At 32.1% G+C, this 62,074-nt stretch overlaps 2 protein-coding genes and 1 long non-coding RNA gene across 3 annotated transcripts; all 3 read left to right on the forward strand.

The window, feature by feature from the left end:
* The first annotated feature begins 14,878 nt into the window (after positions 1-14,878).
* Positions 14,879-22,314, forward strand: LOC139491417 (delta-like protein 4). Its single transcript, XM_071279142.1, has 6 exons — positions 14,879-15,245; positions 16,472-16,573; positions 16,907-17,020; positions 18,174-18,284; positions 20,974-21,061; positions 22,024-22,314. Exons 1-6 carry the CDS (start codon positions 14,879-14,881, stop codon positions 22,145-22,147), a joined length of 906 nt encoding a protein of 301 aa, XP_071135243.1. The 3' UTR covers positions 22,148-22,314.
* A 17,836-nt stretch (positions 22,315-40,150) lies between these two features.
* On the forward strand, positions 40,151-42,364 carry LOC139491494 (uncharacterized). Its single transcript, XM_071279257.1, has one exon. It carries the CDS (start codon positions 40,151-40,153, stop codon positions 42,362-42,364), a length of 2,214 nt encoding a protein of 737 aa, XP_071135358.1.
* A 7,545-nt stretch (positions 42,365-49,909) lies between these two features.
* On the forward strand, positions 49,910-54,605 carry LOC139520158 (uncharacterized). The gene is made up of 3 exons (XR_011663831.1): positions 49,910-50,018; positions 52,288-52,365; positions 54,091-54,605. It is a non-coding gene; the product is annotated as an uncharacterized lncRNA (long non-coding RNA).
* The last annotated feature ends 7,469 nt before the right edge of the window (positions 54,606-62,074 follow it).

A 62,074-nucleotide genomic window follows, 5' to 3' on the forward strand; every position in this document is an offset into this window, starting at 1 on the left:
GCAGATAAACTATTCCTACATTCTTTTGTAGGTAAATCTGTTGTAGATACTATAGTATCAAACCCTTTCTCTAAGCCATTGCATAAATAGTTTACAATTTTTTTGTCAGGTAGAGGTATTAATTCTTTTGCAAGTTTAATAACATTAATTGGAGTAGTTGCCAGATATGGAAAATCATTAAGTCATTGACCTTGCTTATTTGTTGTTATTTTCTCAAACTTTTGTGAAGAGTTTACTGTATGTGGCTTAGATTGTACTTCAGTCCTACCTTGAGAGGGGAAAACTTTTTGACAAGATAATAGGGTATGACCAGCAACTTGACATCTATTACAGATATGTGAAAAATGACAAAAACTCCTGGTACAACCCCTCCTGGTATTAACATTATTGCACACCTCCCGCCCAGAATGATAAATCTTCTTTCTACCTAACTTATCAGTAATGTCTACCTACCTTGCTACTTTATCTGGGTAGTCTTGATACGCCATAAAGTTTGCATAGGACAAAAAGCAGTAGTGTGATCAACCAAATTACAAATTTTGCAAACATTTACATTCCCATCAGCAACTATTAATGAAAGAAGATCCCTATCTCTTTTGCTCCAGCCAACCTTAATCCTTCTCTCTCTCAAAAGAGCTGCTGATTTTGCAGAAAACAATTTATGATAATCATAAAATCTGTCACCATAAAAATTACTAATATTTATTATTTCATCTTCATAAGCATCTAGCTCTGGTCTACGGTCAGAGTAAACTGATGGCATGACCCTTTTAAACCGGCCAAATGCCTTAATGAATTTTTTAATTGTGAGTTTTCTATTAAGACGGGGATCTGGCTTCCCAGAAATATTTAATTCTAACCCATTAGCTGCAACAGAGTGAACTTGGGGAGTTTCATAATTTGGGATAAGAAGAGATGCCAAATTAACATCATTACCGTCAATGATTTGCTTTTGAATAGAAGGAGATATAATGTCCACATTAGAATATTCATCAGAACGCACTCCACATGAAACATGTCCAACTTGTGGTCCTGAGATGAAAGATGCATGCTCTTGTGTATTTCCATGTAAAACGGAGTTATTTCCTCTGTTAGAAGTTTCACACCTATTTCCAATCCATGCATGGTTGTACCACTGTTGAAGGTTGAATTCGCGATCTCTACCTGTGTCATGAGTATAATTGTCTCTGTAAATTAGCTGTTTGAAGGTCTCTTGTAGTCCTGCAAAACACTGAGATATGTTCCTGTCTGTTCCACCATTCTCATTTCGCAATTTGAAACACTGCTTCTGTGTTGATGCACTGATTCTGCTAAGGAAATTTGAAGAGTGCTCTCTGGTGAGGAATCTGTGTTAATCTCATCGCTAATGGTGTCTGTCTGTTGTGTCTCTAAAGGTGTTACTCCATCAAAACAATTCTCTAAAAAAAAGTTGTTTTAACACTTGTTTTGACATACCAGTAGGTGTTCGTATTCCCTTTTTTTTTTTTTTTTTTTTTAAGACTTGAAATACATTTATTGAAAATCACCTGAATACAATTTTCCTTGTGTAACCCAGGGAAGAATACACAAGGGGCCCTGTGTTTACAATGATCCAACGTCCAGGGATAAACGGTGGACTCTATTATAAAAAAAAATCTATTTTATATTTTTTCCATACATAAGTTATACATTCATATTAATTACACAGATTGAGTTTGCGTATAAATTATTCACAATATTCTACCAGTAAATAAAATACATCAAAAGTCCCCCAAAACACACTACAATCTACACAATAATTTACCTTTACTTATATAATTGACATTTAATTTTTTGTACTTTTAACACCTGGATTACATTGTTATGTGTCGGTCAGTGATTTTATAGGTCACATGCTCGACCTTGTAAATGCGTGTATTGTATATTTCTATAGTTGGATGTATTATGTTCTAAAAAGGAAAGGAAAGTAAGTACAAATTATTACGTCACTTACTAATGTATAAGATTTATTATTAGTTTTATTTCAGCTGCAAAATTTTCTTTTTTAGATGATAATGATTTGTCCATGGATTCAATTAAACTGCTCAGTTCCCGTTTTGCATATGCTATCAATTGACTGGAAGTAAAACTTTTAGACTGATATTTGATTATATTCCTACATTTCCAAATAATCCATTTAACTGTATTCATAATTGTATTAGTTATGACATTGTACTTTTTGTTGTAATCGTACATTCCTAGTATGACAAGTTCTTCGCTCAATGGAATATATACAGTGTTATTAAGTACATTATATGTTTTAAGCGCATCAAAAATGTGTTCCCAAACAACCATTATAATGTTACAGCTGTGAAAAAGATGTGTGAGAGTTTCGTTTTCTGTTTTACAAAAATGGCATTTGCCATTATTTGATTTGCCGATTCTAAATAGTTTTTGCTCCGTATAGATAATGTTATGAATAATTTTCCAGCTAATTTGATTTGCTTTCCTAGAGGACATACTTTTATTTAAATTTTTCCAGATCTTTTTCCACGGTAATTCCGAATTATACTGAATATTCCATTTTATCTGACAGTTTGGAACTATATCTAAATTTAACGAATATTGGATTAATTTCAAAGATATCTCACTTGGGATTACTACTTTATTCTGTTTATCGTAAAATTCAAATGTATTTTTAATGTAATAACCATTTTTGGGGGGTTCTGGATCAACGTGGACGTTTTTTAGTCTGTCCTTGAACAATTGTGGAATAGCTAATTTCAGCCTTGTCCATTCCGAGATCCAGTTTCTCTTATCTTTAAGAGTATTGTATATTAAGTTGTCTCTTTTGATGTTTTTCGTTTCTTCATCCCAAATATCTTTTATTGTATGAATTCCACTTTTTCCGAAGTTAGCGAAAAAAATAGTTTTTTTGTTGTATTGAATTTTTATGTTTCCAAAAAGTTGTTGGTTTAGGATATCGTTTTTATTTATTGGACTTTGTATACTTAAAAATTTTGACCACGTTTTAATTAACTCAAGATAGTATTTTGGAAAATTTTCCATTTGTAATCCTCGTAAGTCCGAACACTTGGCTAAAAAATTATCACAATTATATTTGATATCAAACTTCTGTAGCCACCATTTGGCTATTGTATTCCAGTTATCGGTTTTTGATCTTAAAATTTTTTGCATACTTTTGATTTGTTTGGATTTAATGAACGAGTCTATATTGATCATACCAATCCCCCCTTCCTCTACCGGTAAGCAACACACGTCCCTTTTAATTAAATTTACTTTTCCCTCCCATATAAAATTCCACATGACATTGTTTATTTCTTTTTTATATTTTTCAGGTATACCTCGCATTTCGATTTCGAACCCTATTTTAGATATAATCAATGATTTTAATATTAAAACCCTGCCCTTCAATGTTAGGTCACGAGATTTCCAAACCTCAAGACACGCCTTAATCTTCTTTATTTTTTCTAACCATATAGCTTCTATATCAACACTGTATCCATGCATGACTCCCAATGCTTTAATTGGTTCGCTTGACCACCTAATTTTTTTATATTTTGGTGTTTTATTTTTCCAACGACCCAAATATACCCCTACAGTCTTTTCATAATTTATCTTAGCACCCGATGCTTTCTCGTATATTTCTAAAACCTTGAATGTTTCCTCGATTGATTCCTCTGTTCTATTAAAAAATTGTGTATCGTCTGCAAACATGTTAATCTTAACCTCTTTCTTTTCATTTTCTATGTCAGGGTGGGGTAAATTTATTCCTTGAATTTTCGGATTAGCCCTAATTGTGGCTGCCATCGGCTCTGCTTGTAAAATGTATAGCATCGGCGATATTGGACAGCCCTGACGGATTGATCTAGAAATTGGGACGTATCTTGATTGAAAACCGTTAGTCATTAAACAAGTTTTAGCATTTTTTAGTAACATTTTAACCCATTCCCGAAAATTTTCCCCAAATTGAAATTTTTCTAAACATGCATCTAACCATTCCCATTCTGCATAGTCAAAAGCTTTTGTTTGATCAAGAAAAAGGATTGATCCTTCTTCGTCTTCCATATCTATAAAATCGAAAATATCTTGCAGCATTCTATTAGAATCAAAAATATTTCTGCCCTTAACAAACCCTTTTTGATCTGTTTCTATAATAGATGGTAGAACTATTTTCAAACGTTCAGCCAGAATTTTTGAGCATATTTTATAGTCTACATTTAATAATGTTAAAGGTCGCCAGTTTTTAATATCCTCCCTCTCCCCACTTTTATATAATAGACTTATCATTCCAAGTCTCTGCGATTCGGAAAGTGTTTTATCAAAAAAGGTTTCTTTTAATATTTGCGTAAGCTCATCCTGTATCAAAAACCAATATTCCTGATAAAATTCTGCAGTTATGCCATCTTCCCCTGGTGATTTATCCCTTTTCATTAATTTAATTGCTTTGAAAATTTCATCTTTTGTAATTTCACTATCACATAACCGTTTTTCTGCTTCAGATAGAGTTTTATTTACATTATATAGTAATTTTTCCCCAGCCTCTCTATTACAACCACCCGAGGTAAAAAGTTTCTCATAATATTTTAATTGTTCACCTAAGATTTCATTAATATTATTTTTGTATGTGCCATTTTCGGCTTTTATTTTTGACCATAGTTTTTCTTTTCCTCGTTTTTGTTCTAATCTGAAAAAATAATTTGTGGATTTTTCACCTTTTTCATACCAATTTATTTTTGATCTTATGCGTGCTGCTTCTGCTTTTTGTTCGTAATATTTATATATATCATTTTTTAGTTTTTCAACCTCATTCAGATTTTGTTGTGTTCCATCATTTTCTAACAGATTTTCTAATTTATCTTCCCAATTTTTAACTTCATTTTCATTTAACCTAAGTTTCTTTGAAACAGTTATTGTTATGTCCTTTATTTTAGTTTTTGTTAAGTCCCAGAACTCCTTTTTATCTTTAAAATTATTTATGTTAAGTTTCCAAGATTTCCAGAATGTTTCAAAAGTATTTTTGAAAAGGTCGGTTTTAATTATACTATTGTTCATTTTCCAATAACCCGGGCCTCTTTCTGGTTCGACGATGTTCATTGTAATTGTTATGCCGTCGTGATCGCTGAAGGGAAAATAAACAATTTTTGCATTGTTTACTCTACAATCGATATTCTCACTAGTGAATATATAATCTATTCTCGAGTATGATTGACCCCTTGAAAATGTATATTGTTTTTTGTTTGGATATCTGAGACGCCAAATGTCCGTCAGTTCATTTTTTTCAATGAAATTTTTTAGTTCATTATTTCCCGCATCTTCACGTTTGGGCATATGTTTTCTATCTAATTTCCTATTTAGACAACAATTAAAATCTCCCATAACGTAATTCACAATATCATTTTCTTTATCTATTTTTAATTTATTAAAGAAATGTTTTCTTTCTATGCCATTATTAGGGGCGTAGATATTAAAAATTCTAATAGTTTCGTTTGAGTCTAATTTGAATTCAACTATCAATTTCCTTCCCTCCGCATCTTTATATTTTTCAGTAATGTTTATATCTAAATTTAGTTTCACTAAAATTGCTACCCCTTTGGAAACGGAAGTCCCGTTACACCAAAAACTTAACCCTCCCCATTCTTTTTTCCATTCATTTTCTACAAATTTTGTACAATGAGTTTCCTGCAAACATATAAAATCAAAATTCTTTTTCTGACACCACTGGAATAATGCATTTCGTTTTGACTTATCTCCCATACCGTTTGCGTTTAATGAAACTAAACGAATAGACATACTTTATGGGAAAAAATAAATATGTATATTATTGTCTTCAAAATTCTGAATATTTAGTTTGCTATACAGTTCACCGATTTCATTTATGTAATACAACATAATAAAAGTCTAACATATATTCAATATATTTACAACAAATGAATTTGCATGTACACTTACAATGCATTTTTTTTTAGAGTTATCTCCCATACCATATATTTCATATATAATTATTTTTTGCCTCCTTATTTCACCTTTCCCTTTTTGTTAAGTTCTTCTTCTAGTTTGTTTATTGTCCAGTTAGAAGGGTTATTAGAATTCCATTGGGTCTCATACCGAGAACTCATAGTTTTCCTTCGCACACCTTTTCCTCTGCTAGACATTTTGTTGTCAGTAATTATCCCAAAATAATGTTTATTTTTCAGTTTAAATAGTCTGAATTATATTTATTTGTTTAAAACTGTAATATAGCTTCTGTTAAGTAATCCAAACACTGAAAGTTCAAGTTTTTAGCTAAAACACTATTAGAGCCAATATTATTCTTATAACTGCTTAATCTGCATTTAATATCGATATATAACTTCGATATTTTTTTGATAGGGGTGTGCTATTTTTGCCTCAAAAACCGTACCCATTTTAATATAACATACACTGAAATTCAGTACCTATAGTTATATAAATATTTAAGAAAAAATTACCTATACTTATATGCAATATTTAAAATATGACCCATGCTTCTACATGTTATATAAGCACTAACTCATCATTACTAATAATTCTTAAATATACCAGCTACCCTTAAGTTTTTATATGAATTGACATCGATTGGTGATCATACCCCAAATCAATATACAGTTATTGAACGTAAATACATTTTAATATAGGATGTCATTAAAACGGAGGGTGATTTTTATATAAAATCTCGCAAAATTATGACCCATATTTTTGGCACATCCCCGTATACCCAATAATAGGAATTTACCCCCCCCCCCCCCCTCGTGAGTGTACTACTTTTAGGACAAATAATATCAAAATTATAGAAAAGTTTACTAGCTGTACTTCCAAATATGGACATTTCTATGTTATTGGGATCTAAAATTCAGTTTGAAAGTTTCAGACGTACTAATATTTTACTTTTTTAACATAACCAAAACACTACTTTAAAACATAAAGATTCAGCACCCAATTTTTGTTCACATGTAATTTCATCCCCTAACTTAAGGTGGTACCTAACACTACAGGGAGATAACTCTGTAAAATCAGCAGAACGTTTTAATGACGTTGTATTATTAAGGGAATATTAAGCTTTAAATGATCAAAATAAGTGTGTGTCAAACTGCTTTATAACCAGTGTAAAGGAGTAGGTTCAGTAAGACCCCTTTTTGGCCCCAAAATATAGCAGTTTTACAAAATTGTTAAAATGTAAACCTTTAGTTATTTATTGGACAGTAGAATAATTCTGCTACATAAATATGGGCTGTTTTTGACAATACAATGCACATATATCCGGTACTAGCACCATTAAGTCATGCTAAATTACTGAAATCCTCATAATTCTAGCATTTTAGTTAAATTTTAGACGGTTTTCGTGTAAAACGAAAGTGGCCGCATTCGTGTTCATCCTTAATATTGAAATGTAAGTTGTTTTTTATGATAATACATAACATATATAAAAGTTGAGGATGAACACGGATGCGGCCACTTTCATTTTTACCATAAACCATCTGAAAAGTGACATTTTTTGGCATATTAGGTAGATTTTTCATATTTGAGCTTGAATCGGATCGTTTTTAATGACTAAATCTGTTAAAATCTTTCACATAATAAAATTGAGAATGGAAATGGGGAATGTGTCAAAGAGACAACAACCCGACCAAATAAAAAACAACAGCAGAGGGTCACCAACAGGTCTTCAATGTAGCGAGAAATTCCCGCACCCGGAGGCGTCCTTCAGCTGGCCCCTAAACAAATATATACTAGTCCAGTGATAATGAACGCCATACTAATTTTTAAATTGTACACAAGAAACTAAAATTAAAATAATACAAGACTAACAAAGGCCAGAGGCTCCGGACTTGGGACAGGCGCAAAAATGCGGCGGGGTTAAACATGTTTGTGAGATCTCAACCCTCCCCCTATACCTCTAACCAATGTAGTAAAGTAAACGCATAACAATACGCACATTAAAATTCAGTTCAAGAGAAATCCGAGTCTGATGTCAGAAGATGTAACCAAAGAAAATAAACAAAATGACAATAATACATAAATAACAACAGACTACTAGCAGTTAACTGACATGCCAGCTCCAGACTTCAATTAAACTGACTGAAAGATTATGATTTCATCATATGAACATCAGGCACAATCCTTCCCGTTAGGGGTTTAGTATCATACCATCATAACATATATGAGAAGAACATAACCCGTGTCATGCCAACAACTGTTTTTAGAATAAATGTGTTTAGTTCCGATGCAAAGACCTTATCAGTGACTCAATATTAACGCCAAAATATGCAATCTTTAATGACTTGACAACAGTATCGTAATTATATCCCTTCTTAATAAGTCTATTCAAAGGTTTTGTAAGTTTCTGAGGTGAATACTGACACCTTTGTGCTTTATAAAGAATATTACCATAAAAAATTGGATGTGAAATACCTGAACGTATTAGAAGTCTGCATGTTGAGCTATATTTACGAATGATGTATATATATTCACAATCTGATTTTTTGAATGCCCATTTAATTAGGTGTGTGCATTTTTTCTTAATGAGAATGTGAGGCAATGTGGTATACAGGGTAGAAAAATCAAAACTTTGAACAGATTCAAAATCACCAATATAAGCATGCAATTTATCAAGTACTTCCAACGAGTTCTTGACACTCCAAAAGTAATTTATTCCACTATTTTCGAAGGCCTTATTTGAACAATTTATTATCAGGTTTTTAATTGTACCAAGTGTGCTGGTAAGAAGAATAGACAATTTAGTAGTTGAACAATGGCTTGAAGACGAAATAAATCTATATTTGTAAGGGGTTTTGTGTAGCTTCGGAAGCCAATACATAGTTGGGACTTTCATTGTATTTGGCTCTGCTTGTAAAGCGGTGGCTAAAAGTTTATGTTTGTTACAGATTTCGTTTTCTGAAAATGGAGTCAGTTGGAAAGTTGGTGAATTGGTGATTTCCTTTTTCAGAACCTCAATGTAAAATTTACGTCAAACAATAATAATATTATTAGCAGCTTTATCTGCCGGGCCAAAAACAAATTCCATGGCTAGTTCTTTTAGTTTATGTTTGATACGAGAAATAGGTTTATTGTGGTTATTGTTTATAGTAAAATGTTCTTTAAAATGTTGAATACGTATATCAACTATCTTCATTACTGAATTAAAAAAAGAGTCCAAAGATTTTTTGTCAGCTTTTTCCCGTTTTATCCATTTCATACAGTAAGTATGGAGTGAGTCGTGGATGATATTACGACACTCATTCCAATTAATAATTGACGGGGGACGATATTTAGGTCCTTTACTGAGGAATGATTTTAACTCTCGGTCTTGAACGATGTTAAGATCTCCTGCTATAACATGGGAAATGGGTCCATAAATATATTCGGAATTACTGCAATTACATGAAGTAGGTGTATTTTCACTGATATTAACATCTTTACACAATTGACTATAATTAAACACAAATTTCCGGGTAGATTTCTTGTAAATATAACAAATAAGAGGTAGCTCAGTATTGTCAAAATATCCAGGAATTTGTTCTTTAACAGAATGGTCGTTAAATATACCGGCAATATTTACAAAATCAAAGCCTTTATTGACATACTTAATTTTAATCAAATGTTTTTTATGATCTTCAGGGCGATCAATTTTGGGAAATAATTTAGAATAACAATATGCCATAATAATTTGAACAATTTCATACTTAGGACTGTTATATGAAATTGTGTTGCAATCCTCCAAAATTTTATTTAACTTATTAACCGGTAACGAACAGAGTTTTGTTAACAGATAATGTCTGCCGTTGTTTTTTGAAATAGAAATTAGGTCCGAAATATTGGTATGATTGGCCCGAAATTTTCTTTGATTGCGATTTGTTCTACGACCGTGAGAACGTTTTTTACGAACAGTTTTAGAAACTATATCCAAAATGTTAACGGAATTAGTTCTAGATATATTACCAATTCCCATGATATTATCATTTAGACCGAGAGGGTAAACTGTCTGTAATTTTTTAATCCAATTTAATTCAATTATTTTCCGTGATCGTACAAACTTTGAATGCGATTCACCAGGCTGCTTATTTACTACTTCTAAAGGTTGAACTGCTAAATATTTAAAAGGATGGTTGTGCTTCTTAAGGTGTTGGTAAATAATACTTTTGAATTTATTGGGTCTTTTAAAACGATACAGATGTTCTTGAGTGCGTTTAGATAAATATCGTCCAGTTTCTCCTACGTACTGAATACCACACCCCGGTTTGTTTCATGTGAGTAAATAAATAATACTGTTTGTTTTTCAAGTTATATCAGTTTCAAAATTTAAAGAAAATGTGCGACCATTAAACGTGGACCTTACCGTATTGTTGGTGGAAAGACGGGGACATGTAAGTCATTTTTTGGCATGACACTTATCGATAGAAGGGTAACCACGATTTTTATTGTTAAAAATGTTAGCGATGGTAGTATTTTTAGATAACCGATTATGAAGATTGAGACGTGTGGATACCCTTTGAACAAGTTTAGTATTTAGTAATTTTCCATTTCTAAGCTTCATAATTGTTTTGTTAGTGAATTATATAATAAAGGAGCAAAGATTGGCGTCCAGAATATGAACCAGCATACAATAATTTAAGTTATATAAAATGGATAAATTTGTTCGGCTAAAAATGTCAAACGCTATCAGTATTAAATAGTAGAATGGGACTGAATATTGAAATACTACTTTTTGATAAATATTCCTAAAGTAATGAATTAGAGCAGTTCTCGCGCGGACACACACTCCATAATCTAGTATATTATAAGAGCATAAACCTGAAGCACGGGGCGGCACTCTACTGCCTCCACACGGCACCAAAGACAAACTCTGTAAAAAATAAAATTGAGAATGGAAATGGGTAATGTGTCAAAGAGACAACAACCCGACCAAATAAAAAACAACAGCAGAGGGTCACCAACAGGTCTTCAATGTAGCGAGAAATTCCCGCACCCGGAGGCGTCCTTCAGCTGGCCCCTAAACAAATATATACTAGTCCAGTGATAATGAACGCCATACTAATTTCCAAATTGTACACAAGAAACTAAAATTAAAATAATACAAGACTAACAAAGGCCAGAGGATCCTGACTTGGGACAGGCGCAAAAATGCGACGGGGTTAAACATGTTTGTGAGATCTCAACCCTCCCCCTATACCTCTAACCAATGTAGTAAAGTAAACGCATAACAATACGCACATTAAAATTCAGTTCAAGAGAAATCCGAGTCTGATGTCAGAAGATGTAACCAAAGAAAATAAACAAAATGACAATAATACATAAATAACAACAGACTACTAGCAGTTAACTGACATGCCAGCTCCAGACTTCAATTAAACTGACTGAAAGATTATGATTTCATCATATGAACATCAGGCACAATCCTTCCCGTTAGGGGTTTAGTATCATACCATCATAACATATATGAGAAGAACATAACCCGTGTCATGCCAACAACTGTTTTTAGAATAAGTGTGTTTAGTTCCGATGCAAATACCTTATCAGTGACTCAATATTAACGCCAAAATATGCAATCTTTAATGACTTGACAACAGTATCGTAATTGTATCCCTTCTTAATAAGTCTATTCAAAGGTTTTGTAAGTTTCTGAGGTGAATACTGACACCTTTGTGCTTTATAAAGAATATTACCATAAAAAATTGGATGTGAAATACCTGAACGTATTAGAAGTCTGCATGTTGAGCTATATTTACGAATGATGTCTTTATACCGATGATAAAATTTAGTAAATGTTTTGACTAGTTTGTGATATCGAAAACCCTGGTGTAATAATTTTTCAGTAATACATAAATTTCTCTCGTTAAAATCTAAAACATTGTTACATACACGAGCGAATCGTACTTAAACTTATTAATTCAAATAAAATAGACACTTAAGTGTTTAAAAAGTGGTCAAAATCTTTCGTCAGATGAACCTACAATTTGAGGCCAAAATCGGTCCTTACCGGACCTACTCCGGACCTACTCTTTTTCTGATTAAACGTTTGGTTCAAAATTTTTGAAATTTTTATATTTTTTTCAAAGGGTCAAAGTAAATACTTTGTCAAAATTCTAAGAAAATTAAACGAGCCAAATTAGATTTAGTTAAGGTGTTAGGTACCACCTTAATATTTTATACATGAAATATTAAGAAATTCATTGGGAAAGTATATTAAAAAGAATGCATGTTATACACTGTTTACACTAGGGTCTATATTCGTAGGTAACTAAAAACAAAAGGACGACAACTGTGTCCTTGGACCAATTTGCGTAATTTTCCGGTCCTTTCTTATATTTTTTATTGCATTAACCAAAGATCTTTCGAAGAAGGTTAAATCTATGTTACATCTTAATTTCTGGAAAAATATCATTTTTTTCAACGAGTGACTAATATATAGAGATTAATACATGGCCTTTTCCATATCAGCCTGGGTATCATCCCGAGACCCCCATATCAGCCCGAGACGGAGTCGAGGTGCTGATATGGGTCGAGGGATGATACCTAGGCTGATATGGAAAAGGCCATGTATTAATCGCTTTATCATATACTTCCGACAATAGTTTTATGTAATGCAAATAAACTAATGCAATAACTAAAACAGTCAAACATTTTATAAAGAAAATTAAAATTATGAATCAAATATACTATAGTTGTCCAACAACAGCATTATACTCCTTATATATTTATGGTAACATTTCCTATAGAGGCATTTTGAAACATTGAAAATTTGGAAGAGTTTTACGATCATTACTTCTCCATGTTTGTTGTACTATAAAATGATTCATAATTGTCAATGGCATTTGTTAGCAAGTATTAAACTATCCCCACAAAAGTTCCCGTAAATTTTGACGTCGTCATAAAAAACATCTGACGTCACAATGGAAAAGTAAACAACCGATACCGGAAACACCGGAAGTAACTTGCACGAGAGGCACTGATATGGGTTTTTTGCACGAGAGGCACTTGATATGGGTTATCAGCCCGGGTGGGAAGATATGGCTTGTGCACTTCCACCAATTACACATATGCAAAAGCTATCATATTAATGCTAAGTATATGATAAATCGAAGTAAATCATGTTTAAAGATTGAATATAGATAAACGACGTAAACAAACAAATTAGCTTCAGTGATTCTGAGGCGTCAAAACTCAGTTAGCAGTACAGAAAACTCAAAATCTCGCATTTTGGGTCATGATTGAACACAGTTCACCCGTCCGAGGCACCGTATATCGTACCCAGTTTAATAGGCATTGGTTATTGTGCTCATTCTTTTAGTATTCTGTTGTGTCTTTTGTGTTTTTTGTCATACTCATTTTTGCAATAGCATTGTCAGAATATCTCGACTTATAAGTTTTTAGTGTCCCCTTTTTATCCTCAATCTTTTTTTAACTAAACAAATATAGGATAATACAAAAATAAATTTAGTATAACTGCCAATGAGACAGCTCTTCACTAGAGACCACATGACACAGAAATTAACAACTATAGGTCATCGTATTGCCTTCAATAATGACCAACGTCTATACAGAAAAATCAGAAATAAAAGATGTGCAGGGATGTAGTCACAACATTAGATCATTAATTGCTACACAACATCATGTTTTAAAGAAAACAAAATAGAGAATACGATCATACGAACCAAAACAAACAGATATTTATTACAATAAGGAATTTCTGGCATGCTCGAACAGCAAAAGTAAACATCGTACTGAATTGTAGATAAATCTACCGAGCAGTTTTAAATTTATTTCAAACGAACTGTCTGAAAAGTTTTAAATTCAACGTTATGTAAGAATACTCGGTCACAGTAAGTCAGAATGGGAAGAATAAATCAAGTGTTAGAAGAGTACCACTCACAAACAATAAAAAATTACAGGTTATCTTTATTTGTGTGGGGCTGATCGTTATCTGGTTTTCTGCGTAGAGTTTTGATGAACTTTGTATAAATAAAGTCTTTTTAGTCGAAAACGAGAATATCCGATGAAAATATTCATTACTAGTCTGCGTGCCATGTGTTTTGTTACAGAAAACGAATCTTAATTAAGACTAAAGGTAAGTCCATATAAGATTATTTTGTCAATATCATTATACGTACCTATGTGGTATTAAAATATATTCATTACTTGATAGACATTCACAATGTTGGTCTAGACATTATTGATAACGACAACTTTTGAAAGAGCGCGCTCGTTCGAACAGAAATTGGTTTCTTATATCTTTTTTTTTTACTGTGAAAAATCCGGTGCTATAACCAATTATTTCCCATGCGTTAAATATGTTTTTTTTTTTTAAATAAGAATTTCTAGTTATTCATTAACTAAAATACTATTAACTGTTCTCCTAGACCGCATACCAACGTTTCCAAATAGATTCGCTGGCTTTAACTTTTTTTTAAAAATGCATGGTAACATTATAGATAAATACATTTATGGGTGACCTATTCCGTCGCACCTCTCCCTATTATAAAAGAAAAACAACCATAGATCAGTATACAGACAGTGACAAATAACACATTTACAATAACTATTTAAAGGAGATTATCGTATTCAAATACGGACTTCACTCCAATGTTTTAAGGAAGGGAATAAAACAACGACTTCGCATTAACTATGATAATTTTACTTTTATTTTAAGATCAATGATAATAATACACCATAGATAGAAGAGATATGCATATATCTGTAACCGTGCATATGACGTAAGTATTATGTAAACGGATTAGAAATCATTTCTCTCAGCTCAATGATTCTTAGACAACCGTTAAAAAGATACGTGGATATAAAAATCTTCTTTACAATCGGACACGTCCGTTGCAGTCTAGTCGTTGTATAAAGCCAGCCTAACTTCAGTTTAAAGTGTAAGAACACAATGAAAAACGTAACTTGGATATTTGCTGTCATCTATATATCCTATAGTTTAGTGTTCGATGTGTGTGATGCCTGTGGAATAAATCGCTATTGTACAGTGGAACAATGGGCTCCATGGGGTTCTTGTAATGCTACATGTGGTGGCGGAGTAAACACGGTACAGGAGAGACAAAAGATGATCTGTTGTGATCCGTATAAATATACTTCATTGAAAGGGTGCTTACAAGGTTGTAACATTCTGTTCAGTTGGTGGCAGGCAAATGCAACAGAACACAAAACATGTGGAAAATGTCAGAAAGGAGGAACATTTGATGTCATACAAAATAGTTGTATTTGTCCTTCTGGCTATGGAGGATCATGTTGTGATCGTAAGCTAAACATATTGCATAAAAATTTTGCAACATTTAATGAAAATTTCGTCTATTAAATCAAAATATAATCCGAGCATTTGCAATGCTTCACTTTTTAAATATACAGAAACTGAGAAGTTGTTTGATAATAATAATGCACACAGTGTATACGGTAATTTAAGAATAAGATTGCAATTGTATTAGTGAAAGGTACCGATATACACGACCATTCCAACAAACAGACCCAAGAGATAAGTAAAAGTCTGAGTATGTATCAGACTTCCTAACATCGACAAAAGAAGTAAGACATTGATTTAGAAAGTAAAATGTAAAAAGTAAAAGGAAAATTTAAAATGAAAAGTCCAAAATCAAATAAAATTTAAGTAGAGAAATGTGATAAAGTTATGAATTTCGGAAGATTACGATTATGAACTGATTATACACAGCCTTTTAGCAGTCAGCACTTCGGTGTTGACATGAATATCAAATATATGGTCACTTTTATAGATTTACTGCTTGTAAAATTATGAATTGTTCGAAATATTATGGATTTTCTTAACCCATGCAAAGACTACATTAGCCGTATTTCGCACAACTTTTGGAATTTTTTGCCTTTTTAACAATCTTGATCTTAGCGTTACTGATGAGTTTGCTGCAGACGACACGCTCGTCTGGCGTATCAAATTATAAGTCTGGAAACTTTGATAACTTTTAACACCTTTTTAACTTATTGATCCGCAGAAATTCGAAAGTTTGAATAACTCAAGTCCGTTAAGACACAAGCAATTAGCAGATGTTTATGACGAGGTACAATTCATGAACCGTTCTTCTTAATATTTGTAATGAATCTGCTGCAGTAATTCGTCACCTCTATTTCTGAAATATCCGTGCAGAAATATGATGATGTTGTAAATGGTGATGTCGTAATTGGTGATTTTTGTAACTCCCGTAATCTATGAAGGATCGATCGCATATATCTTCATACTAAGTATTATAAGACGCTAATAAATGATTACCTTTTTCGTATTGCAATAGTCCATCGAAGTCAATTGATACAATAACTAATTAATTATTAAACATCATGACATAAACCCATTTTCTATGCATTCTGTAAATTCGATTTCAATTTTTCTTGCATATGTATGACATGTGTGCCCTTTCATACTAAAATTCCAAAATTGTCATTAATTCGAATAATGATACACAATGCTATGACAGTTTAACCAAATTTGATTATTTTGCAGTGCAAACCACATTACCTACAACCATGAAAACAACAACAACCACCACAATACCAACGACGACAAAGACAACCACCATACCATCAACATCAAAAACAACAAAAAGTATAAAATCTACCACAATATTAGTGACAACCAGGAATAGTATTTTTAATAAATATTTAACAAATCTAGTATCTAAGTCAATAACAAGATTTTTTTCGAATTGGGCGTAGCTATAGAACTAATTAGAGTTTGATTATTGTCATTATTATCTTAGTTCCTAATTTTCTTGCCTTTTTATTCTTGATTCGATAAACTAGATTTTGATAAGAAATATAATAAGTAATTGCCGTGTTGTACATGTATATATATAATCATTCTTTGAAATTAATTTCTATTTGGAATAAGTCTAGTGTATCAAATAATGTGTTCATGACATCATCTATTTCATTGAAGACATGATAACAAGCTGTACAGGAAATCCTTGTAAACAAGGAACATGTATACCAATGAATAATCAGTATTTCTGCCTGTGCTCTCCTGGATATGAGGGACATAACTGTGACAAAGGTAAAAGGCAATTTTAAAAATTCAAAACATCATACCGTTTAAATTATTATATATAAGTACTAATGATTGTATATATATATCAGAAGATGTGGTATGAGTGCAATATATAGAAATAAGAATATGTGGTATAACTGTCATTGAGACAACTCTCTACCACAGACTGAATGACATAGACGTTATCTTCTATAGGTCACCGTACGGCCTTCAAAAATTGCAAAACCCCTACCGCGTAGTCAGCTTCCCATTTCGGTAAAATTGTTATTAGCAGATCATTCCAAAGTCTTAACATCATTTAATCATTTAAAACAGCAGTTACACTTATGATATCATGTGTATGCTAGACTTTAATATTTGAAAGCACTGATTTATGTTAGCCAATGCTATATGGCAATAGGAAACAATGTCGTGTTCGCGCTGTAGTCTTTCAATGTTCTGGTCACCTTCAAATCAGAGCCAATCTAGTAACTTGTTGCATAATTTAACCACACACATTTAGCCTGATAATGCACAAATAGCATGTTTCCAAGTTCAGTTAACTATAATTATAAATAATTTTGAAGATTTTCATCGTTATGAACATGTATGTATAAAGAAGTGCCACACTTTTATAGTATGTCTTCAAAAAAGAGGCGAAAGATATCAGAGGAACAGTCAAACTCATAAATTAAAAATAAAATGACAACATCATGGCTAAAAATGAAAAGACAAACAGACAGATAATAGTAAACAAGAAACAACATAGAAAATTAAAGACTGAGCAACAAGAACCCCACCCAAAACTGGGAATGATCTCAGGTGCTCCGGAAGGGTAAGCAGATCCTGCTCCAAATGTGGCATCTGTTCTGTTGTTTAAATGTAGACAAAACTACCATCTGGCGTATCAAATTATAAGCCTGGTTCCTTTGATAACTAATTAACCAATAACTCTACACTGAAATTAAACGGACGCACGGACACACTTATAAAAAACAAAGTGTCCCTTCTATCGTTAGCACTGAAGGTTCATAAACATACATAAAAATACATCCAAGAAAAGAAACATTTATATAAATTAGATAATAAGCGCAAACTTAAAACTACTGATTAGAAGAATAAGACAGCAATTGTCACCGTTATGAAGAATAAAACTTGTTTTACTATGTTTTGTTTACAGATACAAATGATTGTGCTAACAGCCCATGTCAGTACGGAACATGTAAAGATATGGTTGATGATTTTCATTGTGAATGTGTAGTTTTCTTTAAAGGCAAAATGTGCAGCAAACGTAAGTTTGAAAATGAAACTAATTAATTTGAAACATATGATAGATAGTGAAAGATCTGAGCAGTATAGAGAGAGAATTTAGATATTACATTCCTCCTTAACTTTGAATTAGAAAATGACTTTATAAATGTTAATTAAAATGTGTAAAATAAAGTTTGTTTACATTAATTAAATTATCACAGTCCCTGTATTGTTCACTAATGTTTTTGTAATAAATAAAATATAGATGTTCACTTTCTCAATTTGTATAAATTATAATAGTCTCTTTAATGTTCACTAAATTGTATCAGTCTCCTGGTTCTTCTGCTTTATGTTTCAGTCCTGGTTTCCTGACTTTTCCAAAGTTCTCTTTATCCGCCCCCTCCCGCGCCTGTCTTGCGGGGGGCCCATAATTTTGTATGTCCACTGCCCCCTCCCGCGCATGTCTTGCGGGGGGCCCATTTTCTCCATCTTCCTGTTTCTGTTTTCAGCATACCCTTTGATTTTCTCCTTGCATTGTCTGTCTCTTTCATTTATCTCCTCATATAAGTTTGAGTGATATCTTCTATTAATCTCCTGCTTAGCTGTTTTAGTGTTTTTCTTTTTTAACTTTGTTATTTGCTGTGTTTTGTTCCTGGGTTTTCTAAATAAGTTCACTTCTGTATTTGCTATTTGGCGTTCTGGTGTGACTTGGTAGTGTTTAAATCCCTTATCAATAGCAAGTTTCTTAGAGTTGAAAGGTGGTCTATTGTCTGGTATTCTCAACTGGTTTTTCTTTACAAAAGAACCATCAGTTCTAATCTGTATCATCCCTAGCTCAATCAGAGTGGATTTGCTTAGTAAGGGTGGAGAATTGATTTTTCCTTTTACCACAATGAATTTTGTCTCTGTGCCACATGTTTTGTTTCTTATGATAGTTTTAAATTCTCCCTTGATTGGTAATGAATTTTGCAGTGTGATTAACTTGATTTTACTCTTTTCTAATACTGGATTGCCGTATGTTTTGCTCTGAAATTTTACAAATTGATTTTCATCCATTACGTTTACATCAGCGCCACTATCAGGTTCCACCTTCACATCTACGTCGTCTATTCTTATTGTCACTGTTTTGTCCATGTCTCTACTGCCTTGTATGGTCTTTACCTTTCGTATTTTCATTATATGTTTGGTCGTTCCTCCAAAATAATCTCCATCTTCATCATAATCGGATATATCTGTATTCGAATCTGTATCAATCGTGTCCTCCGTTGTTTTCTTTACACTTCTTCCTTCTCGTCTAAAATTGCCAGCTCTGTACTGTTGTTTTTTCTTTTCTGTTCTGCATACTGATGCAAAATGATTATATTTCTCACAGTTTCTACATTGTTTACCATATGCAGGACATTTGTTTCCCTCACAATGTTCAAATCCACAATAACCACAATTAGACTTGGTTATATAATCCTGTGACCTATTATAGCTTGACCTGTTGCTTTGTATTTTATTTATGGAACTTGTACCTATGTCTCTGTGATCTCCTTTCATATCCGTCATCTGTAAACATGTGTCTTCCATCTGTCCTGCTTCTTCTACAAATTTATCTAAATTCCATCCTTTGCTTATAGCCCTCTTTATCAAATCCTGATTGGTTATGGTTTGAATACAATGTTCCAATATTCTTTCGTCGCATGTAGCTTCAAACTCACACGCATGTGCCTTTTCTCTCAGTCTCATTACATATGTTACTGTGTATTCATCTCTAAATGGCTTCATTTTTAAAAACAAATACCTGGCATGATGTTTGTTCTTCTTTGGCAAGTAATATTTATTCAATTTGTTCTTTAAGACTTTATACTCATCTTCTCCTTCTTCATCTCTTAGGCTTCTTTCCAATCTTGATATATCTTTTCCTCCATAAATGATTAATGCATCCTTTTTATCTGCAGGTTCTGTTATCCTGAAATATCTAAATTCCCTCTCTATACTTTCCATCCATTCTTCCCAATGTTTTCCTGTAGATATCTGATCATCCGACTGTATAAACGGTTGTGATCGTAAATTTCTAGTTTCCGTAATTACCGTTATCTGCTGGGGCTCTCCTCGGTCCATAATCTCTATTTTATCAGTATCTTCTTTTAATTCCTTGTTTTAGCACTATCTTCTTTCAATTCTGTGTTCCGGTAAATTTTCTCTTTATTTACGCTGCTAAACACTGCTTTTTTCTTCGTTTTTAATCCTCGTCGCCATTGAAAGATCTGAGCAAGACTTGATGGTTCAGATAGTAATTTAATAATGGCTGACAAATATACAATTGGTATCGCTGTAGCGACGTTACGTAACAAGTAATTGTCCCGAAGGTTTGTGCGTGACGTTCCCGGAATAATCACAGATATTACAGATAGCACTAGGGGAAACATATAAGAAGTAACAAAAAACAATTACAAATTGAAAGTGGGAAATTTGAAACAAAGACAAATCGACAAATCGACAAATCGGCCGAAAACAGTACATGAACAGACAACAATATGTAAGTCCTTCTATTACTGTATCAACGCTGTCACTAAAAATCTAAGAATATACGATGACCAGGTACTAATTACTTAATGTTGCATTAACTACATTTGATTGACCTAAATCATTTTCTGAATTAAATATTCGACGTTAAATACAACCAGCCCAGCCAGACAACAATTATTTCTGTTTAATGAAAATGTATGTAATATTTTTTTCAGTTACATCATGGGCAATTGCTTTTATTTCACTAGCATCACTAGCTCTACTTCTTGCGTTTTGTTGCGGTTACCGGTGCCTTTTTGGAACGTATGTTTACCATATCAGATAGTCAAAAGATTTATTATCCCTATTATATAGATCCTTTAGTATCAGTAACACATGTTAGTCTGCACAGCAAATGCGGACAGCAAATAAACGTATTCCATTTATAAATATGGCAATGCGTCGCATAAAGAATTTCTGAAGGAGATAATCACACGTGAAGATTATCACATTATATGCCAATATACGTCAATAGTTTGTCCTTCTTTTATTGAAATTTTAATTTTTCAGTTCGTTTTGATATAGCAGTTCTACTGAAAATCCATCGTGAATTTGTAGAAAAAAAATGTTTTAATTTAACTAACTACGAGAATTCAACATAAGGTTTAATATAGTATTTTTAGTCTAAATCTCCTCTATCTCTTGATCCTGTCATAACCTTCAGTACTTATGGTACATACTTAATGAATGGCTATAATTTATTTTGAATTTATTGACCCATAAAATTATTTTTTGACTCTTCACATTGAATAATCCGCTAAATGTGAAGAGTGAAAAATTAATTCTATGGGTCAATAAATTCAAAATAAATTATTGCCATTCAATATAAATAAATGGCTATCAAAAATAAGGCTCAAAGATCTTTTTATATTATTCATATTAACAATAACAACGTACACACATGTTGGCGTATAAATACACAACGTCAGAGTGGGCGTGTTGCCATAAAAATTGACAACATTGAAAATAAAACCAATACTTTTAACCAACCAGAAGACAGTAAATACATCAAATTTATTTATATTCGAATGATGTATAAAATCAAAAGCATGGTATAAGTTTGCTTCCTGTCAATTGACACATACAGTTCATATATGTATCATAGGATTTCTTAGTTCTAAAATTCCGAATAAACCTTAACAATACATTTTGTTTAAATTGTAAAAAATGACGTTCGTATGTTTAACAAAAGATTAAATTTAATTTTGAAATAATTATGTTTTCAGAGATCACGAAAAAAAGAAAGTAGAACCACTGAGAAAAAAGTCAATACAATACCAAGCAGAGAGACCACCACCAACGGAAAGACCACAGCCAACTGAAAGACCACCACGGTATGATGATTGGTAGGAATGACTGTATCTGAAAATTTCATGGATAAATTGCATTGGGATTTTTAAGCATGTTGTCGTATTAAATATTTACCTAATTTACCATTTCGTCTATAATACATTTCTGACAATAGATATAAACACATATTTTCTTGAATGTTTCAAAATAAAGCTTCCATTACCTTATCTTGTTTCAGCTTTATATAATGATATATTTAAATGAGTTTAAGTTATTCATATTATGGATAGAAAAAAATCGTTACTGACATACACTTGTAAAGTTGCAATGACAGAAGTATCAGCAAAAAGATTTTTTATATATGCACTTACAGAATTTTTGTACGATATACATTTCAAATGATGATTAGAAAAAAGAGAAGATACAGAGAAAACCACTGAAATCCATAAGTCGAGAAAAAACAAGTCAATATTTTGACAAAAAGGAAACATACTTATCTATAAAACACTACAGCAAATAGATGTATTAGTCTCTATCAGATTTGTCTACCCTTTTTTACAAGCGATGTAGTTATCGTTATCAACAAAGTCTATATTAGCATAAGTTGCTCTTTGATCTACACTTATCTAAATACAACATATATAAACACACAATATGAGACAGAAAAGAAGATAGAAGGTGTTGTGATTACAAATTAAAACTATTTGAACCGATCAGTACTCAGTTCAAAGATCTAAAACTAATTTTACCTAAACTACGTCGCTCTTTGACATTGTACTCATTAGTTTAATAAATTCGTACGTAGATTTATTTTTACCATAACGTGGCTAGATAATGAGTGCAAAAATCTTGTTAATAGTTGACATTTTAGAATGAAATGATACTCCTGCTCTCTTTCGTTTTTACATAAGATTTTAAATCTATTATTTTTTGTTACATTAACTCTTCAATTCTCACTAGCCACGTTGGTTTATAGCTCCACATACAATATACATTTTGATGTTAAAACGTATTTTATGTAAACATCAAACTGTTGTATCATTGAGTTGCTATCTTAAAATTAAACTAACACCTCGGAGTGTAATAGACCCATATTATTAATTGAACGAGGGAGATGATGCAAAGGAGGGCAATAATAAAGCATTAGTTCAATAAAAACAGAAAACACCCTGGTTTCATAGGCAAACAGACAAGAAGCAATCCCCAAAACTCTACAAAGAAGAGCTATGATTAATCATCATGAACCCGACAACAGAACGTAGCAAATTAAGGTGTGCTGGAATGATAAGCAGCTCTGCCCCCTACTGGCAACCGTCGTGTTACGCATTGGAAATGAAATGTATATAATGAGTTTAGTGACTACGCGTTATTTGTGTTACATGTAATATCTGGAGATGTTGGTATTAAAAAAAGGTGACTATAGCAGTGTTCAAGAAAATCGTACTTCCTTCAATAATAACAAAACCATACACATCGTAGTTCTCTTCAAGGTGGATCATCCGTATATATTTCCTGATTTATAATTTTCTGATAAATTGTCAAAACTAAGTTTTAATTATGATTTTTTTTTTAAATAAAACAAAAAGTATGGGTCATCGTGCTCTATTTCAAGCTACAAGTCGTGAGTATTCATGAAAAAACTTTTTGTAATAAAAAAGAATTCTATGAGATAGAATTTTGAAATAACATATGAGAAGATAGTTTCATCATATGCTTTAGGCAAATAAAAAGAAAAAAGGTGTAACCGAACTTGGTTTCTTGCTATAGTCCTTGGATAGTGTAAACTTCCCACAAACACCATTACACCATTACACCATTACACCATTACACCATTACACCATTTATCAAACACCAAACACCATTAAAAACAAAAACCAATTATGACAGATTTTTAAGAACTATCAGATTAAATTTTTGAACTGATGAAGTTTATATTAGAATATTTTACGATGGTCATTTTATTTTAAACGTTCACAATGAATTAATTATAGAACTAAAAAGTAAAATCACAAAAATACTGAACTCCGAGGAAAATTCAAAATAAGAAGGTCCCTCTTTTAATGGCTTAATCAAAAGCTCTAACACATCAAAATAATGAATACCAACTGTTATATACCTGACTTGGTACAGGCATTTTCTTATTTAGAATATTTTTACATGTGTTTTAATTTGTATGCTCTATAAAAATAAGATTATAATATGTTTGACAAGTAAAGTCAAACGTTCGTACATTTATACCAACTATTTTTTCTAAACTATGAGAGAATTAAATAAAAGTAACCAATTTCCGGACTGTAGATATACATTTTTTTTGAAAGGCATTAACTTAATATAAACGTCAAGAAAACTAACAAAGTATAAATACCTTAATGTTGAAGAGAAAAACATTATTGTTTATATTTTTTCCTAGTAAAAATATTGATATAACTAAGGAAAATTTTCATAATATGCTCTATGTACATTGCTTAAATGTTATTTAAACGAGTTCTTAATGAATTCTTTCTTAAACTATGTTTCATTACAAAAAGGTACACGGCTCCTATAATAATAAAAAAAAGTATCTCCAACAAGTATTTATTCTTGATCTTCTTTATACTACTGATTCATTTTGATTTAGACATACCTGTTAAAATGCTACATCACTTCTGTGTGTTTTATTTCTAAAGTAATATAAACCGGTGTGACAATTTTGTTTCAATCCAGGAAGTTATTTGATAGAAAAATAATGCAAACGTGCATAATGCCCGCATCACACTGTCCCGATTTTTATTTACGATGGACATCCGAATGCGAAAATTGTAAGTTCGTACGAAGTTGGTCCCGATCTCGTTAAAATACCCAAAAGTGACCGAAGCAAGTACGATGAATAACGAAGTCTATACGAGGGTGCCGAAAGTATATACGATAGCAAAAGATGGGCATACGAAGGTTACCGAAGACGGTATTTGAGCTTCATATCTCAGCCGAAGCCTACAAGATGGATCACGAAGGCTACACGACGGATTACGATGATGGCGCGATGGCCATACGATGTCTAAAAGACGTCGTGTATAGCTTACGATGCATTTAAATTATATGCCGAAGGCATCACGCGTTTTAAATTGTTTGATCAATATTGAATATATATTATATTGTACATTTAATTTTTGGTTTAATCATAAGACGGAAGACCGTGGGTATTTCCAATTACTGAATAATTTGGTTGATTTCGAAAAAAAATAGTTTATGTATCAAATATGCGTATTCAATTTACCATTTTCTGCATGTGTCATATACAAATATAGTGTCCATATTTGTCCCCAATATGTTACATACGAGGGGATGCCACGCTCGGCATTGCCTTGTTTGAACTGTAAAATGTGTGCACTAGTCTGAATAATCACCCATAACTATGCCCATGTTTACTGATCTATCTTAAAGGTAAGGTAATGGGTACGTTGATCCCTTTTATTCAAGAGCTCTTTCCAGGAGAATATCATAATAATATAGACTAAAGGAAGGATGTGGGGAAAGCAACAAATGCGGCAAAATATGACATATAGAAAACAAAATGTTTATGGAGTAAACATTCGTGGGACAACAACTCAGACGATACATAAAAAATCAGAATAATGAAGAAAAAGTTGGTTTCCCTATATACGTGTACCTGCAGTGTTGGTGTACGAGGCGCGTTTATGATTTTTATTATGTTATTTGATATGAAAAATTGACAAAAAATAATATTTTATTTGTAAAAGTAAATCCTGAGCCTGTAATAGCTGCTCTTCTTGTTCCATTTGAATTAATAGAAACAACGCTGTCGCCTTTCTTGTTCTCATAGAATAATATGATATGAGCTCCATGTTTTGTGAACGTCTTTCTTAACTGTCGTATTAGACTGACCAGTGCATATCGCGCATGGCACTTTAAATGAATTTAAGCGCGAAAATTAACTTACATTTAGCTGGATTTATTGCCGTCGTAGTTCCATCTTGTCACCTTCGTACTTTTATTCGATGGCATCACGACGGGATTACAAGGTCTTCACGTAGTCGTGTTGCCATCGTAAGACTTTCGGTTAGCTTCGTGATTCATTCGTGTAGACATCGTAATGTCAAAACTGCCCGATGGAAACGATGGAAACACGAATGCAATACGATGTTCAAAGATGCATTCCCGGTGACATTACGATGGTGAGGATGGTGATACGAACTCAATACGAACCATAAACATCGAACGCACCTTCGGGGATTCTTTAACATGTTGAAAAATTTAGAACCCTTCCCGAAGATGTCCTCGAAGGCTAGAAAAAGTGGCCGATGGATCTACGATGGTTAAAGATGACACTACGAATAGCCCGTTGGATACGATCAGTCCCGATTTAAAAATTTCCATAATCGTGTTGCCATCGGCGTAAAAATCGGGACAGTGTGACGCGGGCATAACGGAGAAAATATGGAATATTTCCGGAAACAATACTCAAAAGTCATTTATTGCTAGATGATATATATATATTATATAGTTTTTTTTTCTTTTATATATATATATATATATATATATATATATATAGGTAAACGAATAAGTCTCGCTAATATTTACTTGTTTATTATTTCATTGCTGATGAAAACTTTATAACTCAGTTGTTAGATTATGAAACTAATGTTGATTTAATATATAATGATATTTACCAGAAAACAAACCTGGATTTATGGTATTAACAAACATGGACTCGTCACTGGTATGCCGGACTAGTGAGGTATATTGTTAACAGCAGAAAGTGCAATTTGTTGTTGAATAAAAATTAAAAAAAAATATCTCCTACAGCGTAAATGCGGTAAACAGCGAGTCAGAACAGCCGTTTCACAAACGAATGAACGGCCATCGTAGCGACTACCAATGCAAGCCAGACCTACCTCTTAGTCGACATTTGAGATTCCCTGGTCACACTAAGGAAGATCTCAATCGACTGACCATTACAATCATTGACCACAACTATGCTTGGTCTAGGGAGGATAGACTTACTCGGGAATGATTTTGGATAAGAAAATTAACAACTTTGGCACCAAATGGGATAAATGAAAAGCTATAGTCCGACACAATGCAGTGCTTAACATCTGGGTTATATAACTTATTATTACAGTCTCTGTTTCTATTTCTTTATCTTACTCATCTCTAAAATAAATCTGTTGACTATAACAATTTAAATTGCTTAATTTTTTGAGGGATGTATAAGTACCAAGCCACGTTCAACTAGTTTACTTTAGTCAAAATAAATTTTTATATTTAACGGCCGTTTTTTTAAACATCGCAGACTCTAATGTAACTACACTACCGTTGTCAAATCTGAAATATTTACAAATTTAGACCGTTCAGTGCTGTGTATTTGGAATTCTTTTTGACGCAATCGTTCTTATAACATCATAATTGTCGACACCGTTAAAGCTTTAGAATTGTGCTAGTTCTTATCGCACATTATTATTTTCTTTAAAGCATATATTTGAACTCTCTGATGTAATTAGTCATATAACCTATGTCGTGTTTCACAAATTTTTAGAATTGTGCAAGCGTTTTACCTGATGTTCGGTTTGACTTTTTTATTGTATAAATTTCAAGATTGTAACAGCTTAATCTACGTAGACTGATAATTGATTTATTCAACATCGCAATCATATATTAGTACTGCAACCAGAGTTCATTTTTTAAAACTTTAATGGTCCGGAATAACACACACCTAAATTATATATCGATGGAAAGAGGAAAACGTGTATAATAAGAAAAGTTGGGTCGTGAAAATCCAGAGTGGTCACAATTTTGTGAAATTGAGGTCAAAGGTCAGACCTAAAAATATCAACATTTCAACCACAAGGACAAAAAGGAGAAATATTCTGATGTTTATTCAATAGAATGCTACAAAAACGATTCAATCATAAGCATATGGTATAAACGATGTTAAAACGACAAATTTGACTACTTATATGAAAAGCTGCCATTAAAAAGTGGCGTTGATTTGGAACCTTCTGATTTTTTTCCATTTAAGACATAGCAAAAGAAGAAGTGGCCTTGACCTTTTCACATCCATAAACTTTCATATTGTGTATAGTATTTCACTATAGTATATTACAGAATTATTTTCTAAAGTATAAAACACCAGTTTATCAAATTATTTCAATATTTTTTCTATCTTTGAAAAAAACAAAATTCAAGCGCTGAAACAGTGTTTTTAATTTTGCATCTTAAAGGTTGTGTATTTTGTGAAAATTAGTATCTAGTTATAGATAAATACATATTGTGTATTTGCAAAGTCTAGACAGAGCAGTTATAACACAAAATATACTATAGTCACACGAGGCGAATGCGAGGTTTAAAAAAAATGAGTGTAAAACAAAGTCAGTTTGGTGCATGAACATTTTTTTAGTTGGATAATTCTGGTAAAAAAGTTAACTCATTAATTTTTTAAGGGAAGGATGAAAAATTATACAATGTAATGCCAATTTTCTAATGTTGTAATTCAAAATCAGTCATGATCCTTATATAACTTTAAAAGTGACACACAATAGCTCAAGTATTCATAAAATAGGGACATGAATCAATCTCTTAGTCATCATATGCGGATTCAGTACGTGTATTAGCATTACAAGACACTTCCCTTTTTCATAAGAACAAGATCGGCGTAGGACAGAGTTTGTTCAAAGCAAACACAGTTTTTGAGTACAAATGCTATCTGGAGCGTAAATACCGTCATGATTCGGTCAAACTCGTCAGATATAGTCTTACCTTTGCATAGGAAACACAAAAGAAATGTGAGTACAAAGTTTCGATTAATGTTAGTGACCCATATTCCCATATGCATATGCATGATGTATCTGCACTGCCAATCCAAAATGTAATGGGGCGAATGTTGCTACAGAAACGATTGATTTTGTAATAGCCATCCATTTGCGAATTTTTGTTATCTTTAGGGACAACATACGGTTCAGAAGCTCCTTTGTGTTATTTTTATCAATTAACTAACAAATGAACTTTTGAGCCTAGGCTCCGTGTTGAAGACCGGACCGTGACCTATAATGGTTTACTTTTATAAATTGTGACTTGGATGGTGTGTTGTATCGTTGGCACTCATACCACATCTTCCTATATCTATTAACAAGCTATGCATTTCCATAGAAATACCAAAACGAGGACATAGCTCATAAGAGCACTGGTGGCAGGGTTAAGTAATTGTTCTTCTTTTAATGTATCCTTAATATTTTCAGACACACCTTGGTGTAGTTCTGAAAGTCTTAACATAGACTTCAATTTTCCTGCAGCAGATATGGCATCCCCTAAATTGAGTTCAGAACTAAACTCTTTATTTCATATCCCTTGGCCCCACTGTGATTGAATTGTAAGGTGTCACAATATCTAGTTAGTTCTGGAGTTTGGCAGTTTGGTAAGCATCAGAGACAATCTTGGGTAAAATTGATCGGTATATATAGAGGATGTGCTACATGAGAAAGGCTTTTTTTATGGAAGAACAAATCACATCACTAACAATCGTTATTAATGAAGTGACAGCAAGTTCAAATTCTAATTTTTCAGTAACTGTTTTACTTAATTGCACAGATGTTGACTTCAATAAGTACTTGGTTATGCATGGATAAATGATTACTCACATTAATAAGCACAACTTAAAAGACTGTCAACACGTTTAGAGGACTCAGTTTTGCGTAGTTTTCTGAGTTTTTTTTTAAGGTTTGTCTTTTACACAAAAACCCTGTTTTCATATCCAAACTATAAGGAAGTCAAAATCTGAGCGCGAGATCGTATAAAAGTGTCAGGTTGTGAGGATACATGTCGATCAGTTTGATCACATGTATGGATTTCTGTTGTTTCTAATTTAAAGTTCCCCAAGGGTGACTGGGGAAACGAAATATGGTCACTTGGTCTTCTCCCGACCGGCAGTAAAACGAAGTGGGGCGTCCGTTTGGCTGTGCGGGATGTATCAAGTTCGCAGTCACGTCCGCTCAGAATGGGGACGTTAAGTCCGACGCCTCGTGTAAAGGGAGTGTCATGTTCTTTGCATGTTAAAACCCTTGCATCAACTGTTTGAGGAGTCCGAAGGTGGCCTGTTGCAATGGAAAATTTCTGTCCCAATCCAATATACCATCATTTTCCAGTGGCAGTCTAAATTTTCCCGATCATCATCCGGAATGGCCTCTATTATGACGAAACCTACCTATTGTTTTTATTGTTAACTTGTTCTCGTCCTGAACATGCATGAAATATTTGTCACTGGACGTTAAGCAACCAACAATCAATCAATCAATCTAATTTATAGACGCACCAATTTTGCCTTCTGGTGCAAGTCTCATTACATCACTGATGATTCGCCCACGAAAAGCAGAATATTAAGAGAAGTTGGTATTAGCATAACCTTTTCACACACCAAATCTCTGCAAATCTTCAATAGTACTTTTTCCCCGACCACTTGCATGCATATTAATTGCTCTGAGGTTAAACCTTGACATACAATGTATTTTCACATAATGTCAACTATAGTCATTATCCGGAAAAACCTCTTATCCGAAGGATTTGGTTAACTTTTATATAAAGTCAAAATTTTATTAACAAAAATATAACTTTTTTACAGAAAATACACGAAAGAACTACTATATATATTCAAATCACTCAAAAATAAATTAACTTCTTCTACAAAATCTACATAATAACATCGAAACTATCAAATTGATGGTGAAGGAAAAAATAAATGGTGGAGCTGATTGACGGATAGGAAATTTCCGTAATTAAAAAAGGTACAAATGATGTTTTTATTTTTGAGTTTTTGACAAAATTGTTTGGAATTTGCCCAACAAAATTTGCATGCAGTATCGCAATAATATGTTTTGTCCTCTCAAATGTCAAATACTATTTTTGAATCATATGTTTTCTCGTTTTCAAAGAAAAACGCGTTAAATTTCTACCTAAAAAACAGCTAACTTTAAGTTTGAAAGTTTTACTTGTAGATGGTATTATATTTATGTCTTCATCATTCCGATGATCCTTGATGATATGTACATAGAAAATATTTACGAAAATAGCGGGAAATTTAACCAAAAAATATATTTTTGGATTTTAAGGTAACTACCCAAAACCGTAAATTGAGGGGTACCCCCATTAAAGGGATAAAATACAAAAATGTGACCATAGAAACTTTTTACGACCCGACGGAAATTAAAATATAGATATTATTCTATCATTTAAAACAATTTGCAGCCGTGTGTTATTCCGGACCATTAAACTCGTTAACTAAGCGTCTTTTTCGATGTCAGTTGCAGTACTATATACCGATGAAGGATATCTGTTATCCGAAATATTTATAAATAATTACATTTATCACTTATTGTTCCTTTTTATGTTATTGGTGTTGTTATGTACACTGTTTAGGCGTTTATATATATTTCGTAAATATCAACCCAACAATGTTAGATCTGTAAATTTGCAAAAACAAATTGTTTGTTCTTCCCTGACCGAGATTCTAAACCTTGCTACTGAGATATGGTGGCACCAAATCGCCTTGCACTATGTCCAACGCGCTAGACCATTCGGTTACCTTAGATGTACACTAATATAGCTTGCGGTGACCGGGTGTTACCTTTTCACGTCAGTTCTGGCGTCGCAACACAGTACATAATATGTAATGCATGAAGATGGAATATTTACAGATAAGCTGAATTATCTATCGTAGAGAATCATACAAATGAATGCAGGATGCAGTCACAAAAATAATTATATTAAAAGTACGTCTAAACCAGTGACAATTCTACGATATATATGTTACTAAAAGAATACCTACACGATTTAAATATTTTTGCAAACATCATTGATGCCTAGTAAGAAATGACATTGTTATATAAAATTATCTAAACACTCACTCAGCACAAACATCACGCATATTAAATTTTCTATTACAGAAGTACTCTTATATCGTTTTTTTTCCCCTTTTGTAGTTGAGGAAGTAATTTTTACAAATCTGTTGTGTAAAGCCATTTTATTTTTATAGTTTGTTCTTATTTTGTGCTATAACACCACTGCCCGGGGTAAAGGGAAGATTGAGCGCTAATATGGTTGTTAATCCTCGCCACATTGTCTATAAGATGCCAGGTTCATATCTGTCAAAATTGTTTTTCGTAAATTGTATTGTTTTTTATAAATTAGTCCGTTAGATTTTTCGTTTCAATTGTGTAACACTTTTCAAGTCGGGCTTTTTCATTACTTACTTTGTGGTATTTTTATCCCATTGTTGACAGCCGTTTATTTACTGGTAGTGATAGATCTATTTAAAAGATGATTTGCACAAAATTCGGTGGTTCTTCTCCAATACAAGGTCGGCATATCCAATTGTTCAATGAAGGCCATAGTATAAGATATAGTAATGACATGAATGTACAATTATACTCCTTCAGGACACAGCTTTGCATGCAGATGTATCTATTTCAAAACACTGCCACTTTATTGGACTCTTTTTCCGCGACTGGTGTGCGTACAACCCGCTTTCAGAGTACTTGTTTGTTGACAATCCTAAAGGATACAATAATAACCCTTCAATTAATTTTTCAATTAATTTTGAAATCTGATTTTTTAATATCTAATATAAACATTCATATCTGAGATTTAAATCCAGAGAGTTGAATTTATGCATTATGTCATTAGATTCTTAGATTAATAGCACAACATAACTAATGTCAACGTCTTAACTGCTGGTTTTTTTTTCATATTAGATATAATTTTTCCTAACACTTACTGTTTTTGATGATTGGTTTTAGTGTTTTTCGTGGATGAGGGGTCGTTGTTGTAATAATTAGATATCAAAATGTAATTAGATATTAAATGAATATTCCTACAAAGCATGTTAAACCGACGGTTTAATCGATCAATTGAAAAAAAGCTTACGAAATGAAACAGAGCAGTAACAAAAACGATATATACGTATAGAACTTCTGTATAAGAAATATTTTTTGAAGATAGTAAATTGCACATTATTTAAATATATTTTGGGATTTGGTTTGACTGTAAACTAAAACACAAAACAAAACAGTTATGAACTAACGCCAAGCACTGCAAAAACACTGGTTCTGACTTGGGACAGGCACATATGTAATGTGGCGGGTTTAAACATGTTTGAATGCGCCAACACACCCATAACCTCCATATAAATAATCATCATACCAGATAAAACGGGAAGATATAATTGACATAAAAACTGAGAACAAACACTGTTTACTAACATGGGGTACTAGAATTGAAAAAAAAACATTGTCTTCATGATATATCTGGTATACCAGCACAAATGGCGTGAATGCTTTTCTTAATTTTTTAAATCAAAATAAGGAGACACTTTTACTTGATCATGTGAGAATATATTACAAATTGAAACATTTTACTTTCTCCTTAGAGAAAATATCATGTACAAAGCTTACATAATATTCCACAATGATTTGACAATATTTGTTTTCTGAACATGTGAGACAAGCTGTATTACCTCCTGTAAGATCATTGTATTACTTAATTTTAGAATTATAGACATGTCGTAAATGAAAACAGCATGAATACAAAGATTATCAAATGGTACAACATAACAGAAAAACACGACTCAGTAATCTTCCCTTACTTCAAAACCATGGGTAAAGCTTCACTGCCAAAGAAAGAAATGATCAAAGTTACGACACAAAGCACTGGGCTCAATAAATGTCAAAAGTTCGACAAGTAAATCGAACATAACTGACATCTATGATAATAGATGTTTGAATAAGATTTATTTGTAATCAGTCTTAGTCAATGCTATAAAATAGACCACGCTGCAATATACAAATATATTGATAATCTATATAGCGATTTATGTAATGACCTTCAAAAGTCACAGGTGTTCTTTGTGACCCAAACTATCATGTATGGGGATACATGTACCGACCGTCCTTCGTTTTATTACTTTTTTGCACTTTACAGGATGAAAGTGATAAACGGTATATTGAACTGTTAAAAAAATTATTAGATGCTTCCATTTTGATATAATATTTCGCTTCCCCAGTTCTGATTTTTTTCTAGCATCGTTAAATTAGGCTTTTGTATGATACCATCCATTGATAAGATGAAACATCTCTGACATTTCTAATCCAAAATTACCGGCTTCAAAATTGATGCGATAAAAAATTTTCTAGAAGTGATTTAGTACTATGAAAAAAATATTTGAAGAATCGTCAATTCCAACTACCATATGTTGTTCAAAATTTTTAATAATGATACATATGAAGAAAAGAATATTGAGGAATATTGCAACGAGGAGCAAACCCAACAAAACTAAAACACAGCTACTGAAAGATATATCTTTACAATTTTCTATATCATTATCAAATATAACCATGGTAGAAAAAAATCAAGTATTTTGATAGCCGAATGATTATGGATTATATTTTTGTATTAATTCTTTTTTATATTAGTAGTAGGTTCCATTTTATATTATTAGTAAGTTCCAATCTATATTATTAGTAAGTTCCAATTTATATTGTTTGTAAGTTCCAATAATTTTTCTATATATGTTACCAAAAATGATATTTATGTTTGGTCTTTTTTCACATTAAAGCAAGTAAACAGTAAAATCACAAAAATACTGAACTCCAAGAAAAATCGAAAAAGGGTAAGTCCTTAAACAAATGGCAAAATGAAAAAGCTCAAACATATCAAATGAATAGATAACGACTTTCCTATTCCTGACTTAGTACAGGACTTTTCTTATGTAGAACATGGTTGATTAAACCTTGTTTTATAGCTAGCTAAAATATCTTTATATTGACAACGATGTGTGAACAAAACAAACAGACATCATAGGGAAAAAAATCAATCATAGGGGTACAGCAGTCAACATTATGTTATTATCTTCATTTTGAAGGGCCTCTATTACAAGACCTACATATTGTATCTATTTTTACTTTGTCCTCGTCATGAACATGCATGATGTATTTGGTAAATAATTTTAAGCAGCCAATCACCAATCGAAGTCAGAGGAGTAAGGCATTCCTCCTTGGGGAAACACTACCACCTCAATGTTCAATTTTCGCTAGAACAGGAAGACCTTTCTAGACGTCCGGCTCGTTCAATCTTAACATAAAATTCACAGCTGTGAGGTTATATGAAAAAAAATATATATACATTATTACATATAATTCAGCGTTTGATTGAACTGTAATTTATTATTCAACATTAATTATTTGCATTTGAAAGTTTGTTTACAATTACGCCTACAAAACCCGTTTTCAAATGTGACCAATTACAAATGCATTTACCATGTAAATAAACTCACCACAGATGCCAGGATTGATATTTTATATTTGCGCCAAACAAAATCGTTCCTAAGATCTTTTATGAACCTACGTAAATCAGGATTGAGAATTATCAGATCATGTGTTACGTGTGGAGGACTTGGGGAATTAAAGGGGTCTTGAAATAGAGAAATAGAAATAGAATGAGAAATAGAATGAGAAATAGAATGAGAAATAGAAATAGAATACATGTACTTTGTAAAAAACAAGTTAGGTCTTTAATACTAAATTCAAATTTAAAAAAAATAAAACATTTAAATCCACGGATAAAATTCAACACGCTCTTTTTATGCGATCAAAAATAATTTAGAAGGATTTCGTTCCAAAAACTGTTAAAATATTCATCTTACAGTTGATGTGTTTCCCTAGGTTTTGGTTTGTGATCCAGATTTGTTTTCGCTTAGTCGATCTATGACTATTGAACAGTGGTATACTACTATAGCTTTAATTCAATGGTGTGATTTTTCAATCTTTTAAAAAAGGTATTATTTTGAAGAAAAGCATTGAATTTATTGTATGCACGTCCACACACGACAAGACGCTAGTGTGTCGTAACAGAAAATAACATTGGTCATTTTTATCATGAAGTTATCATTCAGATGAAATCCAAGCCGAAACAGTGGGTAAATGAAATCATTATTTGACCGATCTATTTAAATATTTGAAAATGAAAAGTTAATTTGAAAATTCTAAGGCCCGGATTTGTCGAAGTCAAGAAATCTTGTCGACACTTTGACACTTTTAATGAATATGATACATATATATTTTGTTGATTTTTCACGTAAAAATCGAAAATTAATCTATTAGCAAAGCAGGTGTTAATGCCCTTGTGTATAAAGTTTACTTATAGGGTTTTATCAAACTAATTAAAATCGACTGTCAGTTATCTTTGTACTTATAATATAGCTAAAAAATGGTTCTAATCGCTAGAAAGAATTGTATTTGGTCTTGCTAATATTCAACCTAAAAATAATTCTTTTTCGTCAGTTAATATTGAAATAGAGATTTACACTTTTAATAAAATACAAGCCTATCTGTTTAGTTGCAATTGTAATCCTCATAAAAGAAATAAAAGATATTATATAGAAAATCATACTACAGAAGATTATTTTGTCAATAAGTTGTAGATAGAAATACTAAAACTTACTGACATTGATATTTTTTTATTATTAATATATCAATAACTTACAATAGAATTAGTTTAATAAAGAGAAAACGTATCCAGTATGGTAAAAATAAGAATAGTTTATTATACAAGGGCAGATGTATATCTGAACCTAGAAACCACAAGCAACAATTAGAGTGTATAGGATTATGTTTGAAACCCTGCTCATACATTGAAAGTTACTGAATGTTTTGAAATACTAGAATTATGCAAATTGTACTCGAATTCATTCACCACTTTTATTAGTTCTACATTTCCACCTCAAAACGAATATAGTTAAGATTTACAACTGAAACTCAGCCAGAGAATTTTAGGGGGAAATTGTATCATAGAGATTTCATTGACATATCTATAATGCAACCCGTTCTATAGAATATAGACATTTGAATACAAATACAACAAATGTATCATGGTTCAAATAACAAATAAATTAAAAAAATAATCATTGAAAATATTAAATTCAAATATGACATGTGAAAATTATATTAGATTCAAATATGACATGTGAAAATAATATTAAATTTAAATATGATATGTGAAATAAAATATAAAAAGAAAACAATGTTTTCCCAAATCTTCTTTGCGAGCAAAGTTGACATTTCAGATTCTTGTTCAACTTAAATTAAGAAAGAACTTCTTCTAGTTACTGAAATGCAAGACACATCAGTTTAATTGATTAGGTTTTTATCATTTGAAAAACAACCACCATATCTCACCTTAGTTATGTAGTTACATGCCATCATACGTCTACTCCACTTATACTACAAGATAGTCATGAATGTTATATCATAGGTGCTAACGCAGTGTATCTTTTTATTTACACTTATTGGTTGTCTCAATATCTGTCTAAATGCTTTTTCATATCTTTTGGCCGTATTACTCCTGACGTGATTTGGTATGTATGCATTCAACTATAGGGTTCTGGTGTTCCTTGAGTGGGTGGATTTAAAGGTGATGTTCAGTTGTACAGTGTTATTTTCATTTTGTTTATTCTTGTCTACATAATTTACTTAACAATTTGTAGTTTTCGAGAAAGATTACACTATATACTGTATGTTCTATCAACTACAAACACATTTGTATTGTCGTCTTTGTAAAATACAAAGCTTTTTTGTTTGTATGCTTTTGATTATTTTCAGTCGTTAGTTAATTATTTTGTCTGTGAAGTATGCTTACACAGGTCTGGTTTATAAATCTCAATTATTCTTATGTCTGTTTGGGTTGCTCACTCAGGTTTCAATTATATGGAACTACAAAAAAACGTGAAAAATGTGAATTTTTACCAAGCTATAAAATAGATTTCACCACTACTTTATACGGAAAATGCGTGTACCAAATCAGAAATATGTAGTTGTTTTTCATTGTCAGTTTTCATGGAATCCCCTTTTTTTAACTTACCTTGAAGATCGGAGTTTTATTAATTCAATTTTCCATGAAAAAGAAATTTCTGTCGCCATTAAGGTTTTAAGCTGAATTGTCTGTCGTTAAGGCTTACCCTAAAATATAAGTATCCCCTTTTTGAAACCCTGTACTTTTAGTTTATATCAATTATAATTTTAATATAGAGTTGAGTGCTTTTCCTGAAAATGCGCTGTTCGTATGATGATTGTGTCTGGTGTGTTATGCCATTGACGGTATTGTCTCATTTGATCACTCATAGGACATTCGGGTTAAAAATATCATTTTATTTTATTCATTTGTTTGTTTGTTATATTTGTTATTTATGTTTGTTTTTCTAGTCAAATCTTCAAATGTCAAAGTAAATCACTAATTTCTACGCGAACATTTTGCAATATTTCGTTGTTTTTTTACAAAATAAAATAACATTTGTCGATTTAATTCGATGGGTTTAAATAGAGGCACCAGTAGTTTACCGCTGTTCGAAAGTCACAAACTTGATTGAGAAAAAACAAATCCGGGTTACAAATAAAAAAAACTGAGGTAAACACATCAACTACAAGAGGAAAACAATGAAACAACAGAAACACTGAAGTGCAACAAAAAACCACACGACAATGCAACACACACAGAAACGAATTATGACATAACAACTGCCATTTTCCTGACTTGATACAGGACATTTTAAGAAAAAAATGGTGTGTTGAACCTAGATTTTGCGCCTAGCAAAATCTCGCGCTTTTATGGCAATGTTAAATATAACAATAAAATGACAACATTACATGACAGGACTACAGTACAAAAAAAAAAAAAAACGCTAGAACATTCAGGACAGAAAAATACACAAATAGACATTACAATAGGACATTTCGACATGCTAATCAAAGGTACCTGGCTTGTAATTTAATACACCGTATGTTTGTTTCGTTTACATAAGACTCACCAGTGACACTCATATCAACAAAGTAAAGAAAACCAAGCAAGTACAAAGTTGAAGAGCATTGATCACCCAAAATTCTAAAAAGTTGTGCCGAATACGGATATGGTTATCTATGCCTGGGATAAGAAAATCCTTAGTATTAAGATAAAAATGAACATATAAGTGTTGACTAACCACAGAATAAAAACGAACGCCTAAAAACAAAATAGGACTGCACATACAGCAGAATCAAAGAACCATGCATTATCATCGACTGTATAACGCTACAAAAGTGGCGTCACAGGTAAATTTCGAAAATTTTGATATTGTTCAAAATCAGGTTTGTAATTATGATAGTAGTTAATGTATAATTGTATTAAACCTTCAATAACATTTTATCTACGTCTTTATTGTTTGTGGTCCTATTATTACGGTATTTTATTGTTTGTGGTCCTATTATTACGGTATTACATTTTGCATACATTTGTTGAAATAAAACAGAAAATATTGAATAAAAGTCAGCAAAATGTACATGGAACTGTGTCCCATTCATTAAAATCAACCGAGTTTGCATTTGTGTACAGCAGAGTTTTCGGCTCTCTCAATTGAATATATACGTAGTATTAAAATACCACCAAAAATCTATTGCACCTTTCGTAATTTTTCAACACTTAGGAGATAACTGTATAGTATTTTAAACTCCGACGGCATTAATTGGGGATTTGATGGTCGCAAATTAAGTTTACTGGCGACCCGTTAGCGGAGACACTAAACGGGTATTTGCGACCATCAAATCCCCAATTGATGCTGTCGGAGCTTAAAACACAATATTGTGATCTCCATTTTAATGAAACTGACTGAAAACAACGTTAAAACATGTATTTAAAGTTTGCCATATGCCGTCTACGCTTGCGCGTACGTCCCATAGCATCAATTGTCAATTGATGCCATGTAAAAATGTGACGTTATCCAATCAAAATGAAAGTTACAAATTTGTTGCATTAGAATTGTACATAACCGTATTTTTTGTAATTTTTTTCAAACATTTCTTTCCAAATGCTTTTGTCGAGATTACCGCGGGATTACGACGTTCTTAAGTTTGTACATTGCCATTGGCGACGTTGGCGACTTCAGTGACGTCGCCGTGGGCTCTTTGAGTTGTTATTAAAAGTTATGGCTGAACAGACGTGTTTGTTTATATTAGCGAAAATATCATACTTTTAACCTCCACATTTATGGTACCGTGACCGATGGATTTAAAGAAGCTCAAGTCGATACGATCCGGGAACAGAAGTGCTGTTACCAAACTCATTCGAAAGATAGATGCAGCGAAGCATGATATAGATTTCGATCCAGAAGAATTAACCGCAACATTTGACAACCTTATCCAGAAGCAAAAGTTATTGAACAACTTGAACGAACAGATACTTAACCTAACGGAAGCAGAAGATATAGAAGATGAAATCCTAGACTCAGATGAGTATTGTATAAATTTAGAAACAAAAATCAGACACATACGAAATTTTATTCAAGATACGCATACCGCATCACAGTCACGTCAGAGCGAAACTTCATCACAAATACTAAATGTTGAACATCAACCGTTCGTCACAGCAAACCTCACAGAAAATTCATGCACGCAGCCGTTCCAAAATCCGTTCTCTCAAGCTAGTAACACAGTGAGTACTAATATAAATCCGTATACATCCGCAAGCAGTCAGAATCATTACTTACCCAAACTCACACTTCCGATATTCACAGGGAATATATTAGATTGGCAAACTTTCTGGGATTCGTATGAATGCGCCATACATTTAAACCCTTCATTGACCGATGTCCAGAAATTTAATTACCTCAAAGCACAATTACAGAATGAAGCATTACGCACCATAGCAGGTTTTGCGCTTACTAATGCAAACTACGCAGACGCCATTATTTTGTTGAAGGAGAGATTCGGGCAAACACACAAAATTACACAAGCGTACATGCAAGCTTTATTAGAAATTACACCGCCAAGAAACAATCTTGTCAGTTTGAGACACTTTTATGATCAAATGGAAACTTACGTAAGAGGGCTAGAATCTTTAGGACAATCACAAGACTCGTACGGAACACTACTTGTACCAATAATTTTGAATAAATTACCGGGAGAAATTAAAAAAAACCTTGCCCGTGAACATGGAACAGAAAACTGGTTATTACGAGACCTCCGGAAAAGTATTTGCAATGAAATAAACATAATTGATGCGGGACAAGACACTGAAACTTATAACAATTTGCCAAGTGCATCGTCTTTCTTTACCGGAACAAAATGGATAAAACCACCAAACCAAACTCTAGATACGAGACATACACACCAGAATTTGCAATATAAACCTTGTGTATTCTGTCACGATTTACACGCACCAGCGCATTGCACGAATGTATCTGATCTAGAAACACGCATGGATATTGTAAAACGCGAACAATTGTGTTTCAACTGTCTAGGTACACACCGTATACACGAATGTTATTCAAATCAGTTTTGCCGCATTTGCAATAAAAGACATCACACAAGTCTGTGTATCGATAACCCATTTAACAGCAACATTGTCCATGATAATGACACCAGCAGACATATCCAGCAAAATGCAAATGACAGCCCACAGAATACGAATTTTCCTATTAGCAATGGACATTTACAGAACTCACCAAATTTGAATCAGACATCTGTAAATATTGTAAATGATACAAATCAGAAAGAAGAGGACACTACAATTCTACACTCCTCGTCAAATGACGTACGCACGCATGTACTTTTGAAAACTGCCGTCGCACCAGTATGGTCAGACAACTTATGTATAGATACCCATATACTTTTTGACGAGGGATCACAGCGATCATTTGTGACCGAAGATTTAGCAAGAAAACTTAATTTACATACAGAGGGAATTGAAATTCTACAATTATCGTCATTTGGAGATAGAAACAAAAACGTACGACATTTAGATAAATCAACAGTGTTCGTAGAATCAAATGCAGGACAGAAAATACCGATACACGTTCTAATTGTACCAATGATTGCCGTACCTTTGCAGAACAATATTCGCCACATCAACAGAGGACTGAATTATTTACGGGGACTTAAGTTAGCACATCCAGTAACACAGGAAGAGTCTTTCGAAATATCGTTATTAATCGGAGCAGACTACTACTGGGACTTAGTCGAGAATGAAGTCGTAAGAGGAAATGGTCCAACCGCCGTAAAGTCAAAGTTAGGTTTCTTACTTTCCGGTTCAATAAGGGACAAAAGCGAACACGCATTGATATGTACCAACATATTAAGCATTCTTGTTTCGCACAAACCAGAGGAACACGATATAAAAACCTCTCTAAACACAACAAACAGAAGTACTCAATCTAGACGATTAGCAAGTGCCAAGGTCCGGAAGAAGATACGGAAGCGTACGAATTACCAATCATAGACGAAAATGATGAAGAAGACTAGAACTTTAACAATTTTAAAAAGGACTTTCGAAGTTAATTCAATTTTTCATTTATGTGAACAAGAACTTAGTTAATTCAATTTAGTTCATTCATGGAGATAGAGACTTTTTTAATCTGATTTATTTACAAATATGGACAGTTAATGTGAAATTTAAGATAATTTGCACTTTTTGCGGCCCCCAGTATGTCGAGATTACCGCGGGATTACGACGTTCTTAAGTTTGTACATTGCCATTGGCGACGTTGGCGACTTCAGTGACGTCGCCGTGGGCTCTTTGAGTTGTTATTAAAAGTTATGGCTGAACAGACGTGTTTGTTTATATTAGCGAAAATATCATACTTTTAACCTCCACAGCTTTGTTAAAAAAATCATCAGTGTTAATAAATTGTCAATTCAAGTATTTTATTTACGTCTTGCCTATGCTACAATTACTAAATGCAAGCATTACGGATACAGTTTTAAACTTAAGGTGGCCCGGGTGTCTTCCTCCATCTTGGATTTTGAAGAAGCAAATAACTTTGGTCTAGATATTTGATGAAATGTGCAAATTTTGAGAGTTGTATGTATGTAAAACACCTTTAATATAAATATAGAAAATTGTGTGTTTTAACATAATTACAGCTGTAATTTCTCAAAAACACCTTGTTTGTATTTGATTAGATTTTTTTAACGTTGCCAAAGAAGGGGAGATAACTCAGATAAAGTCATTTTTATAATAGAAAGTGTTATGAATTTACCAATTTTGCTCTGAAAGCATGTTATAAGAGCAATCTTCTCACATTTTATCTTAAAGTTCTGATAGTACGTTTTCTTTTCATCACACGAAATTTTGATTTTCCATGCATAATCTATACAAAATTCTAAAATTTTGCACAACCTGCAGCGTGAAAAAAAGGTCCGGTGATTTTTTAATATATTTTATTTTGAAATATGATAAAAACTTTATTTAGACAAGTTATCAAAATATTCTATCAATTTTAATTAAGACTCCCTAGTCACCTTAAGTCAGTCCGTACAGATTTATGTGAGACGATTACAAATAAAAACAACATGACTGTATATACATTCAGATTCAGATTTAAGCATGAATGATTAAACTATACATCATACTTATGATACTATTTACAATATAAAACTTCTTGTCGTCTTTTCGAAATGAGGATTTGAAACATTATTTAATAACATTTGTATTCGAAAATAAATCAAGCAATTTTCTGACAGTCTGTAACTCACTACATGCATTTAATTGTTCATCAATTTTAAGATTTTAACAAATGCAGTTAATACAATTTTCTAATATCATTATTAACAGGATAAAGTGAAATACCATGCTATTTATTTTCAACAGTATTTAAACAAGAAATATGAAACCTTTCTTCTAGTTGCAACTGTTCATAGCTCCTAGTTTTCTGTCTGATGTCAAAAGCGCCAGTTCTTAACTCTTGTATGTGGAAGTAAGCTGCCTCGAGGTATTTTGACGTCCGAATGCAAATTGAAATATGTAAAAAAAAAATTGGTTAAACATATACAATTGACCAAACATGCATGTATACATATATTTTTTTGTATATATATGACACTCGACAAGTAGATTTGAAAAGGGATATTGTTGGTCTTAGCTTACGTTTTAAATTGATTACTGTGGAATGAGTGTTTGAGTGGATAATATAATCTGGGTTTTTTTTTCTGTATCAATAAAATAAATGCTAAAGCTTGTTTTGACGAAATTGTTTTATTTTGAACACCTTTTCCAATTAAATAAAAATTTAAGTTACATATGGAAATAATAAAAAATATAATCAAAATATTACAGCATATTAGCAGTATATTTGAAATTTAAGGAGTTTTACTATCATTACAAAAATTCATATTATGAAACTTTGATCAAAGCAACCAAACTATTTTCTAGTCAAAATGTTCATATTCAGCTTACTTGCCTCTTTTAAATGAGACGTGAATGTCAATTTTATCAATAATTTAATTAATATAGAATTAGAGTAGATTGACCAAAGTCAATAAAACGGCCAATATGTTAAAAATGTTAAACTTTTTTCTTTTCTTTTAAAACTAAATAGATGAAAGGGTAGTTTACACCAAAACCAGACCAGATTGTATAACAAAAAGTTAATACATGGATGGTTTTAGGGTAGTTACCCTTTATTTAAGTTTATGTGCATTTTTGAATATATTAGGCATATCTAATGCAGTGTGTGACATTTTGGATTGGAATAATTGGTCACAATGTGATGCAACTTGTGGTGGTGGATCACGTTTTAGAAAGAAAAATATTAATTGCAATGCTAACTGGATTCCTTTTACATTGGAAAACTGTTTAAAGAAATGTAATATCACAGATAAGGAGTGGAAAACCAATGGTGTGGAACATGAGCTTTGTAAACCAAATTGCCATAATGGAACTTACGATTATATTAAACAACGTTGCACATGCTCAATTGAATTCAGCGGCAATTGTTGTGAGAAAGGTATTATATAAAAACCTTTCCCTATTCACTAAATTGAAGTTCACATAATGATTTTGGATATACAAACAACTTCCTAGGAGTAGCAAATGAATGCTGTATACCTGTTTTGTTTGTTTTAAAATAGTAATTTATTTTCAACAATTTACTTTAACTTTAAACTTTATTATTGACTGATGCCAATAGTTGTCCTCCAATTGTCCAAGTTTCCGAAAATTAGTGTTGTTTAATAAGTTCTAGTTAGCTTTATTTTTGCATTATTGAACCGTGCAAAGTTAACATTTTAATGTGAATTTAAAAAAGTCTGGCAGGTCATTTTCTTGGCGTTGGACATTCCTTCAGTTTATTTTTAAAGCAAACAAGCGTCTGTTAACTTTCTCTGTTTGTAAAATGTATACATATTCAAATTTTTTTTTACAAACAACGATGGATGTAAAGATAACATGTGCCTGTATGGCCATTGCATAGATAGGGAGAATGACTTCTACTGTGAATGTCATGATTTCTTCGAAGGAAAACGATGTTCTGAGAGTGAGTATATAAAATGTATTCTGGCAAATATCACCATATGTCTACTTGATTGTCATTTCTCATAACAATGTATACAAGCCAAGGCTACGTGTTATAGACCGTACTTTGACCTATAATGGTTTACTTTTTTAAAATTGTGACTTGGATGGAGAGTTGTCTCGTTGACACTCATACCAAATCTTCTTATATTCTATTTTCGATTAAAATATACTACTTGGTTTATAACGTCTAGCATATATAATGATTAATCATTTTTTAATGTTTATGGTAAACTTTTAAAACCTTTGCACTAACACGAGTGTATAGATTTTTTAATAGAAATCTTGATATGACATTGTAATGAACAACTCAAATTTATCAAACGTTTGATAAAGAATTCATTAAAAAAATATTTTAAGATTATGTGCATTTGTTATCAAATGGTAATTTCGCTCAAAATTGCAATTAAAATATTTCTCACAATATTTCGAGCACACTGGGTCATGTTGGACATCTTAGACAACCCAAAATTTTCTATGAAAGATGTGTCACTTGTCCATGAATACGTAATGTCAAACGTAGTATGGGGGATTATATACAAAAATATCTAAGTGTGTTTATACTTTGCCAAAATATATTTTTAGTTTCAAGTTTATAGTATTCAACAGTTATTTAAACAATAAGGGTCACCGAGCTTTGATTTCAAGCTAATTGGTGTAAGTTGACACACAGCATATACAGTAAATAAAAGTAAAGAATTTTTCAAAATGAATTAAGTAAAAGATAGTTTTAACAAAATGAGTTTCTACAATTTTGTCTTTAAAAATTTAAATCTGAACTATCCCACCTAATATGGCTAATTCAATCAAAAAACGAAATCATTATTAATCTGGGGCCGGTTTCACGGAGCTATCCTAAGACCTGTCGTAAGATATATCTAAGAATATGTCTTATGATTCCCTTATGACTATCCTAGGACATATCTCAGACCTCGTCTCGAAGCTGCCTCAGGATGATCCTAGCAAAGACATCCTAAACCTGTCGCAAGTTCTTTTAATTTTAAAATGTTAATATAGAATTATGGAAAAATGCATTTAAAACTGTAGTATGTCTTTCCCATAAATTACTAAACGTATTGATTAATTTAATTAGTTAATTTGCAAAATTAATTTAAAACAGAAGTTTAAATTGTATAAATCATCTATAAATAATACACACATATACCTCTGAAACTTTAAACACAAAATTGAAAAAATTAACAATTTCCCTTTGTACAATGAGTTGAATTCAAATTGTCTCTAAATCGGTTTAATTAAGGTTAAAGGATAAAATCGTGCATTATTTTTATCAATATATAGAGTGTTCATTGTTGATAAATCATGATAATCCGTCAACCTATACATATTAAGTTATAAGCAGGAAAATTACATCCAAGCTCCTTTGTTCTAACTGGGGTGATCTGAGCCGGATCACCCCTACCAGATCACACCAGTTTGAGTTTCTTTGTTATGCATGCTCTCCTTTGTTCTGTAACATTTTGGCGGGAATGTCTAATCCACTATAAAACTTATAAATAAATATACAATTATACGGAAAAGACTATCTATCAAAATTCACGTAGAAAAATCCAGTGTATATGTTGGGATTCTAACTCAAGACCTTTACCATATCAAGCCACGACACAACCACTACACCAGGACGAGTGGATACGAACTATCAGTAATTTAACATACTTAAAGGAAGCAAGATATTTTTATAAGTGGGGCGAGTTGGCAGACCTTTATTCAGTGGGGTTTTAACCCTTTTCGTGAATAAGTGAGTTGTCAGTGATTGTTCAGTTTGATTTTACACTTTTCAAAAGTGGGGCGAGTCGGTAAACAAGAGTTGGGCGATTTTTTTTCATAAAGTGGCGATATAGTGTGGGCCGATTGGCCAGTGGGGCGAGTTTGCATTGTTTGATATCTACTCATCGTGTTCGGGGGTCAAAAGGGTATAAATCATATAGTAATGTATAAAGTATATTATAATGGTTGTGTGGCGTTCTAAACTAGATTTTATGAATTGTTAATGGTTTTTCGTCTTATCTAAAACAGCTGGGATGTAAAATAGTTATCCCACTCGGACTTGGTGTGTCATCGTGGGATAACTATTAAAGAACATTGTTAATTAGATAGTAATTAGAAAATTTGCAAAAGTGATATTAAACAAGAATGTTTTTTATATAAGTAAACTTAAAAATATCCTAAGGCCATTATAAGGCATCTTATGTGTAGTCTTAACGTAATGATCAATTGTAAGAGATGTCCTAATTTAGGACCACTTTGTGAAACCCACTTAGGACTAAGATGTGTCGTAAGATCATCATAAGACATGTCTTAGTCCTATGACACCTTCGTGAAACTGGCCCCTGACACATAACATAACATGGATTCGAGCGTCACTGATGAGTCTTTAGTAGACGAAACGCGCGTCTGGCGTATATAAAATATTTAGTCCTGGTATCTATGATGAGTTTTAATACATCAGATGTTCATAAGATACTTCACTATCAATCTTCAGTATGGGGATCATGTTCGAACTTTGCCCTACTTATTTGTATTTAATTAAGGTTTTTACCTTGTTGCATATGGTGCAAAAACGCAAACAAATGTAAAAAAAGTTTCATTTTGATATCATATTATTCATATTAAGATATGACCCAAGGTTTTACAGAAATATATACTCTTGTACAAGATACATTTTGTGAAGATGCAAATGCGTGTTATATATTAACCGACTCAGATCTTTTTTGACCTAACAACCTCGGCGTGTGAAATTGTTTAAAAAAAAAAAGGTTAATTGTGTCCGTTTTGAACAGTTAAAACAGTTATCGACAACATTCACATAATCATGAAAGGCTTGAATGCTGTCATTAGTATTACAATTTCATGGGTTAAATTACTGCCAATTTACACATCTTGTCCCTTATTACCATGAATATGAGTTTCTCTTTTTGTAGTGAAAATCTGGGCCATTGCTTTAGTGTCGGCAGCAGCTCTAGCTCTATTGATGCTGACCTGTGTGTTCTTGTTTTGTATTAAAAAGTAAGTATTTTATTTTAACATTTATGTTATTTCTTTATTATAATAGGAGGCAGGTGTTATCCGTGAAAGAGGACAAAGTCAGCAAACCTTTAGAATACTTTACGATACCAATTTAGCAGCAGATTTATGTATCTAAACATTAATTGTATAAAACAAACAATTTCTGTATAATGATTGGGCAGAAAGTAACTAAATTGCGACATTATATCCTATGTTTTCCTTTATATGTAACGTTATTTTCATTGTAAGCAATAACAAAAAACACGCTATCTTCAGATAACCTTTTTGGGTGGTATTTTTCTTCTTGTTTTTGTCTTACAGTATAGTTTAAAAAGAAATTTAATTATTTATAACTAAAACAACGATTATACACAGTTTGCTTATAACTGTTTCGTATAATGCAGATACAAAAAAAACCACCGTACTTATCTGAGATGAGTTTCCCCGGAGAACTTGTTTTGTTTGCTGGTAAATCGTATGCTAAATAAGCTCTATCCTTTATGTACACAAACAAAATATATCAAAAAAGTTCATTGTCATCATCCTTTTTGGTAATCAGTTATTCAAATTTGAGGGAAATCGTATGTATGACTTACAACATAAAAAGTGACTAAATCTAACACTATCAACCAAAGGAACAAGTGAAAAACAACTCCCATATTTCCGACTTGCTATTTTCCAAAGAAAACATAACACTTAGAACAATTGGCAGGTATCAGGTGCACAGGTTCATGTGTTGTCAGAGAATCTGTACACAATCAGTGTTATTCTGTCAAATAGTTTAAAGGAGCGAAGTGAATGACTTGAGTGATCTCCATGTGCCGGTTCAGCTTTTCTGTCAAATGACAAAAAATAAGATAAACGTATCTTAATTTAAAATTTATAAAACTAACTCAATTTCTTAAATTTCAGATATGGCAAAGAGAACAGACAAACAATTGAGCCACAACGTAATAGACATATTGCAAAGCTGACCACTAAGCCTAGAGCCCGACCTTTATATTAGGCTATACTAGACAATCACTAATAGCTGTCATATCAAATCAAAACGCATATTAGATAAATAATATAATCTTTCTTTGAAATAAAACATTTTTTCATAATTTAGCCTTTTATAGATATACGGTGATCTATAGTCATAACAGTTTAGTTGAAGTTTTTTTGGAGATAGAATAGAATATACTTAGTCTAGTGAATGATATCCACTATAACGATAAGTTTTATTTTTATTTTAGTTTACTAAAAATTATTTTCAGTATGTAGGGTTTTCGTACACTATCATTAGCATTTTGTTGATAATGTTATTAGTTATTTATTTTTCCGATTGCAAAACAAACATATCATATTTTATTTGCGTTATTAGCTTATGAAAAAAAACAAAATGAACAATCGTGATATGTAATATTTCTTATTTCACGGAGAGAAACATTTCAAACCAATGCAATATTCATGAGATCATAAATCACGAATTCCTTTGAGTAAAGAATTTATTGACAATCTGTTTTCGAAATTAAATTGAGATTCATTTCAATCTACGGACATTCGTAATCCAGACACGGTAAGTCCATTATTGTTTAAGACGAAGATAATTCAATTTTTGATTTATCATATTTAGACGTATCTATGCAGGTAAACAAGAAGCTATGCTAGAGCCCTCATAAGGAATTATTTGATTGACTTAACAGATTTTATTACTAAGTAACGATTGGGCATAAATGTTTCAGAAGATCAATTCAAATTTTATCTTTAGGTCTAACTAAAATAGTTTTTAAAGGATACAGGAAAATAAGAAAATAAACTATATTGTTAATAACAATGACACAACTTGGTGCGTCCGAACCACTTTCGTATTCCTTCATCAAGAAGACTTAAAACAAAATGACAAAAAGGCATTAATAATTGAATCATGGGAACCTATCTCACAAAAAAAGGAACCTTAAAAAGTTAGCAATATCCTTTAACTCTACTTTCCGCTCTATAGATGATGTTCTTTCACTAAACAATTCAAAATTTGGTGACTATGTGGAACGCATCTATCAAATCGAACTAGAGATAAAGGATACTACAGATACAGTTAAGTTGGCTTCATATCTTGACTTACATCTAGAAATTGACAATGAGGGTCGGTTGAAAACAAAACTTTACGACAAAAGAGATGATTTCAGCTTTTTAATTGTGAACTTTCCATTTCTAAGTAGCAACATTCCAGCAGCACCTGCATACGGGGTATATATCTCCCAATTGATACGATATTCCCGTGCTTGCATGTCCTATCATGATTTTCTTGATAGAGGTTTACTGCTCACAAGGAAGCTACTAAACCAAGAGTTCCAAATGGTGAAGTTGAAATCATCCCTTCGTAAATTTTACGGACGCCATCACGAGCTGATTGACCGTTATGGAATAACCGTTTCACAAATGATATCGGATATGTTCCTTACGTCGTAACTACAATCCCCTTCCCTTTCATGAATATGACCTACCGAATTAGACTATTAACCGGATTTGTAATCACATAAGCAACACGACGGGTGCCACATGTGGAGCAGGATCTGCTTACCCTTCCGGAGCACCTGAGATCACCCCTAGTTTTTGGTGGGGTTCGTGTTGTTTATTCTTTAGTTTTCTATGTTGTGTCGTGTGTACTATTGTTTTTCTGTTGTTTTTTTTTTCATTTTTAGCCATGGCGTTGTCAGTTTGTTTTAGATTTATGAGTTTGACTGTCCCTTTGGTATCTTTCATCCCTCTTTTAAAGATGACAACACTCATCAACGTCTTTGTTACAAAAGTTGAAAACTCAGTGTCATCACAATTTTAAATTATTAACGGATAATAAAACAAAGTAGTTTTGGAATAATCACAAATACAACATATACTGGTATTATAACTTTGATATAACTAAATAATGAATCTTCGATAATAAACCGTTTTAAACTTGAACAGAATGAAATGTCTTAAATATAACATTATAGGCAACACTGCATGTCAAATCAAAGATAAAACAAAACCTGAAAAAACTACAAACATCCTTATCGAAAGAATATGTGTCGTCGGCAATGCCAGTAACACCCATCATTTCAAACAAATAAAGGCAACAGTTGTATACCGCTGCTCGAAAGTCATAAATCGATTGAGAGAAGACAAATCCGGGTTACACACCAAAACCGAGGAAAAAACATCAACTATCAGAAGAAAACAACGAAACAACAAAACACTTAAGTGCAACAAGAAAAACAAAACGACAATGCAAAAGATGTCATATGTCACACAAGGGAATAAACATAACCGATAAATGTACCGATCATACTATATTATTTTATCATAACAAAAATTAATTAAGTAAGTCGATCAAAATGAAGTTCGGGAACTTTGACAGCTATTAGACCATTAGGAACAGCAGTTTGCCTCGTTGCAGCTAGGAAACAAACTGACCACTATATATCACACACAGCAATTCATAATAAAGCAGTAACTGAACAGAACAGACTATTTCTTTTTTAATTTCCTTATTAAAGATCTCATTTGCTTGTTTATTCTTAAACTCAATTACTGTTTCAGAAAGCTATGCATATTCATAGCTCATCACCAGTAAGTCGGATTTATGTTGGTACCGACAGAAGCTCAGTGGTACAGCTACATACAGAGTATACGAATATTTTCTGATTCAACATACATTTTATTCCCAATAGCTCTATTATTTGTAAATGTTAAATGAAATGTATGATATAATAGATAATTAATTCATTTTAAAAGATCATCCTAACATAGATCGAGATAATGTTATATAGTCAGAATTATTATTGTAATTTGTAATGTTGTTTTTTCAGCATAGCGGCATTGACATATAATTATTCTACTCTTAAAAATAATCCACTCCTCAACACGACCGGTTTAAAACAGTTCAGGTATGTAAATAGTATACTGTTCCTTACACAGAAAACATTCAATTTGGTTTAATTTATTATGCATGCAAAAGGTACTATTCATAATATAGATAATTCATGCAGACTGTTCAGATGTGTTGATTCCTATTACATTCAAAACTATGAGCCAATAGCTCGTTATCGCAAATTGTATATTCCAAAAGCGAACTTATGTATCCGAATAATATTTGATATGTTGTTGAGTGTCGATTCCTTCTATGAAATGTTGTGGTTGTATTAAAACTCCAATAACTAGAATCTTTAAAAAGGCGTCCATGGATTTCATTTTATTTCACAATTGTCTATTATCTAGAATTGATCTTTGTACATAAAATCTTTCCAGTTTTGGCTTTAAGATAGACGAATGTTCATATTAAATTTGCTACATATCTTCTATAATTGCCTTTCAATGGTTCACCGATGGCGACACGAAAACCACCAAACCATACTAAAATTAAACAATTTGCAAGACAATGTTGGTATTGAAAGGCTATTTTATAATTATTTGGACTACAAAGTATAAGACCTAACACATTATCAAACCAAAACCATAAAAGAAACATCAAAAATAAATACATGAATGTTAGATGTAAACAATACCGAGACGCGTCTTATAGCAATGTAAAATTACACTCAGTTTGTAGACGAAACGCGCGCCTGGCGTACTAAATTATAATCATGGTACCTTTGATACCTATTAACAGTCATATTCGGGAATAGTTCACACTCGGTACTCAGCAGAAAAGCCACAATCTAAGACGTGGTATAAATTTTGACACACGCATCGTATAGATCAACCAATTTATGATTGTGTCCATGAAATGTACAGAGTGTCATGTTGAATCTTTCCTCCTCATGACTCTGTTGGAACAGTTTCTGTAATAGAAGCCGAATTCTGTATATACAGTCAGTATAGTGTATACATGCACGAGCATAACGTATCAAGTCATATATGTAAACACAATACGATGGAACAGAGAATATTTTACTGCTGAGAAATAGAAAATTGATAATTGGGGAAAAAAAACAACCCGATTGTAATAGATTTAATGGTGAAGTCGTCAATGTGTGTCAATATAGAAAACAAAAAGACACACAAAACAAACAGAAAAATAAACATCCTTTTTTTCTATTAATCTGCAAAGAGATGTGTTATTTCTATGAAAGTCGGGCATGGTCACACCTTTGAATTTATACTCCGTTAACGACAGAAAAAGATGTTGGTTCAGGTAAAGTGAAATGCCATGTTCAGGCAACGCCTTATTTTTTTAATTTTTTTTAAATTATATTAAAGTAATTAGCTCTACTTTTACTTTAATATACTACAATATAGAAGACTTTTACAAATCCTAAAATGTTTATGTGATGCAACATTGATATGGTAACATTTGTTCAAGAAGTTCTCCAAGACTTGTGTTTCCTATCGATAATTTTTTATACAGGCCTTTGGCAAATAAAGGCAACAGTAGTATACCGCTGTTCACAACTCATAAATTCATGGACAAAAAACAAAATCGGGGTAACAAACTAAAACAAAAACAAGGATTCTAAACGGTAAACTTTAAGTCATTTGTAACGATGTACAAATTTCAATTATAAAGAAGTGCAAAAGACCATCAGTCATTTAAAAGTCATGCTTTCTCTGTATATTATTCACTAATCTTTACATAATTATGTTAATGAATAAGTAATGATTTCTTTTTACAGATATGAGTGATTGCGATGACGGTGGTGTTTATTGTGGAGACGAAGACAGTTCTGACGATGATGTCGTGTGTTGTTGTCCCGGCAGCATCAGAAAGAAAAACGCTACCACCGGAAGTACACATGGAAATACAAATGCAGAACCAAGGCAAAAGAAAAAGAAAGTAAAGAAACCGAAGTCAGATAATGAAGGAGGCCTTTTTTAATTCTGATATCAAGTGAAAAATGTTTTAAAATATTGCTTTGTTTTTTTGCATCAAAATGTCTTTTGGAGATATTATATCATAACGGGTAAAACAGCATCGTCGTAGTCATTTGGTCAATAAGTTTTCTATAATTATAGAAACAACATATTCTTTTCATGGTACTCATACTCAATCTTATGTGATGTCATTATTTCGCCTTATAAACAAAGCCGTGTTCTAATAAGCACAAAATATGTTTGACACATGCGCGCAAATTTACTATTGTAGTTCTCGTTATTTTCATTTTTATTCTAATAAAATATATAGATTTAAGCAGCTTACATAATCTTTTATTATATATTCTTTATCAAACAACATATATTTACCTTCATTTTACTTTTTAATTTATTAAGACAATAACAATCAAAACCATGGAGCAAACAAAGACTCACAAAACCAAAGGACATTTACATCAACAGTTATAAATGATAAATAAGAAACAACACGAACTCCACTAAAAACCGGGAGTGAAATCATGTGGTGCTCTGGAAGGGTAAACATTTCCTGCACCGTATACGACACCCATCGTGTTATTTCTTTGTTCAGTTCGGTAATCATTGAAGGTTATTATGAATGAGGAAGAATATCAGATATGGTTTCTAACACTTTGGTCATAATGGCTTATCAGATTTCTTGAGGGATGACCTTAATTTGATTGATTCATAGCCCTATCTTATCAACTTTTGGGAAATCAGAGTTCCTTGTTCAACAAAATCAACGTACTTTGAGCTAGCTCTAGAGTAACTTATCAATTGAGACATATATACTCCATTATGCTGGTGCCGCTAGGATGTTACTACACAGTAATGGAAAGTGGACTATAGGAAAAAGTAAAATTATCGCGTTTGTCATAAATTTTGGTATTCAACCTACCATCAGTAGTCATTTCGAGAAAAAGGTCTAAATATGGAGCAGATTTATCTGTGTCGGTAGTATCTTTAATTTAAAGTACACTTGGATATATCAAATGTAAATTAAATATTAAAATGAATATACAAATATTGTATTTGTCCTCATAGATTCGAAATGATTGTCATGTGATAACAGAGGTATTGTCATTTCCCTTTTAATTATGAATATGATAGTTTACATTGATTTAACTAAACCTCTTTTGAACATATCAGTCTGCTTAAAATCTAAACTCCAGTACTTGTTAACACCTTTACCATTTTGTAGTAAAACAGATAAAAATGAAGAAAGTCTTTCAGATTGACTGACTGGAAAACAGAGTATCATTTTCAGATATTGTAGAACTGGTTTATGTTGTATATGTTGTTCTATCGTTATATCTGCTTATTGAACATGTCTTGATATAAGACGTTCGTCGAGTAAATACATTTATTCTCCACCCAGACTGCATTTCCCGATTTATGTTGTAGAAGGAAAGACAACTCTCATGCACTGCGTATAATAATTCACTCCTAACATTTAATTTAGATTATTATGCTGTCTCTGTTTTTGTGTAAAAAAAAGTTCCTGCAGTCTTATATAGATATAGGAAGATGTGGTATCAGTGCCAATGAGACAACCCTCCATCCAAGTAACAATTTTGAGTGTTTAATTTGCAACATCTTCAAAAGAAGTTGTTTAATAATCAAGAAAACGCAACCATGTAGTGAATCTTTTTAACCAATGAGATGGATGCTTATACCTTTTCTTACTCAAATCAATGTATTACGGAATTTTATCGAGCTACTTAATCAGATGAAAACGTCTGATATATAAAATATAATAATCGGGTGATTACACTTAATAAGCACAACTTCGTAATTTCTAAAAAAAAGAAAGGCTTTGCACAACCTCAATATCTTTCAAAATAGCCAGATAAAAATAATCATAGTGTTCAAACTGCAAGCAGTTAACAATAACAACGATTATAATGTTTCGACTTTGAAAATGTGTCATGACAAAACGAATTAAAAAACATTAGATGAAAATAACTCTTTAAATTTCATATATCCTAAGAGCTTTCCTCATTGAATTTTATTATAAACGATCAAAACAAAATATTTGAAAGCTGAGAATAAAACAAATCTAAACCAGTGAAGTGTTTGTCTTAAATATTCCCTTAGTGTTTAAACATTGTGCGAAATTCTTCTTGACATCCTGAAATGCAGTTTGAGTACGCAATAAGAAAAAGAACAGCTCACCATCAGTTTTTGATGTTCTGTCCCAACAACATAAATGTGTCAGCGTTTGCATATACATTTGTATGAAAAACGTATGTTCTCTGGAAACTATAAACAAGGCAATCACTTCTATGACAAACGGAAAGATTTTGATTTTGAAATTATCAACTTTACCCATATGGGTAATATATTTCCAAACTTATTCGGTATTCAACAGCTTCTACAGAAAAAAATGCCTGTAACAAGTCAGGAATATGACTGCACTTGTCCGTTCGTTTGTTGTGTGTGAGCTGTTGTATCATTTTCTTAGGGACTGTCCGTTTTGAAATGTATTTTGTTTTCTATTGGCAGTAACAATCAATCCTGAAATTGTGCCAGTAAATAATATATAAACAGATTTGATGGTCTTATTAAAGTCTGACACCAAAAGTTTTTTTTTTTTGTAAGATTATGCATTCAAAACAAAGAGTGAAGATATCAAAGGCCAATAATACAGTTAATTAATCACATGTAAGAACTAACAGTTACAAACAAATACTAGTATTGAGTAATATGAACCCCACCGAAAACGCTGAAAACGTCGATGTTCGGATGGAAAAGCAGTTTTGTGTCAATATGTATCATCTATCAGGATGCTTTCATACATATAAAACTAACTAAACCACTTTAGCAGCCATTCAGAATAAGTTTCTACACTCGTGATACTGCAGCATCTCGAGAATATTAAGGTATCTGTGTTCCCTATAAGTGTATCGTATTCACGTTTAAAAATAGTGATAAACTAAGGAATATTTATTTTTCAAGGAGAAGAAAATGACTCGATTTGATTATAACATTTTCTAAAAACATCAATATTTTCCACTTGTAACACATGTTTTGGAAATAATTTCAGGAGTAGACTGAAACGTCAGAAGAATACATCTTTAAGACACTCATGCAGTTCAAAAGAAGACATTCACACTCCTGTTTGTTTCTTTTCATTTAATCAAATTTTTCTTTCAAAACAAAACGTCTTCAAGGCTGGGCATTGTAATAGAAGTAAGACAGACGTATTATGGTAGTACTGTATCTTTGAATTTTGTATATCAGCTTTCCTTTGTTCTGGAGCTGTGTGAGAACCTTTTCTGATTCTGATTCTGATGTTAGTAACAAGTTATTTTGCATATTTGCCATGCTGCCCAATTATCACTAGAAATTATAATATTGTTTGGCTGATAATGTTTGTCCATCTTGGTAAATTCGAATTCAGACAATATTTTGTTCGTGTACAATTCACAAAATCGGGTAGGGCGTTATAAAAGAACACCATGTCAGTTGAAAAAGCGAGGGCGGACCGCTCTATTAAAACTATCAAACTGGTACACGGTCAGTGATAGAGAGATTTATTTTGAAACCGTTAATAAAATTTGACATTGTCTCAATCCGTGATTTTCACATTACCATAACAATTGTACTCATTTTACGATATTTTGAGGAAAGAACGAATAAACAAGAGCATCTTTACCACTTTCAAAAAAGAAACAGAAATTAATTACAATGTTTAACCTAATAAGATATAACTGGGTCAAATTTTCAATATTAAATCAACAGCGTCAATATGTTAATGAAACGTGTCTAGAAGGGAACGTTAGTATAAAAACTTGGCCTACTTAGATCTTTGATAAAATAAAAGGTAAAATCACACAAATACTGAACTCCCAGGAAGATTCAAAACGGAAAGTCCCTAATCGAATGGCAAAATCAAATGATAAAACACATCACACGAATGGACAACAACTGTCATATTCCTGACTTGGTACAGGCATTTTCAAATGTAGAAAATGGTTAAACAGTTGTCCTCTTAAATCCGAAAATACATCTACAAGAACATTTTTTTAAACTTTATAAATCCAATGTTGTTTTTTAACTGTTTAAAATCATGTTTGTATTACGATACATACAGAGGATTGTTTTATTGAAGAGGAAGAGTCCGTTTTATCTGCTCAAAATCTTTGGCTTTATTGATCTGGGTCTTTATGGGATAGCATGAAAACAATTGATTTCAGAAAAAAAACATGTATCCAAGGTTTTAATCTAAGGCACATCGAAATAAAAGTATAATGTTTTCAATTAGTACCTACTTTTTTATTTTGATATTAAAAATAATCAATGGGTATATTATTCAGGCTAGGATAGGCTTTCCGTTTTTGGGCTTTTTGTCTTTATCAGCTATTCAAAGTTTGTTTAATGTTTTGGTGTTTCGTATATTTCGGCCTTGAACATCACTGAAAGGAAACAAAAATAAGCATAGTTATTGTTTGCACCACAAAATCTGTCAATGTTAGTTAATGTTTCCTATATTTCGAATAGTCGAAAATATATCAGACAGTGCTTGAAACTCATGCATTACATATTTCGCATTGTCAACCCGACATGTGTCTGTTCAAATAAAGTTGAATGAAAAATAAGCCGGGTTATGTCCTTTCACTCAAAAATTTCATCGCAGAGTAAATCGACCTAAATAAAACAGTGTTTAATGCGCAAAACATACAGGATGGTTCTAAGTTATCGATTCTCGGTCTTGACGATGTGTATCATTTTATTAATTCTCAGTTTTCCCCTTATTTGTTTCTGAATGTTTGTGTTCCTTTTTGGGCTATTGAAGTTTCTCAGTATTTGTATCATACAAGTGAGAGGTTTAACTAGCTATAAAACCACGTTTAATTCATCATTTTCTGTATAAAAGAAAATGCCTGTACCAAGTCAGGAATATGACAGTGGTTAACCATTTGTTTGATGTGTTTGAGCTTTTGATTTTTGTCAACTGATTAGGGACTTTTCTTTTTGAATTTGACTCGAAGTTCAGTATTTTTGTGATTATTTTTTTGTACATCCAGTGTTAGTGTTTTATTGCAATGGACTCCAGATGTGCAATTCGAACGCCATGTATTTTCATTTCACTTTAGTTTAAACATATTTATTTATAGTCGACAGGGCAACAAGTTATTACAACTTATATTAATCCCTTTCCACTTGCGAGTGCGAGTGCTGCCTTGTAGCGGCATTAGCCTGCTCTTTTTTTAAATCTACAATGGGTTCTTTACGTGCAAGAGATATTTCCCTCTCTTAACATAGATCAGCCATTTATCGGTCCCTTCCGACGGACTATCATCGTTTCTCAATATAATACTCGTAAATAGTATCAGGAGAGAGACAAAAGGTCAGTCCCTAAAATTTTCATTTCGGAACGAGGATCGAACCAGGAACCTTTGTGTTAGTAGTCTAATGTGCTGACTACTACAACACGGCTTCCAATAATCGGGAAAGTGTATATGCCGTTGTGTTTTACTATACTGTATGTTCTATCAAGGACTGCTTATTTGTTGGAACCCTTGTCATTATATGTCTGTGATCAAGGTTTAAACAGCATTCACTTCTTAATCCCTATTGATATCGCGTTAATGTCGTGTGTGTTTATGTGTGTGGCTTATTTTGTCAGTACAACGGAACTATAAACAATTGCCATACAAGTGAGAGGTTAGGTCAGATTAAAAATAAGATTTGACACATTTTCTTTGATACAATATTATACCAAGTCACGAATTTGACATTTGTTTCCCATTCGTTCCGTCATTGGTTGATATATTCGAGCCTTTGATTTTTTTTCAAATTTATTTACTTTATCCTTTTCAAATTTACCTTGGAGTCCAGTAGTTTTGTTTAGACTATTTTCATACACCTTCGACTCTCAAGATTGTCTGAATGTAAATCCAGGTATGAGCTTCAAACGCATTAAATTTGCTAATTGTTTTTTTTTGTAAGTCTCCCTGCCTAGTTTATTCTTATATTCTTAGCTATATTAAAGAGATTGTATGAAACAAAACAAAAAGATTGTTTTATAGCATATATATTTGTATTTACAAAATAGAAATCGGTGCGTAAATAAGTTTGAAAAAATAACTGCCACATTGCATCAATACCGATTATATAAAGTCTATTTCCTTATAACTATGTGGAGGTAGTTTATAGAATAGTCCTAATAATGTAGTCAATATAATAAAGATATAATGAGTTGAACGTACCAATTAAAATATGTAAGCCCAAAATGCAATAACTGGTATAAAGCTGCTCAGGAATTGGTAAAGAGGAAGGACAAATAAGATCACAAATCTCAAAAGCATTAAAACTTAAAATGCCAAAGTAAAAGTTGTGTCAAATCTGGAGTAAGCATTTTTGTACTGGGTAGAAATAAAACAGCCGAAAAGGTGGTTGATTTATTAACTGTCAATAGTATTCTATAAGGTACACAGTTGAACAATTCCGGTTATATAAACTTCTATAAATTATAACCAGGACTACAACTTAGAATGCCAGACGCGCATTTTGTTTTTCTACATACAGATTCAGTTGAGATATAAAAACAGGCAAAATTACAATTAACACACATTTTAATGCCTTTTAACCTATCTTAATTCCAAATCGATACTTGGTCTAAATCAAAAAAACTATATTTGTTTTTAATCATGAAATTGAAGAATATCAACATTGCCTGAAATTCGTCCCTCGCTTGGTCTATAGCATTATCCATCTGTTTTAAATTATTAGATTGTAAATAGCTTAAGGCGAATCCAGTGTTATTCTTGATATAAAATATCAACATGAAAAATCACAATAGTAAGATTTATTCGTAAATATTTTGTATGAAATAGTCTACACCACAAATAAAAGAATGTGTAAAACATATTTTAACAGTACGGGGTACCAAACAATTTAATATTACGTTCTTTGCAAAAATAACAAACATGAGCAAGTTTTGCCCAAATAAATTTAATATTTCTTAACACCACAAAGAATGTAGAATGTAAGTAGTACAATGTATACTTTACCAGTGTACTTTACCCGCCAAATAAATTATGCTGAGCTATACTACAGATGTAACAATACAGATATTGGTCCCTTTTCAACTATACACTCTGACAAGAGACATATATAAGCGGTACTCAGTAGTTAAAAATATTTTTCATTTAAACATCAATTCTATAGCATAAACAATACCTTTCAATTTGTTTTCCAATATAAGTTCGGAAAGTCAAATTTGTCTCTCTGTATTTCGTTAAATAGTTTTAGCCTGATACATGTAAAGAAATACAAATATGCAGATGTTTTATTTTGAATGGATGAGTATAAAGTCGTTGAATTAGTATTTTTCCGTATAAAATTCAAACATTTATGAGCTTTAAAATAGTCATTATAATGCAATGCTACTGAGATTAAAGAAATAATGAACTACAAACACACATATTATTGTCTTCACTCAACCATGTATAAAAAAGAAAATTTCAAATAAATAATTTACTAGTACATACCTAATAAACAAAAGGTTTTATTAAAACATGCATTTTGGAGTCAAAATACTTATAAACCACATCACACCTTATGAACAAAAAGAAATGCACAGGTCTCAAACACAAATCTACTGGAATTCGTAAATATTATCATTTTAAAACAACTTGTAGAGAATTTATTTTCCTAACCCTCCGGTCTGATACATGAAATACAATCAATATACGGTGCCATCACTAGCAATTTTAGTGATCAGAAATTTTAACAAAAGTACAACACACAATGAAATAA

The sequence above is a fragment of the Mytilus edulis genome, chromosome 1 (assembly GCF_963676685.1).
Source record: "Mytilus edulis chromosome 1, xbMytEdul2.2, whole genome shotgun sequence".
NCBI lineage: Eukaryota > Metazoa > Mollusca > Bivalvia > Mytilida > Mytilidae > Mytilus > Mytilus edulis.

Bases quoted from the DNA above. Each gene is read 5' to 3' on its own strand.
- LOC139491417 (XM_071279142.1), top strand. From the start codon at position 14,879: ATGAAAAACGTAACTTGGATATTTGCTGTCATCTATATATCCTATAGT. The intron at 15,246-16,471 runs GTAAGCTAAACA...ATTATTTTGCAG, and splicing joins TGGAGGATCATGTTGTGATC to TGCAAACCACATTACCTACA. The intron at 21,062-22,023 runs GTATGTTTACCA...TTATGTTTTCAG, and splicing joins TACCGGTGCCTTTTTGGAAC to AGATCACGAAAAAAAGAAAG.
- LOC139491494 (XM_071279257.1), top strand. From the start codon at position 40,151: ATGGATTTAAAGAAGCTCAAGTCGATACGATCCGGGAACAGAAGTGCT.